Source organism: Ciconia boyciana, chromosome 2, assembly GCF_034638445.1.
Source record: "Ciconia boyciana chromosome 2, ASM3463844v1, whole genome shotgun sequence".
In the NCBI taxonomy this organism is placed as follows: domain Eukaryota; kingdom Metazoa; phylum Chordata; class Aves; order Ciconiiformes; family Ciconiidae; genus Ciconia; species Ciconia boyciana.
This window is the reverse complement of record NC_132935.1, coordinates 100,122,841-100,194,298: the sequence shown is the minus strand read 5'-3', so window position 1 is coordinate 100,194,298 and position 71,458 is coordinate 100,122,841. Positions and strand designations below refer to the sequence as shown.

General features: G+C 40.2%; 2 protein-coding genes and 1 long non-coding RNA gene across 3 annotated transcripts; 1 reads left to right on the top strand and 2 right to left on the bottom strand.

The window, feature by feature from the left end:
- Window positions 1-10,812: 10,812 nt before the first annotated feature.
- MCUR1 (mitochondrial calcium uniporter regulator 1) lies at window positions 10,813-28,327 on the bottom strand. Its single transcript, XM_072853336.1, has 9 exons — window positions 27,873-28,327; window positions 26,891-27,004; window positions 25,307-25,410; window positions 22,383-22,484; window positions 20,680-20,721; window positions 18,284-18,355; window positions 14,743-14,796; window positions 13,523-13,637; window positions 10,813-12,335 (listed from the first exon to the last, which is right to left on the bottom strand). Exons 1-9 carry the CDS (start codon window positions 28,153-28,155, stop codon window positions 12,280-12,282), a joined length of 942 nt encoding a protein of 313 aa, XP_072709437.1. The 5' UTR covers window positions 28,156-28,327; the 3' UTR covers window positions 10,813-12,279.
- Window positions 28,328-41,077: 12,750 nt separating this feature from the next.
- Window positions 41,078-41,648, top strand: LOC140647025 (uncharacterized). Its single transcript, XR_012040637.1, has 2 exons — window positions 41,078-41,170; window positions 41,532-41,648. It is a non-coding gene; the product is annotated as an uncharacterized lncRNA (long non-coding RNA).
- A 21,909-nt stretch (window positions 41,649-63,557) lies between these two features.
- RNF182 (ring finger protein 182) lies at window positions 63,558-70,646 on the bottom strand. The gene is made up of 2 exons (XM_072851390.1): window positions 70,624-70,646; window positions 63,558-64,600 (listed from the first exon to the last, which is right to left on the bottom strand). The coding sequence occupies exon 2, from the start codon at window positions 64,382-64,384 to the stop codon at window positions 63,647-63,649; it is 738 nt and encodes a 245-aa protein (XP_072707491.1). The 5' UTR covers window positions 64,385-64,600; window positions 70,624-70,646; the 3' UTR covers window positions 63,558-63,646.
- Between the last annotated feature and the right edge of the window lie 812 nt (window positions 70,647-71,458).

Genomic DNA, 71,458 nt, shown 5'->3' with positions numbered 1-71,458 from the left:
TAAAAGTTTTCTTGTGGGGTTTTTTTTTTTCCATGCTTATTATTTCAACAAGTACATATAAAACGTGCTCAGTTTACAAGAAAACAAAGAAATCCTGTTCTTCCTGTCAGTGCTACAGGCTCATCCTATGCTTCAGAAATCCATTGGATTCTTTCCCCCTCAGATCATCGGCTACAAGGGTTCTGTAGGATAAATTTATGCCTTGTTTACATTGCACAACAATACTGTCTTAAGGTTCTGCTCTCAGTGTGTGTGCACAACATGGAATTGCATCCAGCTCATTTCTTCTCTGTTATGTTGTTTCTGAAGAGCCAAGAGGATTAAAAAAAGCAGCAAACATTTGATGTTATTAAACCCAGTTCATCTGACTTTAAGTAAACAAAGTAATAAATCTATTAGGAAACAAGATGCAACTTTTACAGTTACTCTCCAGGAAAGACCCGTGCCTTCAGGAAGAAAGAGAAATTGGGGAGTTTTATGCTGGAGGCATTCCTGAGAAAGGTAAGGAGGTATGCAAATAGAAATCTAATCTGGTGCTGACGTATGTGCTCGGGCAGAAAGCTATTGTTAGACAAAAATGTTGTTCCTGAGCAGCAGAACTAACGAAGCCTGATTTCCTACGGATTTGTGTTCTTTGTCCCACATCTCTTTCTCCTTCACCACAATAATCCCAGCTCTCCTCTTGCCTGTGATGACACTGTCATTAGCAAGAGACAACAAACTCTGGGACTAGTCTGGAGCTATAAAAACACTCACTGTTGGCACGTGTGTGCTGACTGGCAAGCAACATATAATGGCTGAGATCCTCTTGCTTTTTCTTCAGTCAAGGCAGTAACCTGACTGTGTCCCTTAGCTTGCTGCCAGATTTTATGAAATGTTTTAAAAAAAAGTTACATCTAACATGAACGCTCTTTCACCTTTAGTCAAAATCTGATTTGCCACAGAGTTACAAAAATTATTAGGTACAGGACAAACACTGATTGCATAAGCTTTGTTTCTACAGGAAACTAGATTCAGAAGTTAACCACTTTTCTCTTCTTAAAAAACAAAAAAACCAACAGGGCTAATTAGGAAGTTTTCCCACAGTCATTTTCTGCTGCAATAGTTTTAAGAAAGTGTGAGATAGCAGGTCAGTCACCATAAGAGTTAGTGTCTGATTTATTTTTTTTAATAAAGAAATGTGCAAAAGCTTCTATTGCTGCTGCTAACCCTGAGACCTTTTATATGGCTAAATATTTCCAGTCTACTGCACAATCCTTATTGCCCCTTTCCAAAGGAAAGCATGCTGCCTCCTCTGTGGTCTGCTCTCTGTGCCCCTCTCCATTCCCAGCTTTAGGAGAGCTCTGCTGGACTGCATCTGCACACTGCCTAGACTTTATACTACATTGAGCAATAAACATTGTCTGCTCCGAGTGCTCCCTCTGGCATATTAGCTTGAATCATGACCTTATGTTTTGGTTTTGTTGTTTATTCCAGTTTCTTCAGTACACACTCCCACTGCCGCTTTACCAAGCTGCCAATTAAGAACCTTCCTTAAAAGGGCCTTATCTATTTCTCCCCAGCAAACCTAAACAAAGAAGTAAATGACTGAGGACAGGCAAATTGAAAGCTTGCACCTCCCAAATCACTTAATTTCCTCTCCCCATCACACCTTAACATCTCAGTTAGGGCAACTCTTGTATTGGCTGAGGAGGGCAGGATACAGTACTTCAGGAGCAGCAGATGTACGTCATTTCACCAAAGGTGAAACACAGCATTGCCAGCAGCATGGGGCTACAGAACAAAGCATGAGAAAACAGAGGCTTGCAGTGCAATATTGCAACATCTGAGAACTGGATGATGACCAGCAGTTGAAGTTAGTGAACGGAAAAGGAGCAGAGGTTACTGGTGCCATCAAGATAGCAGGAAAGGCTTCCATTTTATGTTTCCTCTCAAAATGGCTGCAGCTTCCTATCAGTCTCAGTTGGGCTGAGGCCAGCTGTTGAAATACTGCTCCAGACCTCCAGCAAGAAGTCCTGCAGGACCAGCACAGTGAGAAGCAGCAGAGGTACCCTTGGGAGGCACCCAGACTGAAGGGGAGCAAGGTGCTGAGGCTGTGGTGAAATGAGTTGGCTTTTGCAGTTTGGGGCTGAGTAGGGAAGGGAAGGTGCAGATCGCAGAGGGAGGTCGAGAAGACTGTTAAACAACCAAATTGCTTATGGACCTAGGATTTTGGCACTCTAAGAAATGGCTTTTGTAACAGTGCGAGAAACTCCTTTGTTCATACCAGGATTCTGTGTACAAGACATAACATAAACACTAGAGCTGGGCACCCTGAATGTAAAACAGGGCAGATGTGTCCTTCCTTGCCCTCCCTGCACATGTGCACACATATATATAGACACTTACCCTTTTTCACCTTTGGGCTTCTGGGAGCAGGACAGAAGATCCATTAAGGTGTAGTGAGGTGGAGAGCACCCAGGGTAAAGACTTTTCCTGGGATTGTTCATCTGCCGAGGACCTAGCAGGAAGGGAGTATAATTGAAGTGCAAATTATCTTTAGCTATAATTAGATGTTCACATATATTAAAAATATCTTTAAAGAAGTTTAAAAGATTATTTCAAGATGAAAATAAGGCTTAGTACACTTCAGAATCTAGATGTTTCCCCTTTCAAAATCATGCTATATTGAGGGGAGTAGCCCATTAGTGCTGTCTTGAGTTTTACAGTAAATTATCTCAGATGCATTGGCAGAAGATTAGAAGACTGGTAAAAAAACCCGAAACCATTAAAAATCACATTTTTCATACTCATTGAACACTAGGGCATGACATGTGTTTTTTGATCTACTGAAATTACTGTAAAAAAATGCTGACATAGTCCTGACACTTGAACCACTGGATATAATGTTGTAGTTACAACTCTGGTAAAAGTTTCCAGCTAGCCAAAAAATGAAAAGCATTTTCCTCCAGTGTTTATATAAACCTATGACAGAGGTAAGTTCCCTATGGAGTCCTGTCTTTGCTAACATAAGCACCACACAGTATAATATGACCATGTTGGTTCATGCTAGTCTTCCAACCAGATTTCTTCTTGCTGCTTCTACTGGGCCATTATTCCAAATACTAAATTCTCTGGCAGTCAGGAACATCTTTATAATTTCCATCCTAAATATACTTACGGCAAGTCTGTGTCCTTCACCTTAAATAATTATTTCCTTTTTCTTGTGTTTGCTACTAACATAGCACCCTTGAGAGCACACCCAGAGTCAGCTTAGCTTCAGTTTTCATTTGTTAGGCTAAATCAAGTTTCTGAACATCTTGGTAACCCTTCTCCAGAACACTTATAGTTTGAATTGGTCTTTCTTGAACACCAGCGAACAGAACTCTTTCTCTTCCCATCATGAGGTTACTTCTTAACAGCATTATCTTTGTATCTTCAAGTTAGATTATGTGGAATCTGAAGTAAAGATCTATTATATCTATTGCGCTTCTTTTGCCTACAAAGTCTGTTATACAGTTATTACCAAAGAAAGCTGCCAAATTAGTCTGGCACAATCCACCCTTGGTAAAACTATACTTCTTCTCATGCAATTTTCCTTTTACATCTCCAAGTATTCTTTCCTTTATGTTATTTGAAAAGCCCCCCACATACTACTGGAGGTAGAAATCCACAGTAAATTAAATCGGGTGTACTAAGGAGAGAGCTCAGAGAATCGTAATTGTCATACAGATCAAATGTGGCTTCTTAAGTCTGACTAGTTGACTAACATTGATCACATACCAAAAAGAATGAAATCAAGATTCTGGCAACAGCCTATGCCAGTCCACTGCATCAGTGCAGGAAACAAAGTCTGTGTAATACCTAGCTGTACTTAGCCATATTTATCAATCTCCATCAGAAATGCTAGTTACATATTTGATGAGCAGTTTCATCGATCTGAGCTCTAAGATAGCAGAGACCACAAATAAAAAAAGCAACCCGCATACAGGTCTCTCGGGACAAGGTTTAAATAGAGCAAATCTATTATGCTGGCTAGCTAGGGACTCATTACTGAATTCACCATTCTTTGTCTTTGGAAAGGCTAGAATCCATTCTGGGAGAAAAGCCCTTCAGCCCTCGGGATCCCAGCAAAAGATTAGAGTCTCTTTTTATCATTCAACAGTCCTATTTCATCCCCACTGCAGAAAAGATTATGGCAAGGCCCATTGTTTCCTATCCTCAGGCAGGCTGGGATTTCTTCTGAGAGGGCAGAATTTTTAAGTGCTTGCAGCCCTGGTAGGAAGTGCTATGAAAAATAGGCAGGAACTACCTCTCTGCTCTTAAAAGCTGGATTTCCCTGTATAATTATCCCAGTAGGAGCTGGAATTTGGAGGACTCCTCTGAGTGTGGGACAGAGCGAGGCACAAAGGCTGGCGCTCCCCGCCTCCCCCAGCCCTACGTGGAGCAGAAAGCAAGGCAGCTCCTTTCTCCGGCAGCGCAGATATCTTTCCCAGCAACAGAATCGCTGTACTCTGCATGTGATGATTTGACGCTGACATAATGCTTCCATATAATCTCTGAACACGGGAACTTCGGCACAGACCTTAACACCATCCTTGCCTACATAGCTGCTGTCCAAAATTGCCTCGTAACTTAGCAACTAACTTGCTACCTGCTATCACTCATAGGCCTTCTTTAACATTACCATTTCTTGAGCTTTTCCCTTTCATTATGTGTGTGTATTTCAAGTACGTCGCCCCTCATTTGCAGTGCTTCAAGAAGCAACTTACTTTTCTTGGTTTTGGCCTTTTTTTGGCTATCTGTACAGTAATTCCATCTCATGAACATCACTGCAGCTCACTCTAACTTAGACTCATCACCACATCACCTAGCCCACCTGTTACTTCAGTAAGGGTAATTAGCAAGGAGCAATCATCCTTTGGTAGTCTGCAACCAGGACTCAAACACAGTATGTTAGAGCAACATAGATAAAAGATCTAAAAAACAACCAACCCCCACCACACACATTTAAGTTATGATTTTCCCACCAAGCCTAGTTGAGCTTGTATAAAACTTCACATATTTGCAATAAAGTGTTTCATCCCAGGACAACAGAAAAGCACACCAAGTAAGCCTCCATTTTCTGGATTAACACACCACTACCACCAGTTAAAGGAACAGGCAGCTACGCATGCTGCCAAGGCAGTTGTTAAACAACCGTCTGTCTCTTGCTGGGTTTTGTCCAGGAGCAAAGAGGAACTGCATGCCTTAACCTTCATTTATGGACCAAAGTAACTGGCTTTGCTTATGTTTTCTTTCACTGTTGCTACAGTCTTATCTATTTGGTATCTTAGATATTTATACAGTACACAGACTTCTAGCACCTTGCAATTTTTTCCCCCCCCATATTTGTATCTGTTTATACATGATCCTGTGGCTTGTTTTATTCAGAGATATTTGAGTACCTCAGGGTCTTGTGGTTTTGCTGCATGTGGTGATGTACTAACAGTGTACAGAAATATTTAAATTGCTACCTGAAATACAATTTGTACAAAAACTTAAACAAGCATCAATCAGAAGATTGATCACGAAACCCTCGTGTAAATAAGCCTTTAAGTTCAGTGAACAAGTAAGGGCTTGCAAGACAGCCTTTGGTTGTATTTTAATGCATTAAACACTGTTTCATTAAGAAATACATTAAATCCCTCATTAAGAACAAAATGAAAACCAACCCTTCCCTCCTCCAAATCTCTCTACAACCTGGGGGGGGGGAGGGGGGGGGGAAAGGAAGGCAGCTTGAAAACAATGCTGAAACTACAAATGGCATATAAAAGAATCAAAACATGTATTAAATGGCATATTGAATATTTGAAGTTAGGAACTGCAAAGGAAAATAAGCTAGCAGTGCCCAAGTACAGAACCATGCATTTTTTTTTTTCTGTTAGGTAACAGCAGAAAAAGAAAATACCTTTCAAAACACTGGCATTTATGTAAATGGAGATGAGGTTTCTATTAAACATTTACCTTCCACACTGAGCATATTTTTGCTTTGTTAGCTGATGACTACCACCATTTTCTCTATCAAACAGGATTAGCTTCCTTAGACATTCTCAACCCCCCAGTTAACCGCACTTTATGAATCATCAAATTTATAACTTGTCAGGCGTGGTCTGACACCTTTAGGGCAAACTGGGACCCTGTTTCAAACAAGAAAAAAGTTAACTACTTAACAGCTCAGTGGAAAATACGCTGCTAACTTTTCTGAAGTCTTGGATGCATTTTTACTGAATAGCAAAGAGAGTAGTATATTAGCAGAGCTTTTTTGAGAGCTGTGGTCACGGGTATCCCCAAATCAGATTACTAAAAATGAAGCAAGTCACATAGAGGAGTGTGCTGCAATGCATAGACTGGAAGGTAGCTAGGAGGATTAAAAAGAAAAATCAACTCAGAAGCTTCTAAAAAAAAGCTTAATTTTTAAACAAGGCTCCTTTTCAGAAGAAACAAAAATACTAAAATCTCTGCAAGAATTTTCCTATGGACCTGTGGAAGTGTGAGCTTTATTTTGCACTTTTTCCGCCCTCAACTTTCATAGAATTTCAGCTTCTTCTTAAAAGCTTCCCAGAAGCCAGCACTTCTGAATACTACTGCAATGTGAGTACAACAACATGAGACAAGGTAACTAACTACATGAAAGAAAAATATTGAACGAGAATGTAAAACCCACATGCAGTGTCCACACTAGACATGCTCAGTCTCATCTGTGCATCATCAGTGGTTAATTTTGTTTTTAGTATAGGCTCATGCCTGCAGCTTTATTTGGTCTTGAAAGCTCAGTGAAGAGTTCAGTAGCTCAGACAAGAAGGTGTTTAAGTGCCTTGGCCTAGCTGGCGTCTAAGGAACACAAAGGAACTCTGCATGTAAATCACGAGGCATGAGAATTGACTTCTTTGAAAGCCGAGATATAAAAGATTATCAAAATCTCCAGCCACTATCTGGATCTGGTTGGGGCAAGTAGTCTTCAAAGGGAGCTTCTGAAGTGGCCTTTGTATTTATTACTTTCTTGCGTCACTGGGAGAACTTTGTAAATATGTAACACTTAGTACACCTTTCCAACAAGGAAACAGATCCTGGGTAAAGACAGGAGAATGACTGGGAGCAATACGAATTTGATTGTGATTTTGTCCAGAATCAAGTGACATATTTAACACTTGCCTATTCATGCAGTAACATGCATTGCTGACAGTCCTACGTAAGAGGACTACAAGATTTCTGACGATGGAGGAGGACCAAAGCACGCTGGAGATGAAAGTATAAACAGTATAAACTCTGAGTTTTACCCTTCATGCTGAGAAATCTGCCCTGCTTCCCTTCCCGCCCCCTGCCAACACAACTATTACTCACCTTTATCGGTTCTGAAGCAGATTCTGGAGCCCTGTATACAAGCTTGATTTGACCAAATTCAACTGCCTGCTCTAAGTATGCCATTATTACGTTCATGTACCATACAGTTCTGTTTAAAGTTCTCACAGAACACGTGCCACTTACCTGCAGGAAAAAAAACCCCAAACCAAAAAACACAACAGACCACCCTTCATTTTTCCTCACTACATTTTTACTCACGCAACAAGAACAGACTATTCACAAGTAGTATTAGTCATGACTCAAATCAAGCTGATATAATTTCAGAATACAATGGGGAACCTAATGAACTTGTAAGTGTTTGATAGGGTGTATACTGGAACAGCAAAGGGAGGTAGGGTACTTGAAATATTACAACACATTAACGTGCCTCACTACAGGGATAAACATTGGCCCAAAATTGATATTTGCCACAATACTTTTGTCACTCATTTCCAGTATTTTATTTTTGATACCAGCTGGGCATCCTCCCAAGAAAAATGGAATCTTCTTTCTTGGAATGGACAGATTTCAAAGGAACACTATGCAAACACTGATATCTTCCCTCTATGATCTGCGTCTATAGTTACAAAACTGCATGTTAAGGGTAAGAGGCAATTGCTCTGACACAGAATTTAAGTGTAAAATAAAAAAATCAACATTACTACTTTAAAATGTTTGCTAATAGGGTAAAAAAAGTGTTTTAAGCCAAAGGAAGCTTTCCTAACAAAGACACAGCAGGCTCTCTGTCTCAGAGTGTATGCACTTGCTTCTGATTAAAGCAAACCCCAATATTCCATGCACATATTTGATTGCAAATGAACTTTCTATTTAGGGGCTGAAGAAAATGAATTGCTTATTTGGAAAGCTTTACTCTAACACACAACAACAACAAAAAACCTCCCATAAAAAAACCCTCCCCACAACAAAAAGCCCTATAAATTCAAGATATAGATAACTGAAGAAAAAAATGATTAAAAAGAAACCACCATTGTCAAACTAATCAATATTTACTTTTTGAATACAACTTTTCCCAACATATTAAAACAAAAATTATTAATTCTACAGTGTATGTATTCCTTGAAAAGAGACTTTAAACAGCAGTTTTGTTAAATATCAAATTGTCTTGCAGAAGTCCTAATAAAGGCAGTTTACTTGATTCCTGAAAACTCAGTGGGAGATGCAAAACTAAGTCTTGCTCATACCTTGCAACCAGTAGTTCAAAGGAACTAGTCACAGGAATTTAGCTAACTTTGCTGATTAAAAAAAAAAAACACAAAGAAACCCACCAGTTTTGCTGTGCAAGGTCTACAGATGGTAGCAAGAGTAAGAAGAGAGAAGTCCACTGAAGCGGTATGACTCAAAATATCTAGAAGGTAAAAGCATGCCTTCTCCAAAGTCAATAGGAACTGTTAATAGCTGCACGGAGCTAGGATTTCACCATTTATGAAAAGGTCAGTTACATGAATATTCACAACTAGAACAAGGTTTATTCTAGTAAACCGAAACATTTGTGGTTAGAAAAATTGAAGCACATTTCATACCTACATTAAAAAATGTTTCTATTTGACAACTCATGGTTTTAAGTACAACTCCACAACATTCTGGGAAATGAATGATGCAATCAACACTTCCAATAGAGAAAGGGCTAGACAGCATGTGATTTAACAGTAATAAAATACTTGAAGCAAACAATTTAGCTAATACATACCAGTGAAAAGGAGATGGCTCCCTTACAGATTTTTACTGAAAACAAGAGTGAAAGCAAGACAGACAAGCAGTTAAATTCGGTATATTCCCACTAACATATTACAAGTAAATACAGTTTTGTAAGAACTCTGGATCTCGATTTGTTCTTCAAAACACACAGAAGCTTTAGGAGCAACTTATGTTTTCCAGCAAATGGAATGATCCTCAGTCTCCTTCCCCAAAAGGAAATAAATTCTTAAAGAGCCTCCTGTCTTTGCTGTGTGAACGTGGAAGTTCACAGGGAAAACTCACAACTAGTTTTAACATAGGCAGACTGCTACTCTTACATACTCTCAATAGAGATGGGCTCTTCCTGAAAGCAAATCAGAGCTGGAGCTCAGCTTTAGCTGCATCTGCTATTCTTGCAAACAAACTTAGAGAGTGCCTGAGAGACCTAACATTTCTAGATTAAATTTTTTTATACTTTCTTCCTGCCAGGCAGGAAATGAACAGATAAATTTCTGAATCAAGGGGGAGCTACTGCAGTTTTTCACAGCTGAAGTGGTTTTATGGTAAAACGGTCCCATTTATTTTTCACTTGCATCTTTTGAAAGAGCTCTGCAAATTAAAAATCAAAATCTGAAGTCGGAAAACTGAAAAGTATTTCTGTACATTTAGAATTGCTACCGATTCAACCTGAAGACGATACACAGCATGATACAGAGTCTTAGAGAAAAGAAATTTGGAGAATTGCCAACTTAGGTCTCCTACTTATGAATTTAGTGATCATTTGACACTCAACCATTGCTTTTCAAGAGATATTTAATACTATGTCCTGATGTATTTGCTTCTCACCTGTACCAAAAGGCTCATTCTTTGAGTTTAAATCTCCTCCTTGAAAGAATTTGTGTTTGGAAATATATGGAAGGATTTTCTACCTTTTTGGAATGTCAATAAATACAGGTGGTACACATGATGAGACTGTGTTAGAAAGATTGCTAAACTGACCTTTAAAATCAGAGGAAAACGGAGATTTTGCATCTATGCACACAGGATAGGAGTGACAAGCTTTTACATCACACTTGAAGACTTTATGGGCTAGGAAATAATGATTTTATCTTTATAATGTCCTTTTCCTGAAGGACATGTTAACTTTATTCTTGTTTAGAACACTTACCAAGAAGTGCTGGTTTTCCTGACACTTTGCTAATTCCAGGACAATGATGTTCTATAATCTTTCACTTCCTCCTTCCACCTGCCCTGAAAAGAAATTTATTTGCATAGTATCTGTTTTTAGCAGGATAGACTCTATATTTAAAATTAGTTCTAAATAATTATTTTAGTGACTATTTATCAAATGCTCAGACATACAGGCAAAGATGTACTGATTACATAGACATATATAGAATCATCTGTCCTGGGAAGATAGGAACCAACACTGAAGTCATTCCAAACATTAAATTATTGCTTGTCTAATTTGAGAAAGTGTCAAGTCCTGTAAGTTAGTACAAAAAAATGTGTTTTTTTAAAAAACAAAAAAGATCTTGAATATAGATTCATTCAATTTAGAGGGGCTGTTAAGTTATTCTGCAATAATAGTTTTCCTTACATTATTGACTGTTCTTTCCTCTTCAGTGGGTTAGAGGGGCCGTCAACTTCACTAATTTTTAACTTAAAAAAAAGCCCTATTAGCAGTGACTTACCTTCAAACAAAGAGATTAAATTCAAATTAAAAAGTTGCATTTATAATGAAAACTCAGTATATTCTATGAAATACTCAAAATTCTTTATTTCAGGCCAGTATAGTATTGTTACAGGTATGCATCTCTTCCTCTGCACTTGCACATGATCAAAGTTGGCACTCCCAACCACCAAAAAAGTTAAATGGTTATTACAGTACAGGCATAGAGTAGCTAAACAGCTTTACTTTCATTAAGCAAAGCCATGATTGTGCCCTAACAGCATTTATTACCAGTGCATAGATTGTTCTCTCTTCCTAAGAAAAAGCAAGAAAGGGAAATTTCCCTTAAATGAAGGAACACAAATGGCAGCTCTGCTACTAAAGCAGCCATTTCATCAGTGGAAGAATGATACCTATCTGGATACACTGGACACCTTCCTTCATTGTTTTCAGTTGCACTTACTAGTTCACATCGGCTTGTTCCAAACTGGATTGAACATCCCTGCAGATCTCCATTACTGCTTTCATTATTATAATCGCTATCAAAGTTCCACATTTGAAGAACCAACAGGATTTTTTTTATTTTTTTAAAGTAAAACAACAAAAAGCCCAGAAGACTGTCAGTATTGCAGTTCCCTCGCCTAAGACACTGCTTCATAACCACCATTTAAAATCTCTTTCCTTTCTGGAAGCATCAATTCCCTTCCATCAAGAAGGCAGCACCAGAGACACTTAGTATCACTTAACCATAAATTAACACGACTAGTGTATTTTACTGCATTTCAAACTTCCAGTTACAGTGGTAAAGTTAACAGCATACGGAATGAGTATTTGATACTTATATGTACCAAAGGCAAGTTAGTCACAAAAATCTCTACAAATGTATTACAAACCAAACTAGCAGCAAACACTGCTATCATTACACAGTATTCTTTCATGAGACATGACTGATTGGACGGCCATCTGGAAAACAAGCTGATAACTGTAATGTTATAAAAATAGCAAAACAAATATTTGATCATAGTAACTGTATGAACAAGTGTTAGAAGGAGGGAATTAAGCATGGTTCAGTTAACACAAACTACTTATACAAGAGTGCCTCCAAGCCACAAAATGTGTATTTTCAGTTTTACCATTAATAATCAAGACTTCAGTCTGATACATGCAACTGACTCCAGCAAGCATGTCTGAATAGGCAACAGAACATAATTCCATAGATTCTTCTCTACAGCATGCAGCCCCATATGATTGGTATGAACGCCAGTCTTTGCCTATATGACACTTTGTAGCAGCAAGGTGTACTGCAGTTCAGAATGGAGAGAAATGGCAGAAATGCGTATACCATGCTTTCATCAGAGGTAAGTTTCAAAATATGTACGATATGTGTACAGTTTGTTCCTAGGCACATCTTTGGTTACATTCTCAATACAGTCTGCTTTACAAAAAAAAAAAAAAAAAAACAGTCAAGACTTGGTTAAAGTCCAGGCAAAGATAAAAATTCTTTTTTTCAGAAACCAAGACAGTAGAAGTCCCATTAAATTGATGTTTTATTATATCCATAAACGATAAAATCCCAGTGCTACAGTAAGGCATGTAAATACTGAACCTGAAAGAAAATAAAAATGGGGAGAAAAATGGAGACAATAAATCATTAGCTCTCGGAACATTTCTTCAGAAAGCTATGTACACATTTTACTACAATACTAAAAGTGTAACCACCACCCCTTCCCCATGTAAGAAAATAAGGTTTTTAATTTACAACAAAAAATTGCAAGGTGGAGGGGCACAAAAATGACAAATAAGAAGAAAGGAAAAAAAGAATGCAGGAAAACCAGGCTGGAAAACTATCAAAAGGCTGAAAGAAACCCTTAGTTGCTTACATTCCAGAAAATAACAATATGGCAAGTTACAGTTGTAAAGTGAGGAAATGAATAACAGGATTATTAAATTACAGTAAAGTATTCAGCAAACAAATAAATGAAAGCTATCTTTAATTAGGCTTATCAGTTTGCAATTTTTTAAATTTCTATTTAAAGGAAATCAACTTTTGGTTTCTAGATATACACACAAAAATTTTTGCCATCGTTTGCAACAGAAGCACTTCAAACACAATCCAAATTATTTTATGCCTGAAGTACAGTACTATGAATAAACGTGACTGTACTTGTGACAAAATCCATTGTGAAAGAATAATCAGAAAATCTAAATAAGAAGAATAATTTTTTACTGCAAACCTGCTCATTTAATAGCACTGCACACTCAGTAGAAAAATGTCAAAATATTAGTTACCTAAGGCAATAAAGGAGGCACACACATACAGTATTTTTCTAATGCACATGCCTGAAAAATGAAAGTTTAAAGAATATGTGGTGCTGAACAGTCAAAGCTGAAATACTCCATTTTGCATATAGAGCTCCATCAGACAGATGAAGAAATCCTAGAAATGCATGCAGCAGGCTGCTTTTATAAATTAAGTCAGGTATAGAAGAACTTTTTGGCTCTTGTTAACAGGCAGTGTTTTAGATTTCTCATACACATTATTATTACAGTATAAAGCAGGGAAAAAAAAACAAAAAGTCATACAGCCATAGCCCATGCAAAATAAAGTTGCAAATTATAGGAAACTTTGTCTGGGTTAAGTACACAAATAAGGCTGCTAATCTTGACTGAGACTATTTCAAGTATTTTTTTTTTTTTTAATCAAGGCTTTTATGAATACAGTCAATCAAGAGTTTGCCAAACATTTAACAATGTTTAAGTTTCACTATCAGAGACAACCATCAGATTCCTTACCTGCTAAGTATTTAATATTATCAAGTTTGTGCGATTCGAGCATTGTTTTCAGATCTGCAACTTCTGTGTCTATTTTTCTGTCTGTTTGGGTCAGAGCTCGATCTTGTTGCGCATGCTAAAACACAATGCAATGAAATGATGCAATTTGAACAGTTTCTAGTTTATTTAGAAATTTAGCCCATCCCTTCAAGTTGTACTTTTGGTTCTCCTTAAATGTATGTTAATTTGCATTCAAAGAGAACAAGTTCCTTCCTAGATGATTATATCCAAGGAATTGAATAATTTGCTGAACTTGGCAAATTTATATGACTACATGTTCCTTAACATGTAATCTAGAAAGTGGCAGAACTGGATGCCTTCTTATCTCAATCTAAGTAGCATAAACTTTAACTTCAATCTGTCATTTGGCCCACCGATATTAAAGTCACTGCTCAATTATAAGAGCTATTGAGAAGTCTAAGAGCCTCTTGTGACAAAAACATACCGGCGCATAAAGATTTATGGATCATTAGAAAAACTGAGAATTGGTCTTCTGATGTAAAAAAACATGTCTTCATCTTGTAATGAATTCTACCACAAAAACAGCTACAGACAAGTTCAGAATCTGATTATGACAGAAGACAGGACTTCTGTAAAAAATGGGATAGAATTATTACTCAGAAAAGACTGAAAGATCAAACTTATACAATGAGAACAACAGCTGCCGAGTTGCTGATATTGTCAAATCACCACTACTGAAACATTGTGAATTAGCTAAGGACTTACTGCTACACATCTTCCTAGGGATAATTCCCTATACTACAGAAAGGAAACAAAAGGAAGAGGAAGTGCTTGGTAAAAACCTCCTCTAAAATGAAGCCAAATCAACCTAGCAATGTGTTTCAGTCTCACTGAAGGGGGGGGAATTAATTTCACAAACTAACATTAAGAGTAGAATTCTATTTAGAGAAAATACTACATGCATGAAGTTTCAAAACAAAGTGACCACTGAACAGTTTATATATACATGCAGAGGGTCTAATAATATATATGAAAGCCTTTTTGTTCTGTAGACACTTCAGTCACCTGTACCACTATGAAAATACACAAGGAAATAATAAAGCAGTGACATTTTATACATTAAATTGCCTGAAGACATGAACAACTCCAAAAAGAAGACCAGGTCTATAACACAAGTACAAAAAGATCTGCTGTGTAATAATCAGCTACAAAGTTCTTACCAATTCCACTATTTCTGTCCTCATTTCAAGTAGTTTTCTTTCATTAAGTGAGTACTAGAGGGGGAGGAAAAAAAAAAAAGATAAACATGATATTGTAATTAAACTCCCCCCCCCCCAACCCCCAAAGCATATTTCTTTGTTTCCAAATTCTGTAGAACACTGAATCTGGACAAGATTACTGTCTGACAACACTTGGGAGACAGTATTGTAAGGTAATTGCTGTCCTTCAGAAAAGCACAATTTAGACAGGTGTTCATCCACACCTCTGAACTGTAAAGCACAAGAAGTCCATCAGATACTCATCTTCTGCAAAAACTGTGTATATTAATGAGCAGCTGGAAGAAAGGTTGGCAGATTTGCATTTCTGAAAAACAAAGACCTATGATTCTAAACAGTAACTCTGGAACAGTTAACTAATCCATTGAGCATACAAGCATAATTAAGACTGAACCATCTACTTTCTTCAGGAAGGGGAGTACAGTTTTAAAACATCGTATCAAACTCAGCTATCAAATAAATGTTTAGCCAGCATTGCATGTGCTCACCATTTGTATTGTTCTGACCATCATTTCATGATATATTTGTTAAATATAGAACATTTGTATCTCATGTTAAGCCATTCGTTTGTGGAACATCAGAAATTGTGGCTTATGTTCAAGTTATAGCTATTTGGGTTCAAGGCAAGTTAAATCCAAATTGAAGAAGCATACCTTTAAGGCAGGTTACCTTTCTGACTCATGAACAGGCATGATTTACTTGACATCTGTAATGGTTCCTGTCCCACTACTGGAGCAAGTCAATTATTCATAGACAGCTGCTAAACCGCCAGTCTATAGAGCAGAGTATTAAGGTCATCAGGCACCCATCTCAGAATCCTCAATTACACAGGAATAACCTCATCTGTTGACATTCCCATGTGGAAAGTTGCTTTATTTTTCCTCTACCCTGGAATCTTATTCCACTTTAATATTCATCTACATAAATACCTCAGCATTGACAAACCCTCCTTAAAGATCTAGAGCTCTATTTGGACTTTTGACTGATCTAAAGATGAAGTTAAGATGAAGTTTGTCTAAAGACAAATAACAGCAAGTCTACAATTAATGAAACAGTCACTAGATTCTGCAAAATGAAGAGAGGGACAGAAAAGAAATTAAGACATTTTACATAAATATACATTTTTGAAAGTGGTAAGATGGCAGAATATTTATAAAAGAATCTAGTTAAAATTATGTTTGAGGTGAAATTTCACATAAGAATTGGACCTTACATTAATAAACTGATCATCACTATCAAAAGAACCAGGACATTTAAAATAAACAATTTTACGGATTGAAATAGTTCTTCTGTTTTACTTTAAATGGATGCTGTTAGCCAGATACACATTTTCTAAATAATTTCTATTCTACACGCTTCTTTCTTGATGTTTGCATTTGTTAAAGTTTTGCTTTGTGGCTAGAACTCTCTAGGTCAGACCCAAGGATTTTAAACTTCGGTTTAAGACAGTGAAATACACCCTTTTACTGCAAGGCATCACCACACATCTGTAACACCACCAGTGCATTAAAAAATGAGGAAAAATAAGGTTAAACCCCCTCCCTGAAATTCTACAGGTAGATTTCCCCTTAAATCCATGTTTTTCACAGTGCAGAGAAAATTCAGTTTTGTCAGATGCATCTTGAGATTTTTAACAGCAAGCTTAGAGGCACTGTGATGCATGAACACATGAATATATATGGAATTTTGTACCATACTTCAAGTTTTTAAATCACATCTGTATCATTGCAGATATAAATCACAGCATAAACAGATGTGCATTAAGCAATGTAGGATTCTCCCAAGACATGTAAAGTTGAATGAACTAATTAAAAGATAAAGCATTTAGAGTTTGAAACATTAAAGACTGCCCACATCAGTGTTGACAAATTAAGGAAATATCCTTCAGTACTTATTCCAAGCAAAACTGAAGGATAAGAACATTTTACTTAGTGCTTCAAGTTAAATCAATTTAAACTTAGGACATTTTTATTCTGAATAGTAACTTAGTAAGAATGCACAGTAACCTTCAATTATCCTGAGTTTTATTCTGAGAAAGCTAGATATTCAGTCCTAAGTCACATTACAATCCAAGTAAATATGATAATGATGCTCTGCCTACTATAGAAAAATACTGGATTACATCTCACCCCCAACTCAGCATATATGCTACAACCTGCCTTTTTCCTTTTCCGTTTATGCACGGCAGAGCTGGCAATTGGAGTGGGGGGAGGAAAAGAAAAGAAGAGAGCAATTTTCATAGAAACTATGAAATTATAGTTGCACAACAGACCACAAAGTTGGTCAACTTTCTTAAGAAAAAGTTGACATGCACAGTTTGCTTTTCCTGGGAGGCAGTCAAAATAACCTAGTGTTCTGAGCAATAGACTCAGATTCCAGGATCCTACGTAAATATACAAGCAAACACTAGTGCCCAATTTATCACTGGTGAAGTGGTTTTAAATAGGTTTTAAATAGGTTTTGTAAGCCCAAAGTATTGCAAAGCTTATGATCTACAGTTAATACATTTCATATGATGCTTTTTTAAAACATTAGCATAAAGTATTCACCTTTAAACAAGAATTCTACCTGCTCAAAAAATTGTACTTTATTCAAACATCTACCATGGGATAAGAGACTGTTAGTCATTATACTAAATCACTGACACAGCTGTTACCTAAACTAATCATTGTGGAAAAACTTAAAGGGGCACACAAAGAAGATAAATGATATCTACTTGAACAGTCCTTATTGCCTAAATTGGAGATAAATATTAAGTCTTCATTACACACCTGTGAAAAAGGACTGAGTAAGAAATAAAATTAAAAGAAAAATGTCCTTAAAAGATCTTTGAATTTAGAAGATGCAATTTCTTTGAGATCCTAAAAGCTATTAAAAAAAGATCTATGGGAACAGAACTCTATTTAGAGTGCTACATGTAATGCAAAAACTTATTAACCTTCTAATTCTTTATCTACGTTATTCTAATTTAAGATCGCATCAGTTCAGTTCTACCAGATATTTCAAAGTTCAAAACAATCTGAACCAGTATCAGTTACAATTAAAATAAATTACAACTATTTTCACAATAGGTATTTCCGACAAACTAGCTACCCTATAAATACTCTAGCTATAGGGAAATGAAACATGTTTGGTGATGATAAATTTAATGAGACGTGTAAACTTAAGTGTGAAAATAGACAGAGATATACTGATAAGACAGAAAACTTCTAGGCAGCTAGTCAGCATATTTAGATTAAATATTTACTATATATAAAGTGTAATGTGTTAATCCTGATATTAAAACAAAATAGATAGACATACAAAACCAAACATGGCACCTTGTACTATAGGAGCATAAGGAGTAACTTGGATTAATACCATCTTGAAGCTGAATGATACTATAGATTAATACGAAAATGTTCTTTGGGTAAGATGCTCTTACCCAAAATTTGGAGATTACTCACTGTTTAGACATTTCTAGAAGAAAGTAATCAAAACTTACCAATTCTTTTACTCTGCTCTTCTCTAGGTTTAGGTTTAACTTGTTATCTGCACGAACTTTGGTAATTTCATCCTAATGGGAAAAAATTGATAAAGCAGCAAACAAGATTTTCTATTTAATCGTACGCAGAAAAAATTAGACAAATATATTGTGCCTTTTTTTACATATATCAGGAACCAAACTTCTCTCCAATTAATGTACATAATTTTCAAAAGTATAAGTATTCCTATTCTTCCCCTGGGAAATACTCATGTTCTATAGTATGAACTGGATCTCAGAATCAAAAACTAACAATTGCTTTTAAAACCAGAACACTGAGAATAGCAGTTAATTGAGAGCACATCCTTCTATAAATGCTGGGAATGTTTCATATATCCCATAACTCTCTCTGATTTCTAGAAATCCATGCCTAGGTACACATGTAAGTTGGACTTCCTCCATGAAGCAACCTTGATGCTCAAAATAACTTTAAAAGCAGTTTCCAACCTTCCAAAGTAAAAGAAAATGTGTTTCTAAAGACTACATCTAGGGCTTTCAGAAAAAGCTACAGACATTTTAGAAGTCAGGAAACGTTTATTATATTTTTAAACATCTAACTTTAAAACTACCATAAGTTGTACACTTGCATTTTACTTCATCAATTGCTGTAAGTGATTCCTGCTTTTCTCAGTGACAGCTGCCATTTTAATGCAACCTCCTGGCAGGAATTCCAGCCAGCTGACAGTTTGTCATGAGGCAAACTGCTGATCAGATGAATGTGTGGGAGAAGCAAAAGATTGCTGATGTTCTGGGAGATTCTACTATTAAAAACAAGTAAGCATCTCTCAAGTAGGCCAATGTCAACTAGTCAAGAGTTCATTAAGTTAGTATGAACAATAATTAGACTTAGTTTCTATGTCTGAATTTTTGACCTTTAACTGGTTTATAATTAGATCTCATTACAACATGATACTTTACAGTTTAATGAATCAAAAATTCAGAAATAAATTTTTCTTAAACTTTTACAACATTGTCTTCTTGTCTTTTAGAGGAAGAAGTATAAGCAAACAAATTTTCACAAGGGCAAGTTATTTTATATTTACAGTTAAAAGTAAAATTTAAAGACATCTAGCTTTTAAGAAAAGATGACTCAGATCCTTGATGCTCTACCAGTGGATTACACTAATTCATTTATATGCAAAACCATAAAATAAGTTACAATTCAAAAATTACATGCCAAATGTATTTTAAAATGGTATTCTGAAAACCCAGATGCATTAAGCATTTCATAACACAATATAAAACATGCAGGATCAGCCTTGAGAAATTTATGTTCTCCTTTTGGAGACGACAGTGCAAAAAGAAATTGAAGAGAATAGGAAAGAAATGGCAAGGAGGCACTAGACTGTTTGACCACATTGTCAGCTAGCTCAACAAGTCCAATATTCTGCCAGTTTCATGGATGAATCCTAGGGAAAGAAGAATGTTCCATCCTTCCAGCTAAGAAGGACATCACGGCAAGAAACAGCAGTTCTCAAGTCAGATGACCATACTCCCTAAAAACAGTTAATGTTTCCCAGTTTCCAATCTTAATCAGTCTTGCAAGAATGTTTGTTTCTGTTTAAAGGCTGCTTATCACTCCACACTCATTGAAACAATAGATTTTGAGACAATCTTGTTTTTGATGGTAGAAGGGTGTTTGGAGTGCTATTCAAGACGGGCAAACCATAAAGAACAGAAACACAGCACTGATGCTTAAACCTGATAAGAATAGGAATCTGTATGATAATTAACAGAGTAAGTTTTCTCCAGAGAGTCTGTTTTCTTGCAAAGGTCATTTGCTCCCAAACAAATGGGACCAAACATAATGGTCCCAAACTTAGTGGCCTAAAGAAGCCATTTAAAAGCTATTTTAAATTCTGGACAGCTAACAGATGTGTCTTCAGACAAAAATCCCCAAACAAACAAAAAAACCAAACAAAAACCAAACACCACACAACGCCCCCCAAAAACCCCAAACCAATTAGAAAGTGCTGTAATTTTGAAAGTATGTTGTGTCTTTGTGTGTAACAGGCAGCCCTAAATGCAGAACTTGACTCAGCCTTAACCATGACATGGCAGTTAGCCACTTTCTAATCTAAATTAAGGACATGCAAGTAAGAAAAACCCAAAAATCTTCAGTTAAATTTTTCTTCAGCTCTTGTACCATCCACAGTTCTCTGTCACCATAAATGAAGTATGCATGAAATTGTTTTTGCTGCAGTCCGCAGTGTACCATCAACTGCAATTTCAGTATCCTATATATCACAACAATTAAGCATAGCTTTTAAAATAAAATCTTGAAAGCAACAATTATTTTTTATTTAAAGCAAACTAGACAGGTGTTAATTCTTAACTATACTGGTATGGTATCTTACCATGACTTGCTTCTTTATCTGCTGGAGTTCAAGTTTTATTTTCTGGGAGAGTAGAAAAAAATTGTGCATATTATTACTGTATATAAAAACACATAATCTAGAAATACTAATGAATTTGCATGATCAGTAACAATGACTATAATCCATAATGTGAAAAGGAAGGCAAAACGAGTGTGGTTTAACTCTATGTCCCCAGTATGTGTATAGATACATGCATGTGTACACACATGCACATTTACTCAGTGCTGTGCATTTCTAAACAACAGCACAAGACAGTAGCTAGCAGCGTCCCACAGCAGTAAAGGTGGCCAAATGCATATGATAGTATGAGCAAGAATAAACCCAACAGAAGTAGAGAAGTGATTATTTCCCCATATTTAGCCCTTGTGAGCCTGCACTGGAAGTGCTGTGTCCAACTTTAGGCTCCTTGATGAAAGACAGATGTTGACATACAGCAAGTCCAGTGGAGGGTCATGAAGATGATAGGGGACTGGAGCATACTATGTTGGGGGTGGGGGATGAGGAGGAGAGCGCGCTGGGTTTGTTCAGCTTTAAGAAGAGATGGCTAAATGGCAATGATACTGCAGTCTGCAACTACCTAATGTTCTCTAGAGGTCCTTTAACTCAAATTATTCTATTACTTTACCTCTTCAAAAAGATACATGGAATAGGTATAGCTGTAGCATTGTCTATTAACTCTTTCTGGAGATCATCCAGTCCAATCCCCTGCTCAAAGCAGGGGCAACTAGAGCAAGTTGCTGAGGGCCATGTCCAGTCAGGTTTTGAGTATCTCCAGGATAGGGACTCCACAGCCTCTCTGGGTATCCTATTCCAGTGTTCTACCATCCTTACAGTAAAAAGGGTTTTCTTATGTCTAAATAGAATTTCCCACATGTCGGTCTGTGCCAATTACCTATTGTTCTGTCACAGGACAACACTAGAAAGAGCCTATCTCTGTCTTCTTTATACCCTCCCTTCAAATATTTGTATATGTTGACGAGATCCCCACTGAGCCTTCTCTTTGCCAGGTTAAACAGTCTCAGCTCTTGCAGTCTTTCCTCATATGTCAGATGCTCCAGTCCCTTACTGATCTTTGCGACTGTTTGTTGGACTCTGTCCAGCATGTACACATCTCCCTTGCACTGGGGAGCCCAGAACTGGACCCAGCACTCCAGATGAAGTCCCACCAGTGCCAGGCAGAGGGGAAGGATCACCTCCCTTGACCCACTGGCAGCTCTCCTAACACAGCCCAGGAGGCCGTTGGCCTTCTTTGCCAGAAGGGCTCATCGCTGGCTCATGGTCAACTTGGTGGCCACCAGGACTCTCAGGGCCTCTTCTGCAAAGCTGCTTTCCAGCTGGTCAGCCACAGCCTGTGCTGGTGTACGGGGCTACTCCTCCCCAGGCGCAGGCCTTGGCATTTCCATTTGTTCAACTTCATGAGATCCCCCTCATCCCATTTCCCCAGCTTGTTGATGTCCCCCTGAATGGCAGCACAACTGCTTGGTGTATGGGCCACTGCTCACAGCTTTCTATCATCTGCAGACTTGCTGAGGGTGCACTCTGCCCCATCAACAAGGTCATTAATTAAGGTGTTAAACCATACTGGCCCCAGAGCCAACCCCCTGGGTACAAGATGCTTTTTTATCTCATCAGAAAAAATAAGCAAGTGCTAGAATAGCACTTTCCAAGATAGTGATTTTTACCTCATTTTCTGAACGAAGTGCTGAAAATTCACTTTTTTCCAAGATAATCATGTCCTTTTTCACGCCACCAATATGGGACATTACTTGCTGAAGTGCAATTTCCTTTAAAAGAGGGAAGAAAAACCTCAGAACATATCATAACTATGATGCTTTTTTTCATCTGTGCCTACAAATATGATAGGCTATTTTGGTACCCTGAAATTTTTAATTCAGCAATTTCAGATTGATTATCTGAGTTCCAGAAAGCAAGATAAGCTCAAACATTGGTAATGTTTGACAAAATTAGCAGTGCTAGCACAGATCAGAATAATTCAATTAATAGCCTAGGAAATAGTTTCTTCCAAGTCTCCAAATTCTTAAGCTAGCAAAGGCATTAGAGAGAGAAGATGTGTCTGAGCTAAATGAGGAAAGCTGGCTTTCAGACCAGAACTCCTCAGTGCAACCATACTCTTTTATAATTACCTCCTTTTTTACCTCCCCCTGCAAGGGGGCTCACTCTGCTTCACTACTCAGAATCATACACTATACTTACACTTTTGATCACTCTTCTTGGTCTGTTATACCGAGCAGACAGAAGACAAACAAGAATTCTCTGCAACTTTCGAGGATGGAAAAGTCTGTAAACATTGTTCTAGATCCTACACTATCCACACATGCAAACGGGGACTGCTTTTTCTTCTCTGAAGATCTCCCCCTAAAAAGTAGTCCCTTGCTTTTGACCCTGGACTAAGAACCCTACAAATCTGACACAGCACTCTAACTTCACTTTTGTCAGGAAATGCTATTCTAACTTAGTGTTATATGTTTAAGTGGCATCTGGAGATGCCTCACCAGGCTACCTGACCACAACACTGAAAACAATGGCTCAGTGTACTAGACATGTTACAAAAAGTCGACAGAAAGAGTACTGCCATGGACACCTCCTCTCTTACTCCCTGATGTCTCCAGCTTGCTTTTGTTCTCTCCCCTCTTCACTGAACTCAGTAAAACAGAGAACAGACTCTTCCATATTCTTTCTGTTCTTCATCTCCATATATATACACACACACGTATATATATATTTTTCTCCCCTAAGGCTTTATCTAACCAGTGTAATATTTCATCTTTTACATACCCAACTAGGGCCTATAGGTAATAGCTACATCCACAACTTTCCACATCCTCTTCCAACTCATCATTCTCTTTTTGCATGAGAAACTACAGGTTCTATCATGTTGCCCAGAGTTCATGGCATACACCCCTCCTGAGCTGCTTCTATCTTAGCATGCCATACAAACCTGCACATTTCAACCTTAATGACAGGAAGTCACCTGAGGGTAGAATCTACCAGACGGTCTCAGAAAACATCTACCATCAGGAGCAACAGAGGCAAACCTGTCTACTTTCATTCAAAAAAAGCTGGGCATAGAAGGAGGCAGAGATGCAATGACTGCTTACTGTAAAATATAACCAACCATGGGAGAAAGGGTCCTTTTAACATTGAATTCTCTGATTGACTGTGGAACAAGTTCAGCACAGGGGGAGGAAGCTCGCCCATGTCTGCTTTGCCTGGAATCTAGGAGATAGGAAAGATGAGCTGAAGCCTCCCTAGATGGAAGGTGGTGCAAAATCCAGGTATTCTGCTTCTTAATGAGATGCCCTACTGCCAAGACTATTATACTACAGAGACAGCAGCTGCTGTTTTCTCTAAGACAGCAGCCTTATTACTATGAAATAAGTTAAAGCCTGTGTTCGGAAGGCGACCTAGGGCCGTGAATCCCAGCCTCACAGAGCAGCCCAAGAGGTTGTACTTCAGCTATGCTTCTTGTCAGCACTGTCTATTTGACTAGCTTACGTGCCAGTGAATTCCAGCATACCAGATATTATGAATCCCATTCAAAGATACTCAAGTTCCGCATGCAGTGAATCATGTCTTACTCTGAATTTCAGTTTCATTTCTAGAGCCAGATGCCTAAGAGCTCAACGTGGCAATATTCAACACTGTCACGTCCAATCATGTCCAGCTCCTTACATGGATCTACCTTTGTATGACCTGACAAAGGGCCCCAAAAAAATCACAGCCAGTATTAGAACAAGAAGCCTTGCCTCCAGACACAATTATTCATTACAACAATAATTCCCTCACAAGTCAAAGCTAACAATTCAGTTCAGTTGCATGCAATTTCCTGGTAGTCAAGAAGGATCTCTGTAGATATTCATCATTATCAGTCTATTTCCTAGCAAGGTTTCTTCACTTCCTCACACCAAGATGTATACACTGGGTAAGTTTAGAGGATACCATGAACAATGTATGCATCAAAGGAAAAGGAGATAGATTTCAGTATCAGCATCCAACTATACAAGTTCCTGTATGTTACCAGTGTATACAACCACACCAATCATGCCCTAAAAACATTATATAGAAAAGAAATTCAGCTCAATTCTAATCCAATATAAATGTCATTGTGACAAAGACATAAATAAAAAGGTACCACGTAACAGGGTGGTAAATCACTGTGGGAGTCTGTACTTCCTTGTTACAAGTCTACAAAAGAATCTATGTAGCAGCTGTAACTATTCAAATCCATGCACTGAATACCTCCTATGTTTGTTCAAAAGCCTTCTCAGTAATTTTATTTCATGTTACAATAAGGTGGAAACCAAAAAACTACCTGTGGTTTGCGTACCAACTCACAGTACCTAAATCTCAAGGTCCACCACAACACCTCGATAAGTATTTGATAAACTCAAGACAAAATTCACTAGCCAATAAATACACAGGGATGTTTGTTCTTCACCTTCAAACTTTTACAATACAGTGTCTAACAGTAATAAATAGCAACATATATGTCATTAGCAAACAGTAATAAATAGCAACATATATGTCATTAGCAGGCATACTAGGTTTTGATTTACTTCAACTCCACCATTGTCTTTGAGCTAACCTGCTGTACTTTGGTGACCATGTCCTTGTAAATCATATCCAGGTTGGTGTTCATAATTTTCACTAATGCAGATACAATGACCTCCGACTGCTGAGTAGTGAACCCTAAGCAAAACAAAATGCAACAGCATTCAGAGAGAGACCTAAATCTGGACAATTTACAGAAATGCCACTTGTTAATACTCAGCACCAAGTTAAAATGAATGTCAGTTATGAAAGATCATAAAACATACTCCTCTTGATCCAGCACCAACAACAGAACACAACCAGTCAGTATATCCAAGTTCCTCCACCCCAAAGTTACATCTGTGACATAGCATAGCTGCTTCTGTAGTACAGCATTCTCACAATACCAGCAGGATAAATGCTGGAAATTTTCTAGAAGTATTATGGGATGTCATCTATCACATGTGGTTATTTCTATGAGCAAGAATTCTGACCCTGAAAAGCAGATACCTACTTTCAGTATACTATAAATCTTCAGAACCACTGAAGATGTGCAGAACTCAACACCTGAAAACAGAGCTAACCGCTCTGATTTTAGGCCTACCAGCCTCCGAGTCCCTATTAAAAACCTTTTAAACTGATTATATTGGAAACTATTGTAAAACATCATCCCTAGAAATACTCTCAACTTTTCCACTTTCAAAATGTAGGAGTAAAAATGTTATGAACAAGATATAACCAAGTGAAAAGAAACAGTTGCAAAAGCATGATTGTTTCAAACTAACTAGCAATTAAGTGTTAGAAAGCACATATGTGGTCTGAGAGTGAGTCGCTTTCAGTAGCTGAGCTGATATAATAGTTTGCCACAACTAAAAGGAAGAGATACGCCTCTCCCTCTTTCCTATCCCTCTTCCTGCCACTTTGTACATGTCCTGGTGCAGACGCAACTGATCTGTGAGCTCATTAAACTAGCGTCTCAGAATACCAATCAAGCAAAAGAGCTGCAGAGTTTTCTGATAATTAGGTTGGCACATGGAAAGAGATGAAGCCACATGGCAGGGAAAATGGACTGGGACCTCAGCTGTCAGAAGTCAGTTCAGCTGTACTGAACTTCACCTTAAGGTACCATACCCACCTCAGCAACATTAGCGTGAATCCAAAATAATCTATTCCCTTATCTATGTTTTAGCATAAGAGCAGCCATATTTTATATAGTATTCTACGTTATATCTTAAAACCTGCATTCTACATAGTAGCCCGTATTCAATCCTATTATAACACATTGTTGCATATTCAAGGTGCTATATACTAAATATGTAGGAATCCAATTAATACATTTTAAACCCCTACCTTGAAAACTGTTTTTTACTTTCAATTCTTAAAATCTAATTTCTCTTCAGCATTTTAAATTACTAATAGGATAATAAATTATTCCAATCAAAGTTATATAAGCTCACTGTTGCCTTTTGGAAGTAGAAAAAACTTACATGTTCTTACCCAGTACATGAAAAAAAAAAAAATCCATAAAACTGAAGCTGTAACATCACATGTCAAGAAGTAAGTAAGTAATAAACTTTGTAAACTAGAAAACCACTGATAAAATTACATTAAAAATAGCTACCCGTTTCTAGCAAATTACCATTTTCTTCCAAGAGGCATACCAGCGCATGAGTGTCAAAAAAAAGCTTCCTATTTCCCAACATGGAAATATTCCCTTTGCTTTGTAAAGATGATGATGCAGAGATGCTTACATCTGAAAAAAAGATAAACAAAACATAAATTATTTTTAAGAATGAATATTTAATCAACATGTTTGCTTTCCAGGATTTTCCTTATTACCCCAAATATTTTTCATTTATGACAAAATATTAGATTGTGCATTGAGATTTATCGCAGTTTGCTTGAAACTGAAAAGGATTGTGACTAACAAGCTCTAAGCACAAGGGCTTTAAAATAGAACACAATGCTACTGCTGCACTTCTGAGATGCTCTCCAAGAATATCCTGTCCTAGAAAAATCCCGGCGAGTGGCAGGGTCTTAAAATTGTTCCTTTACTGTTATCAGTGTAAAATGTGGAAGCTGTGAGCACTTCATAGCTTTGAGGACTAAATCCACAGGCCCTTTGCATTCCGTGTTAAAGAAGCAAACCTTCATTGGTTGCCCCTTAGACACTAAATTGCTATTAGAATTACTAACACATTCCCCAATATCAGTATTACTGAAATCATGCATTCAGGGAAATTTAATACCAGTGCATAAATTAACTGAAAGAAAGAATGTAAGATGGAACATGAGGTAAACTGTCAGGAGGCAGAACTCTCTGTCCTCAAAGACATTATATTTTAAAACACTTGAGTGGGCAAAAAATACGACTACACCTTAGCTGTCTTACTTAAAGATCAGGAAAGGGTAACGAATTTAAATCTTCGGGTGATGGCGGGAAACCCAGTCCGAATAATTACCCCTACGGCCAGGTCACAAAGCTGCCGAGGACAGGCCCTTGCAGGCCGCCGGACGCCCACGCCACTGGACTCCCAGGGGCGGCTGAGGTGACGGGGACACGGGTACCCACACCCCCCCCCCGCCTCCCTCCGCGACACCCTGCCCCTCCCAGCTCTCACCCCGCTCCCCGTAGCGGCGGCGACTCTCCCTGGCGGTCGCGCCGACGCGCCTTCCCCACCCCGCGCTGCCGTTAACGGCCGTAACGGCCGCTCCGGAGGCCGGCGGCGCGGCCGGGCGCTGCCAGTCGCCGAGGCCGCGGCGCGCCGGGGAGGAGGGCGCGCGGCCGTCACGTGAGACGGCGGCGGGCGGGAGGGCGCCGTCCGCGCCGCGCGGCCGCAGCAGCAGCAGCGCCCTCCTCCCGCCGCTCACAGCCGTGGCCGCGGCCGCCTGACCCCTGGCCATGGCCGCGCCACCCGGTCCCGACGACGGAAGAGGGGGAAGGAGGGAAACCGCTGCTGCTGCTGCCGCCGCTGCTACTGGAATGCCATTGCTGACCACACGCCGCCCCGGCGCCTCGCTTCCGGTACAGGCGGCATCTCACTTCCGCCTCCGGCACGTGGCAAAATACGCAGTGACGCCGTGAGCGGCGGCGGTTGATTTTATGGCTCACGCAGCGGTCGCGGCGAGAAGAGCGGCGCGGGCGGGCCGGCTGCGAGGCGGCGCCTGCGGGGGCGGGGCGGCGCCTGCGGGGGCGGGGCGGCGCCTGCGGGGGCGGGGCGGCGCCTGCGGGGGCGGGGCGGCGCCTGCGGGGGCGGGGCGGTGCCTGCGGGGGCGGAGGCTTGCCCGCTCCTCCTTTGCCCTCCCGGGGGCCGCGGCGGCATCGGCACCGGCACCCCCGGACCCGCCGTGGGCCGCGGCCCTGGGGTGCGGGAGTTAGCCGTTAGTGGCACGGGCTCTGCCAGGCGTCGCGCAGCGGCGGCACTGCTATTCCCGTCCTTTATTTAAGTGAAAAAAGAGAGTATTTTGGGAGGGAGGGTTGTCCTGGTGCTGCAGGCCGGCATGATCCGCTGCCTCCTGTCCGACCTCAGACCCCTTCCTGAGTAACGTTTTCCTTCGTTCTGGGCTAAGATAGACGTTTGGTAGGAAAAAAATGCGTTTCAGACAGATCTGTCATTCTGTAGTGATACTGCGGTTTCAAAGTTATTAACCAAGTAATTTGCAGAATTAGGCAACTCGGTGGATCTAAGGGTCTGAGCTTTAATCATTAAATACTTGCTGTAACCGTTAGAGTGGGTAAAGTCTGCCGTGCTTGCATTTCTGCCGAAAAGACGGGTGTACTTTTTCCTTACCTGCTCTAAGACAAATGTACTTAATATTTCTAGGGAATTAATAAGAGAAGAAATCGGTTCAGCCCACTGTCATTTTCTCCAGGCAGCACTTACTTCAGAGCAAGTCTATTTTTCTGTTGCATACACTCTCACAAAAAGCATGCAGCATCTTTTCTTCTTCTTACCAGAATCACTAATTACGGTAAATCAGTATGAAGATGGAATCATTCAGATGTATCTGTATAAATGCAAAGGTAGGTGAACCACTGTGGCACATAGCAGTGCCACAGCAGCACGGCTTGTCAGTGCAGCTGAGACAACGCGTGTACACAAGGCCAGCATCGGTAGCAGCAATTCCCTCCAGGTGCTGTGGTGATAAAGCAGAACAGTAGCAGCCATTGCTGTTATTACGAAATAAACTATAAATGTTACTTCAGTATATCAGAAAGATACTACTATACTTGCAGACTGATCCTACATGAATAGCCGTTTGCCGAACCACTTGCACTGTATGAGTTCAGGGACATCGGCGGGCTCACCCGCACTGCCACGTTTGTTTTCCTTGTAAGTAAAAGCAGAAACTTGCCTAATGTGCATTTCATCTGCGCGGCTGTTGTATGCACGTTGCCTGGCATTAGCACGGCAGTAATTCCTGACATTTGTGAGTCTGCAGGCAGTCGTCTTTTCATCTACGGATGATTCAGAAATTGGTGCAGTGTATTTTCTTTGATATCTTTCTTCAATGATCCCTTTCAAATCCCTGAGCTTGCTACAGCAATTGGAAGGCAAAATTGTGACTACTGAAATATCTCCTTTTATATAATCTGCCAGTTTGCATTTTGCAGTTGATTTCTGCACTTGGCTATGATGGCAGATAATGTGTGCAAGAAGTGCCGTACACTTCTTGCAGATGGAGGCTGCAATTGCAACTGGAGTCAGCCCATTTAGGGTCAAATACACCTGCACATGCTGGCTATCAGTGCCCATTTTAATCTTCTCTGAGGGAAGCAGAGTCACTGCCGCTAGCTGCAGAGATCTCCTGGCGCAACCGACTTTCTGTCTTTGTGCCAGAGGTCAACTCCTTCATTTTTTCCCCTTTCCGGTGTCATCTTCCAGATCCCCTGATTCAACCCTCTCCATGTTGAAGATCGTTAAATACTAACCATCAGGCAAATTCACTGAGCTCTGGAGGCAGCTTCAGTAGGCTGCAGCAGCTTCAGAGCTATCTGTTTTGCTAACTGGGCGTCCAGGACTAATTCCTGCACAAAGAGGCATAAGCAGTGTAGTCGCAAGCCAGGGGAGGACGGGACCAACAACCTTCTGCTATCTCATGATTCTAGGTTGCTTAATGCTTGGCTTTAATCTATCCGTTGCCCCATGGAAGTCGTCAGCTCCTCCTTAGAGACTGTAAATGAAACAAGTGCTGAAGGTTACATGCTTAGCGTCCTGAAAACTTTGTCCCTGCATTCACACAGCGTTCACTGATCTAGGGAGTTATAACCCCCTTGGTTGTAACAGTGAAATCTGCAGAGAAGGATTAAGAGGTGGTGGATGACCTTAAAAACCGGGGTAACAGAAATGGCGAAGTAATACAAAGTGCAAAATAAGGACTAATAACAATATCTGCTGTACTTTTAGGTGAAAACTGAAAGGGAGGGTAAAAAGAGCTCTGAGAGGTATCGTTGACCCACCAATGTGCTATGGCTGCAAGGAAAGCAAATGTAACCCTAGGTTTATCAACTAGGGTATTTTCAGTGGTTCACATGGAAAGTTTCATTGACCCTTGAGTGTAATGTCATTTCAAATACAAACTACAGTTCTGGTCACTCCAATACAGGAAAGATGAATTCATATTCAAACTGGCAACCTAGTGTCAACAGGATAATGAAGAGGAATGAAGAGTCTTTTCTGTTGCATCTGATTAAAAAGAGATTGGCTTGTTTAGCTTAGCAAAACAAAGCTTGAGAGGGGATCTTGTTTCCACCTGTAAACAAAATAGGAGTGTAAAAAATAGGCAGAGAAAGAAAAAAGAACCACTGTTTCTGCCAAAGAATATTACTGATAAAGGAACATTTGGTGTAAAGTGGCCATAAATAAATGTAGATTGCAAATTAAAAGTTTTTTACTCAACAGAACAGTCCTTGTGAAAAGCTTCCTAACAGGAATTGGGAGGGATCAAAAGCTGAAATCAGTTTTTAGATGGATATGGCTGGCTTGTGAAAGGGATTTTACGATGCAGTTACCTATAATAGCAAGGGACTGGTTCCTGTGCCGTTGCATTAATTTTGCACTGTGGAGGTTTTTTACTTTCCCCTCAAGCATCTGGGACTAGCCACTGTCAGAGAAAGACTAATGAGCTAAAAGGACCACAGGTGCAATCCAAAAAACAGCATTGAATAGTCCTGTTACTTACTTCAAATGTTTTAACACAGTGACTGTATAGAGTTGAGGGGGATTAACAGGTGTCGGGGTGATGAATACCCCAAACTGCTCTTAATTCTAAATGGGAAAAGCTAAAAAACTCCCAGGCTGGAAAAGAATGAGAGTCAGCAGTGCATGGATGCTCTCCCACTTTGAAGGGATTCGAAAAAAAAGGCTATAACAGCATTCAAATTAATATGCAAATGATAAGGTGCATTTTGAGTCATTTCAGTGCTGTTATATCAGGGATGAGTGTGTCTGAGTGGTTTTAAAGCGAAGGAGGCACCCAGCATACTGAAGAAGGAAAATAACGCGATGCCGTTGTTTTCCTCATCTACGGCAGATGGTCATTTTAAGTGTTCAAAATCTTCTCCCATTCTTTTCAGGTGGATGCGTAGATGAAGTCCTTCCTCTGTTATTTTGTTTTCTTTTTTAGTCGAGAAATCAATGATGACTGTGTCATTTCTTCCATTATATTTGTTTATGTATGAGAACAGGTATATTATTTGTAACGAAGAAACAATCACTGAGGAATAAAGCTAAAATGGTCCTACCCATAGGTGGCAGTAACTGCTAATAGTGCTGGCTGTCAGTGCCACTCCAACTCAAAGTCTTAGGACCCAGACAAGGTTTAAACCAACTGACCTGATCCCCTAAGTTGCTAAACAGCCACTTCAGGGATCTTAAAATGGGGTCATGCACCAAGCTCCTTGCAGAAATCACCAGCAGAACATCTCTCCGTGGAAGCTGGTTCAATTGTCAGAAATAACCCCGCTGTGATTTCTTGAAGGAAGGTTGTATAATATTTATTCAAGTGCTATGGTTGACAGCAATAAGAAATGGCATTTATATTAGAATATTAAACCTTGCTGTGTTCTCATCAGACATGTTTTACCTGTAGAATGAACAGATAAATATGATATGTGTTTAAAGCTATCAAAACTGAGTGCCTTACAACGGAGAAGAATTTGGACCAATATCCCTTCCCGCCAACGCAAGGATTACCTTGTATACAAAATATTGATGTATTCACCACCTTTGACTAAATAAAGGCAGGAAGAATCATTCTCATGGCACAGAAGAGCAGCAGCAGCTGCTCCTGATTGCTATATGCAGGAAGACAGAAGTAAGGGACGAGGTTGTCCATAGGAGTTACCTATTTTCTCTTTATCTTTGCACATAGGGAATCATGTAAGTTGCAAACAAGAATTTAATTTCCTCACAATCCTGGTCTTACTTCTTTCCTAAAGGAGTCCTGCAGTGGGATTGTCAGCGGGACTTTCCTTGCTGCTTTTTAATTACTTATTGGAGATCTGACTTGTACCGACGGAAGATTCGGAACAGTACTTCTGAATTTCGGAACAAATTTCCAAGCAACTGAAAAGGGGAGGAGTACATTGTAGTTTTGGGGTCCTCTCGACTGGAAGGAAAGAAGCTAAGGATAGTTGCACGTTGGCTGTTTAACTTTCTGGAAATGCCTTTATTATTTACATTTTTCCCCAGATATCTCAGGCAGGGCAGTGCAAATATACAAGACAAAGTCACCAGCCTACGTGTGCTTTTTAAGAAGGACATAATATGTTGTGAAGAGAATTAGAATCAGGAGCAGTGTGATTGTATGTGCGAGGATGCATAAGCAATCTGGGTGCATTGTCAGCAGTTTTAAAGTTTTACCACTATCTTATGACGGACAGTAATGCTGTAGTGGCCTCTGGCATAGCAGGCATTGTATGCAGTGCAGAAGGTGTGGAGGCAGAGTAAAGGCTTTCTGGAATAGTCCAGGGGGGGTGTTCCAGGCATAAATGTGCAAAAGAAAGATTACAAGAGTCAGTAGGCAAAAATGTCCATGGAGGGGACAGACATGAACCTAAGTGGTGAAAGGAGGACAGAAAGGATGAGCATAAAGGTTTAAAAAATGGAGTGGGACGGCATTGTGAATATACGAGAGATACGGAGCTGAAGCTCGGCAGGCTCTGTGTGATGCAGCTGGGAGTGGGACGGGGAAGGACACTAAAGGGTGCTGGAGGTATCAGAATAAGGGCCGGGGGACTGGTGATAGCAGTGTCATTTTGAAGTGGGCTGAGGGGGTAAAAGAGGCATCAGGAAAGCTTCTGGTTGTCATGTAAAGAAAGGAAGAAGCTGATGTAGGGAAGGGAAATGGAGGTGAAAAGTGGATGGCCGTTACTTGCTCTTCATTATCCTGTGAGACAGTTAAGCAGTGAATCAATTATGATACCAAGCAATTGTGTAGATAATGAGTTAAGCAATGAAGCAGTTATACAGCAAATCATTTCTGGTATTAAATAAAAATGGGAAGAATCAACAGAAACATGAATCAATTATGCAGAGAACTATTACCAAAGTCAGTCAGTTAAATAGAGAAACAGTTATACAACAAGAGAATGAATAAATTAATTAGGAAGTGGGACCATTATGTTGAGAATTAATTATGCGGAGTCTTCCTTTGTGATAAAGGGCATGTCTGAGGGAGCTTCACACACAGGAAAAAAAAATCCAAAACAAAACCATAAAAATAGATGCAAAACTAATGACGATACAAGTCCTGCGCCGGTTCTCAGTCACTTTGCCTGTGACATCCTCTCCCGTGTCTCTTTGGGCTAGCCTCACCCATGTTGCAATAGATGCTGAAGCCATTGCAGAAGCAGAGAGGAAGAAGCCTGTTTCTCCACTGCGCGTTCCTTCACTGGGGACGTGGAGGTGAGATGAAGGAAGTTTAGAGATGATTTTGTGGCTCTGACAAGTGGGATGTAGAAGGAGCCCATGGTCTTTCGAGCCATCTAACCTGCACAGAGAGGCTTGGGGCTCTTCACAGCCCCAGGATTACTCAGGGTCGAACTTCTTGATGTGCTTTCTACTGAAGAGCCTGAAAGCTGGATTCCCCTCTGCCTTGCATCTGTTTCCACCTCTGCAAGATAGGTGTCAACTCTCAGCAAAGAAATGTTTCCATTTTGTCAGCTCTTTCTACTGTTATATCTGGATGAAAACCACCAGCCTTTTGGACATGACACTCTCTGATGGTGTCAAATGTAAGCATTCTGCTTCAAGAGAATGCTGCCTTACTATAAACAGATAAAAATGCAATACAGACCACAAGGTGGTGGAAAACAAATTTTCAAGTCTTCATTCCTGCAGTAACAATGAAGTATACTGATTCATACAGTGGACACAGTATGCTGTATCATTTTTTTGTTTCAGTGTTTTTCATGCTCAGAAAAAAAAACAAAACAAAAGCCCTACAAGAGAGAAAGGAATCTATAACATCCTTGAGAGAACACCACATTTTACTAGCTGAGTGCTCAACTCCTTACCTAGACAACACTTCCATCTAATTCTATGATAGATTGGCTTGACTGCTGGATCCAACCTGGAATAAATACTGAACTAGATGTCTTCCAACTGTTATCTGTTCCAAGTCTGGACACTAGTTGGATTCTTGAGGTGGCTGGCAAAATATCACTCCTGCTGCTCCCATTCCCCCGCTCTGCCAAGGTTAAGGGTGCTATTTCCCACAACAGCTCAAGAAGAGCAGTTTTGAAGAGGTCTGTCTTACCTCAACAAAACCTATAGCCTCCCCTTTGACCGACACTGCAATGCAAGCACAGAATATTTAGGTTTAAAACATTTGTTTCACACAAATGAGTTGAGATGTATGTTCAAATGCAGAAATTAGTGTCTTATCCAACAAGGTTTTAATGTCGTATTTGTTGGTTAGAGAGGAAAATGGTGATACAGTATGTTCTTAAGTTAAAGTGGGTTACTAGAATTGGTTTTGGTTAGCAATGAAGTGCAAGGTTATGATGTAATAATAATAATACTATAAACATGGTAATAACTCTTCATGTGTTTTTAGGGAAAATAATTCTGAAACTACTAACAGCAATTTCATAATACATTAGCCAATATTGTTAAAAAGCTTAGAACAGAAATATGTGAAATAGAAAAATGCAACATAAAAGTAAGTTCAAAGGAAAATGAGATCTGCTGGAGCAGCAGCAGGGTGATGTGGCTGGATACCATGCCACCTTTTTTCTGTTCAGCCACGGTAAAAATGCTGTAAACTACTATTCTCATCTGACAATAGAGAATGTTAACTTCAGCTCTTGGTATTTGCTCATATCTGTGGCTTTCTGTCATCATTTCAGTGCAGCACATCAGAATAAAACCTAGCACATGCAATCAGTATTAATTGCACCAGATAGTCACCAAGGCAATGTAACATGGTCCTTATGTTAAGGTTCAGGGCTGCTGAAGTTAGCACTGCCTTTATGAGGACCTAGCCATGCAATTGGAAATTATGCAGATAAAGTATATACATAAGAATGAAAAAAATTCTCTATGGAGAATATCCAGAAATTATAAAGGCAAGAGATACCATTTCATCTGCATTAGTCTGCAGCTTGTACTTTTTTTATTTTGGAGGACTATGCTGGGGCAAAGCTGCCAGTCGTGACTAAACGCTTCCTCTTTTTTTTCCTCTAAGATATGAGATCTGGAAATGGTATTATTTAGACATTCACACAGGTGCTTCATGCTGGTCATTGCACCCACATAGATCATTTTTATCAGGTTCATCAGGTCTCTAGGTTTTCTTAAAAGGTTTCTGCAGGTTTTAAGTCCTGTTTCTTTTTTTTCCCCAGTTGCCTTCCAGTTGTGGAGAGGGCAGTTGTGCTAGCTAAGATGTGCTTTGAGACGGCGTCCTCAGTGACTCAGTTGCATGTCAGTGCCTAGGTCTCCCTCAGATGGGCATGCTTGGGAGAAAGAGGTTGAGAGAGGTGCTCCTTTCTCAGCTAAGGCAGAAGGATGTTTGGGCCCCTTGGGATGGCCAGGATCTCCTGACATCCAGCCTTACAGATTGTCAGATTCTGCCTGAACTTGCAGAGGCCCAATTAGTGTTGGAGGTGCTCCTCTTTTTATCTCCTAATGACTGCCAACGCTCTAGGCCTCACCACTTGAGATTTCTTCATGAGATGGGGAGGGAGATTTTTCAGTGCATGCTGACTTCATTATTCTGCACAAAATTCACATTTTCATTTCAGCCAGAAACTCAGTTTTGGGGACCAGGGCAAACCTGTGGCATGCTCTGTGCAAAACAGCTCAAACTGGCTGTTTACTCTCAAAACAGGCTTTGAACACCATTAGTTTATTTCTTTCATTGCTGCTTCTTTCCAGACATCTCCCTCCTAGAATTATCTTCTATTAGATCTTTGGAGTCTGTTTGGCTGGATTTAATCTCATGTTATTGGTTTAATGCAATATTAATGTTAAACCCCCTTTGTTTCTTATCCCCCCCAATGATTTAAGATGCTTAAAACTGAAAGTAATGTATATATCTCAAGACAAGGATGCAAAAGCCTTAAACATCTGCCATCGGAATCTGAGTTGTAGGGACAGCTGACATTGTAGATAACACTGTTGTTCTCTGTTAACACCACTCAGTATTCAAAGACTTGTAGGGCTGTTGTGAGAAGGGGGAAAATTTGCCAACATGAATCGGGAGAAAAACTCCCCATGTTACAATCTTGTTTACAAAAATGTACACAAGGGAGGATAAACAATGATGTTTCCTTTCCCATAACTCCTGTGTGGTTTTTTTTTTCCTCTTGGCATCAACTTGTATCTTTGACTGTAGTTGCATTTTAGGAAATTGCTTTCCTTAGCTTAAGTCTGACCTGCCTCCTAGCAGCCTCCAGTAGTTGCAGATGTCTTCAGTACATCTAGACTAGAGGCTGGCTCTGGACCCAAGGCTTTGCGGTTGATAATTATTAGCATCTTGCGGGATAATGTTAAATGTAACCTCTTGTTTGATCCAAATTATTTTTTTCCCCTCCATGGAATAATGCCAACTCTGTAGTCTGGAGGCAAAAGGTTTCTCTTGTGTGATTCATCAGACGTCATGAGCTACGTAAGGATGCGCTCAGCCTGGATTTCAGAGGAGATGCTCAGAAGGACAACCCAGGCAGAGCCACTGCTAATGCCGGAGACCCCACTGCATCCCCTCAAGGTCAGCACGGGACAGTTGCGGGCACCACCAGCAGGTATGTTATGGGAGGTAGGGCAACAGGAGCTGGGAGCTCCCATACTCCATGGGAACTCCAACCAGCTCCACAGGTTGACCAAGCTGGTTATGGCGTTATTTTCTGTACAACTGCAATGTTTCAATTCAGAAAACTTTAGCTTATAGGCAGCTGCCTGTTAACTGACACTGAAGAGCCACAAAGACACTGCCAACCCAATGGCCTTGAGGACATGCAGTCAAACTCCTTCTGAGCCTGAAGGCCTTACTTGTCTAGGAATAACCAATGACTCTGCAAACTCTGAAAAACTCTGATGAGGTCTGTCATGTACTTTCAGAAATGTCAGTTACCTGTGAAGAAGTCACACAGACCTAACAAGAGCTCAGAGAAGACAGCCCTTCCAAGGGGTGGTGCATAGGCGAGAGAGACACAAGCATAAGCTACTTTAAAAAATCCTGGATGTTATCTAATGCTTTGTTTCTTCTAATCATCACTTAAATATGAGACCTAGTCATAGACTCCCCAGGGAGGTGACATAAATGCCAGAAACTGACTGAGCGTCTGGGCTGAAGCTGGTTGCTCTACAGAGCACTGTAGACTCATCTAAAAATAGGGGACTTTCACCTCTACAGCTGACATGAAAAGTGATCCCTGCTGGGATACACTTGGAGTGACTCACAGGAGGACTGAGATACGATTAACTTTATAACCATAAAAATGACATGAAAGCAATGCCCATTTAATTGGAAAAGCATTAACATGTCAACCTCACCTAGAGCTTTCAAAAAATAAATATTGTGAAGCCAAAAGACCTGGAAGGAAGCATCTTTAAATTGTGATAGATAACTGCTTAACTATTCAGAAAGAGAAAGGAAATTACCAACTAACAACTAACCTCCATTTCTTTAAGATTTCACTAGACTGCAATTCCTTTTTAAATAAAATGCACATCTCCCAGAGAACACAACTTCTCCCCCCTACCCCCAAGTTATTATAAATGAATACCGTGACGGGAAGAAGAAAGTAACAGGTTTCCTTTTGTTCATGAACAATGGTCTCGCTTACAGCATTTAATGAGGTTTCCAGATGGAAGAAAGCAGTCCAATAAAAGATTTTGCATCAGTAAGGTCATTTGGGGACATAATTATCTGTGAAAGACATTGCATTTTTGGCAATACGTGAAAAGAGATTACAATTCTGGGTGCCTAGTTGCTTGTCGTTTTTGAGGTAGGTCCTGTTTGTGTAGAAACCTTTCTCCCCCGCACTGTTCTTTAAGTGTCAAATTTTGTTGCATTTAAGAAAAGTACACATCATAACAGATGGCAAAAATGCCATTGAATAATTTTAATAATAGCAGAAAGCTAATTGCTTGTCAGCAGAAAATTCCTTTTCTAGAACTGGCAGAAATCATACAGACTATCCATGTTGTTGCTGAAAGGCTCAAGCTAGTCGATTTTGTAAAAATCTAACAAAAGTAGTCTGTACATCCATATAAATATATTTAGGTAAGGTACAGCTGCTGAAATGAGTACCTAATTGATGTGAAATGCTGCCAGTGTGCCCAAATGAAATAACAGAATTTAAGAAGATGAAATTACTTCAGTTGTGACTTGGCCATCAGATGAGGAGAGGTGCTCTGATTTTTGGAAGAGTTTTCTATTAGTTTATACACACTGAAGACTTTAATTTTACATCTTTTCATTGGGAGTATTATGTAGAGATGTGGTCTGCCTGCTAAACATTAATGAATGTTCTTTTTGGCACCACTGTGAGAAATGGCAATATTACTATAATTCCCATATTACAGATGTAAAGCCCCTAAATTATAGTCAGTGGCTGTTTTTTGGATATATTTTTGTTAATAAGGACAAGCCCCTACAATTCAGTAAGGCAAGTAGAAACTCATTATATGTTTAAGTTATCTCACTTTTGTTAAGATTACTGTGAATGGCTGAAGAAGTTTGAAATTTTTTGCTTTACATGCTTTTCTCCTGAAGGAATGGCAAACCTAGCCATTAAATCTCGTAAACCTCAGTTCAGTTCCTTAAACTTTGGACTCGCCCTTCTTACTGTTGAAATGGGACCTAATGCCATATCTGGGCACTGATTTGGTACTGGAGCAGATTCCAGGTGTGGGAATTTCAGTCCTGTGAAGTGCTCCCAGCTCCTGTTGCCCTATCTCCCATAACGTACCTGCCCACAACTGTCCCGTGCTGACCTTGAGGGGATGCAGTGGGGTCTCCGGCATTAGCAGTGGCTCTGCCTGGGTTGTCCTTCTGAGCATCTCCTCTGAAATCCAGGCTGAGCGCATCCTTACGTAGCTCATGACATCTGATGATTCACACCAGTAAGTGAGACAGATGTAAGTGCATTTTTTAAAACAAACGAGGTGAAAAGGTACTTTATAGAAACAAACCAAACCAAACAAAACAAACTTAAATACCACTCCTAAGGAAGATCACTCAATTGGCAGTGCCTGACAAAACTAATCAGCCTGAATGACTAAGCCATTACATCTTTCCAGAGTGCAATGCTGTGTTCACAAAGAACATCACCCAGAAGATGATTCTAAAACTTTCAGCAGAACTAGTTCCATAAGGTATTTAGATTTTTCATATAACTGTAATCTAAAGAAACACTTTGGAATGCAACAGGAGCAGATAGCCATCATTTCTATCTTAGCAGAGACCCTAACCTACTAACGACCCAATCATTTTTGCTGTATCTTTACTTTCATACAAAGCTGTTGATGGGAAAATTGTCTCAATATTTCATATCCAGTGTGAGTCTTGTCCTTTTATTTTGGTATAATATTGGAGACACAAATAGCTGGAAGAATAGATGTAATTTATTGATTGATAGGAACACGGAAGAGCAATATAGGGAATCTCACACACAGTGATACCATCCCTCTTTGCTGTGCCAATAAAGTCACTTGAAATCCAAAGTTCTTCCACAGAGTTTACGTCTAGCCTTCAGGCTCATCAAGTTCTCACAGTCTGAACGAGCTCATATCTGTTGACTCTATGGGTTCAGTATAAAGACCCTAATTTTTCCCTGACCATGACTGCGATGGGGGCAGAATCTCACTGGTATAGAAATGTGATTCCAGCTTTTCATTTGCCAAGTGTATTTTTAACTACTTATTTTGAGTGGCCGCTCTGCACTTTGGTTTAGTGTTATTTTTATAAAGATAATTTGTAGCTGTGTAAAAGGTGCTGAGGGTGCACTTCCAGAACCCTTTTGTACATATGCAAAAATAATGAATAAATAAATAAATGCTCCTTTCACATGACCTCATTGAGGGCAAAGCCAAATTCCTGCAAGAGAAAGCTAGCTGAGCAGAATTTTCCAAGTGCCTTTATTATGACATTATTTCTATTCCCATTGCATCTCAGGGTCCTAGTCACAGACCGGGACATTACAATGCCAAGTACCACACAAAAATAAAAAGGATGTCTTTGCTCCAAGGGGCTTTTATAACAGCAGTGGTCAAAACGGAGCCATGCCTGCCAGTAGGACCCAGGAACATTTTTCCGAGCATGGAAGTGTGTATCAGCAATTTCTTTTTACACAGGCTCAAGGACAGATGGGATCGATGCGATGACATCTGAAGTTCCATTTCAGCTACTGTGTATAAACTCATAAATGCTTCAGAAGAACCAAGCTGTACACTTGCTGTACTTTGAAGAGGTAAGTTAAAAACCAAATGCTAATCAGCCGACTATGCAGAGATGAAGTGGGGACAGTCAGCTCAGGTTTTCAAGTCAGCATTGCTGAGGCATTTTGCTTATGTAAACACTTGCGATCATGTTTTCTATGTCTACAACCATCTGAAATTTTGCATAGCTGCAGACTGAACATCTGCATAAATCTGAATGAAAGATTTAGAAAACAAATAAGAAGATTATGTAGCAAAACTGCATCTTTGTTGCAGCATTTCGGAACTCAGACACAAAAAATCAGACACATTATATGAAACTAACAATATGGAATTGTGTTTTCAATACATATCATCCATCTGGACGTTAACTTTTATCACCTATATCTTCAGGTTTGAGCTGAAGGTGCCACACTGCTGGGAGCAAGGAAATCATTATGGATTGTTAGGCTAGTATTGAAGACACTGCATAGTTCCAATAAATGGACTATATGGACACATATTTGTGGATGTAAAGGCAAATGGAGTCATCTCTCAAATCTCATAGTGGCGGTGATGCAGATGAGCGGTATTGCTGGAGTCCCAAGGTTTCACTAGCCCAAAAGTGACAGCTGGGCTTTCCTTAAGAGAAAAGGATTTAGCTCATGGATCCCTGTGGCAAGTGACGCCTCTCAAATTTGCAGGAGTGCAGGAGACTTCAGGGTCCTACACGTTGAACCTTTATTCATGCATCCATGCCCTAGCCATGTCTGCACCTCAGGTCTTTTGTCATATCCTCCCAGGCTCTGATTGTGCCCTGCCACGTGCCCTTCCTCATGTACGCCACATGAAGTTAGAGAAATGCATGTGACCTGAGGCTGTGAAGGAGGAAAACAAGGACATCTCTTCTGTATCAAAAGGAAAAAAAAATCTCTATAAGGTGATTTTACATATTGATTATCCCTTGGCAAGACACATGCATTGTTAAAATGACAAAATCACACCTATCATTGGCTCCCACAGCCGCCCAGGTGGGACAAAGCTGCTGGAAAATAACCTCCCCCCTCCCCATGCCCTGCCTTCCTTACTTCCCATTATTTTGGGGGAATCACATTAACAGAGGGGCAGAGACACAAGTCTGGGAGCTGGGAGGCTGGAGAGTAAGGAAGGACTAGAAAGGGAGTTCCAGCTTTAAATGGCTGCCTCTTCTCTTTTCATTACTAGCACCTAAAGTCCTAAGTGGTATCAAGCCCCATTTCCAGAAAGTACAATTAAATGCAAAGACAGTTTCCACAAAATCTCAATTTTTACCCAGTTGGGTAAAATGGAAATATTTTTGGACTGACCAGAATCAAAACTTTTTGTTCAATTGAATCGAAGCATTTTATTCTAGATCAGAGCAAGAAAAATCTGGGCTGTTAATACTGATGTTCCACATCAGCCAGTTTATCTCTAGATCGGGATCTTTGCCTAGATTAAACCCCGGTACTATACCATAATTTGCCTGTAGATTGCACCAGCCCTGACAAGTTTGTTAGCTGGAGTGCGTGCAGAGGGAAGGGGATGAGGGGAATGAGGCCCTTGGGCAGACGGCAGTTCAGGTGGGCACTGTTTCGTTTTGGGAGTGTTGAAACTTTTCAGTGAAATTAAAATGCAGCTGGAATTGGTTTTTTGAATGCTAGAAGTGCAGCTTGGAAGTAACTGGTGGGTTAAAACTGCAGATGAAAAGCCGTGGGCATTTGGAGCAATCAAGCAGTCTGGAGTCTTTCAGAGAATGAGCAAAAAATCCCACATTTTAAATACAGTGAAAATACCAGGCAAATATATCTCTGTAGCTTTTTCCTGACACTTTCATCAACCGGCTAGTAATACTAGTGTTCATACCCTACATATAATTTTTTCCCAAGGATATTTCTTTAAAAGGGCTCGTGTTTAAAAATATGGTTGAAATGAATGACTCACGAGAAAATATCAGTGGGCCCCTATTTCAGGGTGTCAATTAGATGGATACTTTTGTAGTGCTGGGGTGATTGACAATACGCAGTTGAAATCACTACTGGCCTCCTTTGCTTCTTCCTCCATTAGCTTCTATTGTCTTTAACGTAAGCCTCGGTAATTCTTCCACTGATTTGAATAAATAATAATTACAGTTCAGTAATCCTTGTTATAGCACAGCCTAATTAGTCTCTGTAGCTGACTGAAGCTGTTTAATCATGAAGATAGAAATGAATTAAATATAGGATAAACAAAAAAACCCCATGAAACAGCTTTCCCTCCAACATCATAAAAATGTTTCTCAAGGAACTATGGAAAAAAAATTTACTATTTTAAAAAGCATTTTAACTTCTTTTCCTGGGCAACTGCCAATTCTTAATTTGTTGGCATTTTTATTTTGCTCTCTTGGGTCTCAACTGGAAGATGTACCATGTCTTGAAACGCAGATAACATTTTTATCCTTAAGTAATCTTCTCCTAGGAATGATGCTGCATGCATAAAACATCTGACATACAACAGACCAAACTAAGCTCTTGTACAAGTCTATTAAGGTCAATGGAGTTACCCTAAGAATGAATTTGGCCCAATGAAGTATTCTGGAGAATAATGCAAAGCCTATCAGATTACGTACAAGAAAATAGAATACCAGAGCTGCGCAGTTGGACAATTTAATCCTATTTTCATTTTGGCTCAAAAGCTTCTTGGTTGCTAGTTTCTATTCTGCATAGATTTTTATACTGCAGTTATCACCACAATATCCAAGTACCTTCCAATAATGCAGTAAATAGTGTGAGAGACTAACATCTGGTACGTGCTTGTTTTCTTATATTCTCCAATGCACTAGGAAGTTCTGTTTACAATGAATAATTATCAGGAGGAAAAGGTATTTGTCCATTAAGACGATTGAAAAAAAGGAGCAGCATTTTTTACACAGAGAATCAAATACTTAGGGGGAAAACATGATTCTTTTCTACACTTCAGAAATACAGCTTTAGACTTAAAATGTTTAAAAAGTACTTTCTGCAGATTTCTCACAAAGAATACTTTGCAACATGAATACATTCATAATGCCTTTCTGTACCCAGAATTGTTTCAAGGCAATATCTTGTGAGAATCACAGAATTGTATAGGTTGGAAAAGACCTTTAAGATCATTGAGTCCAACCGTAAACCTAACACTACCAACACCACCACTACACCATGTCCCTAAGCACCTCATCCAAACATCTTTTAAATACCTCCAGGGATGGCGACTCAACCACTTCCCTGGGCAGCCTGTTCCAATGCTTGACAACCCTTTCAGTGAAGTAAAATTTCCTAATATCCAGTCTAAACCTCCCCTGGCACAACTTGAGGCCATTTCCTCTCGTCCTATCACTTGTTACCTGGGAGAAGAGACCGACCCCCACCTCTCTACAACCTCCTTTCAGGTAGCTGTAGAGAGCGATAAGGTCTCCCCTCAGCCTTCTTTTCTCCAGGCTAAACAACCCCAGTTTCCTCAGCCGCTCCTCACAAGACTTGTGCTCCAGACCCTTCACCAGCTTCGTTGCCCTTCTCTGGACACGCTCCAGCACCTCAATGTCTCTCTTGTAGTGAGGGGCCCAAAACTGAACACAGTATTCGAGTTGCGGCCTCACCAGTGCTGAGTACAGGGGCACAATCACTTTCCTACTCCTGCTGGCCATGCTATTTTTGATACAAGCCAGGATGCCATTGGCTTTCTGGGCCACCTGGGCACACTGCTGGCTCATATTCAGGCGGCTGTCAACCAACACCCCCAGGTCCTTTTCCACCAGGCAGCTTTCCAGCCACTCTTTCCCAAGCCTGTAGCGTTGCATGGGGTTGTTGTGGCCCAAGTGCAGGACCTGGCACTTGGCTTTGTTGAACTCCATACAATTGACCTCAGCCCATTGATCCAGCCTGTCCAGGTCCCTCTGTAGAGCCTGTCTACCCTCAAGCAGATCAACCCCTGTGTACCCTCAAGCAGATCAAGAGAAGAAGCTGAGTTGTCAAGTCAGTAGGAATCAAAGGGGCTCACCTCCTTGTGGAAGATGCTTGGTCATTTCTGTGACTGGCAAGTTGAGAGCAGAGCAGGAGGGGAGAGTTTAAGGCTTGGCTCATGGGGTGCTCAAGTGCCAGCTGGAGTAGAGAGCAGGAGTGTGAACGCTGCCCCTCTTCATCCAGAAAGGGAAGGAGTTGAGTTGAAACCATTCACACAATGAAATCAGAAATAAAGGAGAACTTGGGATTTGAGCAATCCCCTTTAAGAATGGGGAGTGTACATTGCTCAAGACACAAAAAGAAATCTTAAAAAATGAAAAAAAGATGGAGAAGTGATCAAAGAGAGCAGAAGTACCATGTTGCATTAAGTGGCTTAAAGCCATGTGTGCATTCAAGCCCCAGGCTCAGTTCTTTCAATACATCTAACAGATAAATCATGCTGTTGTTTGATCATCTACATTTGAATCTTATACTTCAAATTCAGATGAATCCTAGCAAGCACAGGAGTTGTTACTCCCTAATTTGAATTCTGTTGAGTAGCATCTATGCAGAGAAGCTAATTGCACAGATTTTTTCTGTGGTCTTTATATGAAACATTCCCTCTTTTGCATTTGAGAAACGAGGCTTTTGTTAGCTCTGCAGGTAACCACGGTTCAAATTCATGCCTATCAGTAGCATCTTCTTTGTGTTTTTTTTTTGTCAGGTGTTTATGTGAGTATGATTCCATCTTCTTACACAGGGCTGTGAGATAACACCTCTGGTTTCTCCTAATAGTAATTTCCTTGGGTAAGAGTGTTTCTGTTCCAGCTCTTTCATCACGCACTGCCTTTTCCTGCAGAGTTCAAAGTGCTCCTGTGAGTGCCATCTCTGTTATGGCAAAAGTTTCTGTTGGCTTTGGGTTCTCTGCAATATGATTTATTTCAGTAAGATTGTTAAAAGACAGTAATTTAAACAAAAATAAAGGTAGAAGAACTGGGAATCTGAAATGCAACATGAAGTTGCCTCCAAACTAATCCATCTTGGAAGAGTGTCTGGGAATGGTTCAAACCACTCTGACGAGCTGTCTTCTTGGAGGGGTGCATCGATACAAGTTTTTTCATCTGGCAGTTTACACTGAATAATTAACAGCCCTGAAAACCCGTGTGCATGTTCTGCTAGCAGGCAGAATTGGTCTAGCCCCTGAGACGGTGGTCAGCGGGTGAGAAATATTGGCATCACAAAGAAACTGAAGCTGATGAAATAAAATGAAGTCAGCGGCAGCAGTGGCTTTCTCCCTAGTGCTGAAGAGAAACCGTAACCTCATCTCAGTTACACTACTGCAACTCCAAAGATGCCACAGAGCACAGAAACTTGCCTAATGACTGAAATCTTGCAGTCAGTACTTTCAAATGACCTATGCATGTATTTCAGACAAACTGTGATTTATTTCAATAATACCTGCACCTTTGAATCCTGTATTTTGTCATTGAACCAATCTGCATGATCAGTGTTCATAAACATTCGTGATAACTGCTATAAACATTGCATTAAAACAGGACCAGAATCTGCTATTGGTAACATGAATCTCCTCCTCTTCACTCCTGAGGGAGCTGCAAACATGGAAGAACTCCCAGCTCAAGCTGCCTTTCTTATTCACTTTTAGCTTGATGCGTTTTTCCTGTTTATTATTCTCTCATTTGTGTTAGAAAGAAAAATACATTCTTCTCCTTGCTCTAAGAATTATATTGATTATGTGTTCTAGATAGAAAAGAAAGAGCAACTGTTGCATCTTGCATTGTTTTTATCCCGGGAGTTTGCTGGTGAAAGAACCAGGCCAAATTCTTAAAAATAAACTGAATTCAGAAGTATTGGGCTAAAGGCAGGAGCATTTCAAGAAACAATTAAAACCCTTTTTAAAACAGCAAAGACATAAAAATAAAGCAAAGCAGACAGACTAAATTGGCTTTTATCCCCTGTGCTCCAGCCCCTGCTTTTTGATCTGTGACTCTTCAGTGAGGTAAAAGAAAGTTTTTTATCAAAAATATCCCTATCGTTTAGGCACTATAATAACCTGCAATCTACAGGCTTTCAGGACTTGGAGAGGTTAGGTAACTGCCTTTTGTTCAGCTCCTCATTCTCTATCAGTTTCATTCTAAGCACCTAAGACAGAATGTCACAGAAATCTATGGGTTGATTTCTATTTGAGCTGAATTAGACAATGCTAAGGGCTGTAAACGTGTCTATTACTATCTTTAAAGATCTCCATAATGAGCAGCAGTATATCAATGATTTACACCTCTTCTGTTACCATCATCCACGTTAATAAAGGACTTTAAGATCATCTCCATCTCTTGTTAAAAGCATTTTGTTTTTACACGTTCCATATAAAATTTGATGATGAATTGTAAAAGGCAAACGAACTGTGGCCAGGTGGATAGATTTATCTTATCATAATATTATGACAGTTTACTTAATCATTTTATTGCTCGAACTGTGCAGATTGTATTGTGCCGCTGCAGAAGCACAGCAGAAAGCTGTAAGACTGCATGATGGCAGTTAGCACCTGTGGAAGGTAAAGATGCTTCGTATTGCTGCTGTAATCTTAAGGAGGAAAAAAGGGATGATCTAAAAAATCCCCCAAAGGTTCATTAAGAAGCATTCTCTTTGCACATTAGTGTATTGTGCTAAATTTACTTGCTAATTTTGATGTCAACAGTGACTAGTACTAATGAAAAGCTTATGCAACATCAGAGAGTTTAGTAAAATAAAAATAAAAAATCAGTTTAAAGAGTTAGATTACACCAAACTGTAATTACTAGTTCAAGATTACACAAGATGGTAATTAACAGTTCAGTGTTACAAACACTATCAAAAGGCAACAGAGGACACATTTACAGTACATACAAACACCATTGCTAGCAAGGTTTTAATATCATGTGTTTTTTTCCCTTCTACTAGCGGTTCAAATGGCTTAGCCAGGAGGGAAATCTGGCCAGATGAGTGTTATCTACTGTGTCCCAGTCTTAAGCTGCTGCTTAAATTCACCTCTAAAAATACATTTCCTAAACATACGCTTGACAGTAGCATGTGCTGAGACCCCATTTCTTACAGCAGCACACACATGAATATTTTCCTGACTTAGAGCCGGAAGGATATAATCCTCATTTTAAACCCTTCCAATCAAGGCAACTAAGAGTTTAGAGTCACCTCGCTAACAGGAATGTTATAATGTAAACCACACTTCTCTCCAAACCAGATCCAACAAAGGAAGACAATTCTTATTCACATGTGGTCAGGCCCTACAGGGAGATTACTATGAAGATTCAGGGCTGATCTGGTGTCTACAAGATTGTGAATTCCCTGCCTTTTATGGAACATTTAATTAATTGTGTTTAAAAAAGATGGCAAGGGATACCAGTCTTAACAGAGGGGCACTGTGCTGGACAATAAATTTGAAGCGAGAGAGGAGCTCATCAAAGCAAAGACAGCTGGAGGCCAACTACAGGCTTATCTAATGTAGTAGAGTGTGCAAAACCCAAATTCAAACAAATATTCCAGAGGGAAATGCTGACCCTGCGGGATTCTTCCCATCAAGGGCAATATTCATTTCCAACCCCTTTCTAGATCCCGCTACAGGCTTTCAATACTGCTGACCAATGCACGCTACCATTTTGCCTGAAAAAAGTGGCAGGGCATGTGGACATATTCTGTGAAGTAATTTAGAAAGATAAAAGCAGTGCTCGACAAGGAGAAACTGCATCCCTGCTGCTGGAGGACTCACCTGTGAAGACTCACAGGACCCAAATCTGTCCCCATGAAGACCCAAATCTGTCTCCATCTCTTTTCTGTTTCTCTCTGCAGTTTCAGGGTGGACTGGCCAGACAGCACAGGCTGAAGCGCTGGCAGCAGAGGGAAAACTATTTCCTGTATACATGGATCCCCATTATCAGTAAGGTCCAGCCCTTGTGTGGGATCAGATCATGGAAGAGGAATACTGAGTAAGACAGATCCCATGCGACTGGGCAGCTGGAAGCTTTCAGATTGGATTGTGCAGCTACCGTGCTGCCTTCACCTATTAACTGCCTCAGCTCATACGGTACAAGTTACTGATCCTAAATTGCATCATTTTGCATTGCAGCATTTGTACGTGTGTGTTGCTGCATCATGCTGCAGCTTTGGTACTTACCATTTTCCGTCACTGCTGGCTCAGAGGTTGCCCCGTTCTGGTGGGCAATGACCTGGCTTCAGCCGATCATACCTGTGTCGTTTCTCCATTGAGCGGCAGCTGCCTGATGCAGGTGGGGAGGCAGCCGTCGGTGCTTGGGAAACCTCCTTAGATTGTGATGGGTCTGTGCTAATACAGCAGGTCCCCTGAGCAATCTAAATTTTACCTTCCTGCTACTTTCTGCTGCCTTCCCTAAAATACTATCCTGAGTGTTGGATTTCCAGATTAACCATTCATGCACTGCATGGTTTATGCTAACTGGAAGTTTATCCAAGACCAGTTTGTTGAGGTCCCTTTTCCAGCACCATGGAAGTATCCCAGAGCAAGACTCACCCGGGTGGAAGGCAGACCCTCCCTCATGCCTCCTTCTGGGATCTAACAAGCTGCTCTGGGAAGGCACCTTCCCGTCCACCGCCTTTGTCCTGCACCACTTGCTGCTGCAGCTGCAAGATGCAGCATTTCTTTGATTTTGTCATCTTTAACATTCTCATAATTTTGTATGTTATGTTCATGTTTTATGAGCATGCTGGTGGGTTTTCATTTTCATCCATTAGATGTAGCAGGCATCTGATACATTAATTCCCCCACCCAGAGAAAATAAATGAGAAAAACCCATCAGCAACTTCAGTAACGTCAGGCACTTCACATACTACTGGAAGGCACAGCTTGGTGTGGTGTTGTGCCTGAGAGCAGAGGGAGCGTACAGCTTCCCGCACCCAAGGAAGCCGTATGCCCCGCACTGGTCTGGGGAGCGTTTCTCCATTTGGGAGTCCTGCAATGATGGGGACCTGAGTGGTTTTGGTACCAATACCTGCACTCTTGATATGCTAGTTTTAATTCTTGTTCTCTCCATGTTAACCTGCAGCGTTCCCCGAATGACTTCATGCTGTAACAGAGCTCAGATAGATCACTGGTCCTACCTGTATCTCTGCTCTTTGAACATGAGCTGTCATCTCTGGTTTGCAATTAAGGGGCTGTAGTGGGACTAACAGCAGGAGGCACACTGGCACACTGAACTACTGAAGCTTTTGTCAGCTTGGGGAATTCAAAGGTGAAGTCATACAACAAAGCAACTGGAAGAAAAAATACTCATGAAAGTCTCTTTCAACAGCCGGATGTTAAAAGGACTATGTAAAGTTGAAAGAAAAAATTACATACCTGAAGTATTTTTAACTTACTGTTTGCTACATACAGTAGATAAACTGTTAACTCAAAAGGATTTTAAATATACTAACAACACTGCTTTGATGTGCAGTTTTTCCTTTTCTCTATTCCTTCTGGTATTTGATGGTGGAAATAGAGGAGTTAATTGTGACTTGCCTGCAAATAAGGTATCTATCAATATTTTTTGCACAAGCACGTTACTGGTTGGGATGTCTGTACTGGGGGCAGGGGGAAACACTCGTTGTCCATTGTAAAGACTGAGCTGTACCCTGTGCAAGAAGTAATAGATCCATGGATCCAGAAGAGTTTCACTCACATCAGGAACTTAACAGAGGCAAATATATTGCCATCCTTATGAATATACTCTTTTTCAAACCAACCACATCTGCCCTCACTGTGTCCTTTAATGTTTGAGACTCTGCATGGTGGCTGTAAATGACTTTTAAAATGTAATTTTCACATTCTCGTTCGTTTTGACTGATTTCTTAATACAATATAAAGTACTTGCCAGAAACAATCCTTCTCTGTCAGACAAAGGCACCAAAGTAAACATCCCTTGATTTGTGCTTGGCAGCAGTTGAAGAAAACCCTTGTCAATAGGAAATCTCTTTTACTGCTGAAACAATTGGTTATTAAATAAATCTTAGGTGATTTTTCAGGAGCATGCAACTCCTACAGTGTATTTTTTCTAGTAGATTTTTCCATTTATGCTTTTACCTTCACCTTGGCTTTTTCCTTTACCATAAAGGATATGGAATTTTTCAATAATTCAGAGACAAAACTATGGTGGGAGCACTGGGGAGCCCTGCATCCACTTTCAATATGTACATCCTGAATGCCAGGTTGGTTAATGCAAATATTGGATCCAGACCTGGACCAGGATATTACTCTGGGTAACGGTGCTCAGTACCTATTCTGATCTCCATTTGGTTAGTCATCCTTTGAGGATCTTGGGTGTAAATATCCAGCTTTGCTACCTTTCATTTGTCTTCTTTGTTTATGAGATTATATATATATTTTTTCATATGAGGTAGTAACAAAAACCGTACTAATATCCCAGATGTAGGACATCTACTGTTTCTCCCTTAATGACAAGGCCCATAACCTTGCTGTAGAAGGAAATCAGCTTGCCAGGATTTGCTCTTGATAAAGCTGCTCCCTTACTCCTTGAGACCTTCAAGCATACAAGTGGCTTGATCAGGTGAACCGCAGAGAGCTGCAGAGAGCTGACGAGTCAGTAATTCCCTGCTCCTACCCACTCCACCTTTAAAAAAATAAGGATATACACCTGGTTTTTTCCTTCTTCCTGGTATTTCTCCCATCCTTCCTGAATTTTTGAAGAGGACCACCGATAGGTCTGAGACAGCTTTAGCACGATCTTTAGCCTAGGAAAAGCTCATGTGACATGCCTGACTGGAAAGCCTCCAAGCTACCCAATGACCAACTCACTTTTTCTTGCCCTATTTTACCTGTCACTGGTATTAACTTTAAGAGCCATTTGCTCACAGCCAACCTTTCCTTAAGGAAGACTGATGCAAAAAGAGTCTTTCCAGAAGACTTCCCAGTTCAAGATGGGTCTTGAGTTTACATTAGCCTCCACCTCCCAGTTTCACCTCCCCACCGTGCAGCCTTCCCTGCTTATTACACATCACTGTCCCCTCTGGGGACCCCCGCTCCCACTCCCCCACTTCCCTTTGCTTCCCCGCAGACGCTGCCCTACTCCTCCCGAGTAGTGAAGCGCTGGAGCAACAACATCCACGTTATCCTGTTTGCTCTGTCCTGGTTTAGAAACCACCACTGACCAGTACGCGAGGAGGTTTGACAGAGTTTGTCGTGCAGTCTGGAGGTCAGCTCACAAGGAAGAGTAGTGCTTTTGTGCCACACACTACTGAAGATACACCACCCTGACTTTTTTAACCGATTGCAATCCACAACACCATTCAAATTGCAAGCATCTGTCATCACTCCACTAAGGAGAATCTTCAAAGACATATCAATTTAAAGAAATCAACAAGCAATGAATTATTTTCAGGAAACAGCAACCTCTGTGACAGTGCTCTGCAAGCAGGGAAAGGCAAAGTCTAAATTAATTGTGTCAAGTATTCTGTTTGAATTAGTAAATTGGGTCTAAGTATAGTATTTTGTCTAGTGATTTGGGGGTTGTGTCTTGTGCAGAACAGAAGGAAATATATCAAAGCAATACAAGAAGTTGAATGGCAGGAGCAGAACATGGCTGCGGCACTTCCTTAAGAAACGCAGCAGCGAGGCAGGCAGGGGCAGCAGAGGGAGGACAGGGAAGAAGAGCTACGGGGCTGGTGGTGGGGAGGGATGGGAGGAGTTGCTTGCTCGGTGCCAGGTGTGTGCAGGCCATGGGGGAGAGGACGGGTGGCTGCTGGGGCCACTGACGCCCAAGTGCAACAACTGCCCTACAGCTTCAATAGTTGTGCAGCACAGAAGAAGACAAAGCTGCAGCAGGGAAGGTGGCCTGTTAAGGAGCAAGCTCTCATCAAGCCCAGCCTCGTGACTGCGGGTTAGTGCTACACCACCGGCCCACGGCGCGGCAGCGGGGGAGAATGCTTCACGCAACACGAGCCACTTACGCTGGGTAAACACACACAATGCTATGCTGGGAATGAAATGCTCTGTTCCTCTTCACGTTAATGGGAACACAGGGCTTCTTCCCTTGCCACTGCGTAAAAAGCACACCCCGTGGTACCCACAAGGCTCTTCCTCCCAATTCTGTCTTTGAAGCCAGCTCAGATTGCTCTATAGGATTTCCTGGAGGCGTCTGGCACCAAATGGTTCAGCTGTATCTCCTTGGTCAAGGAGACAGCCATGATTTACATTTCAGACAAGCAGGCACAGCTGGCAGGTACCATCTTTCAAGAAGCATCTCTAAATGTTGTCATCGTTCAAGGCCTGGGAGATGCAGCCTTCCTGGTCCTCCCCACCCGGTCACTATAGGGACGTGCAACCAGGTGATGCTGAGGTACATTTCCCTGCTCCTACCAGAAGCTCAGTCCCAGGTCAAAACACCAATTGCGCTAGCAAAACTAACCACTGAATAATTTGCCTTTTGAATAATGTGTCAATGGCAAGAGGAACAGGTTTGCATCTCTTTGTGATGCATAAGCAGCTCCTGATATATTCTGTATTTGAGGAGGGGGAGAGCTGGCTTTTATCTCTAACATATCAAGAATCCGGGTCTAAGCTTCATTTATTTTCCTCTTTCTAGGTTCTAGCAATGCTGGCTGAGCGCTAACAGCTCAGCACTTTGGATACCCAACAAAGCTGCCTCTTCTCCCAAAGGTTTTTTTTTATGGTGCTTTTATCAGTACAGTTCAACAAAGAAACAACTTTCGAGCAAAGATCACACTCTCCCTCATTTGCTTATGTACTGCACTTGATTTCCTAAACCTATGCATCGGGCTGTGTTGGGAAAAAACAGGGGGAATATCTGAAATTCTGGTGTGGTAAAAATGAAACTGAAAAGAAACTTCATGTTTTAATTTCCTGTGGAAAAAACAAATGCCTAAATTTTAATTTGAGCTTTTATTTCTACACTAGAAAGAGGAAAAGATAGTACACCTCCACCTTTTTCCAAGGATGGTTTACTCTCACCTAAGAGCGGGTTTAGCCTGCAACTCAGGGTTCAAATACCTACAAGCTTAGAGGCTCATGAGATCTGGAAATCAGAAAGCTTACCAGTTCTGGGCCATCCCTCAGTTTAACAGAGAAAAAGGAAGCAAAGCATGGCAGGTGAGGTTTTGCAATTTAAAAAATAAAGAAGCCACTGCATGAGTTTTATATCTAACCATCACTATACCAAAGTCTCATGCATTCAAAATGCAAATTACACCAGTGGCCATGTACTGGCTAATGTGAATAAATCTTCCTATTCTACCCCCTACTACAAGATTACGTATCACAACCCTGTGAGTTGTGCTCCTAGACGGTCCACCTGTGCCTGAAGCCAGCAGAGTTACACAACACACTCGCTCCTTGTAGTCCTGCTAAAAGAAGGAATAATTCGTGCTGGGGGAGCATGTGTTTGCTGGGCAGCTGCATTTCCCTGTGTACACGTGTGTGCAGATCACACCCATGTCCCCTGGGACCAGGCTCCACCCCAACCTCTCTAATAACATGAGGGACAACCTGCAGCTTCAGAAGAGGCAAACACTGGTGGGCTCGGGTTTTAGAGATGCCCGTACTAAGGGTTTCCAGGCAAGAACATCCTTCTCTAAACCAGGAATTAGCCCTGTGTTTTTAATAACAGTCAGTGGGCAAGGTCAGCAAATGTAGGACTCCAATGCAAGATACATGCTCCAAAGTACCTTTTGGCTGCTACCTGGAATTCCCCCTCGTACACGCTGTCATTTTATCTTAAAAATACGTGGTTGAGTGATCATCTAGAAATCTGCCTAGCTTTTGTTTATTTTTTTGCAGTCTTTCTTGACACAAAATACTTTACTTTCTCATGCAGTAAACAGAAATATTTTGTCCCGTTTGGTTAAAATACTGTGAAATACTATCACATACTCACCTTCAGTCTATTTTTTAAACTGTTCTGATGAATAACAGGAATGAAATCTGAAAGACCTCCAAATCCAGGCATTAAGGAATATGCTTATCATGACAAATCTTTACTGAAAAATTAAATTTTTATTGAGTGAAACAATTGCTTTTACATTAGTACTTCATTATTTCAGATAGGAATAGTTATACTTTTGCCATTTGCTACCATGTTATAGTTTCTGTGTCTGCAAGATTATGTTGTATTTCATCGTTCCACTCCTGAAATAAAAACACACAAAAAGAAGTCCCCACGCTATGACTTTTCCTCATAAAACTAAAAAAGACAACTATAGAAGGCAGAGTTACAACAGTCAAACCCCTCTCATAAAACTCACGTTACATTTGGTAATCCTGAAGCTGATCTGGAATTTAAAACCAGTGGATTTTAGGAGACAAAGTATAAAGTAAAGCAATATATGCTTAAACCTTTTGGCTTTTTCAGTTTGTTGGATCAAGAATTACACACTACAATGTGTTGATAACTCACTGGAGCTTGCACACATATTTTTCACATTCTACCTGTCTTTGTGCATCATTTCTACAATCTCTTGTCTTGTCAAGTTATATCCAGCTGTTTGCCCTTTCTACCCAAGCCCTATTGTGTGATTAAGCCTCTTTTTTCTTTTTCTTTTTAAAAAACTTTTTTTTCACACTTTCAGAACCTACTTGCAAAGTTCCATTAACTGCCTGCATGATTTATACAGCCTCACTGACCTGGTTTTATTAAGCGTGTTTCATTACCAAAACAAACAAAAAAGTCACCAGAGATTTGCAGCTGACCCTGGAAGCGCCACAAAATTCCTGAGTTTCAGCCTCACAATTTTATTATTTGCTGAGAGAAAATGAGCCCTATCTAGTTTCAATGCAACAATAATGTTTTTTTTACAGTCACTCAGTTTTTCAAAGTAAAACCAGGAACAAAGGTGGAACATTGATGTAAAGAGCATCAATGTGAAGAAGTCCTCCAGAGGCCCCAAGGAGCCTTCCCTGGGGCCCAGGACAGCAAGCTGCTGAGCCCCCTGCTTACATCCCTGGGAGCTGAATGCAGAGATCCCTAACTTTTGTCCTAACTGGTAATATGAAGGACCAAATGTAAAGGGCTTGCCCTCTAAACAGCATTATTTTTAACTGCCAGCATCTCCTCCTCTTGGGATGAAGAAAGAAGAACACGAAAAAGGCCACAAGCCTTGAAGAAATAAAAGACTAAGTAAAAGATGTAAAAAAAAAGTATTCTTGTAATGAAAAGCTCTAGTCTGTAGTTTGGGATGGCTGCAGCAAGTGGGTGAGGTAGGCACACCACTATGGCAGAGAGAGAAGGCATCTTACAGCGCTTGCTGATGAGTAGCTGCTCAGTCCAGCAATGTCGCGCCACGTGCTTAGTAGAGCTAAAATCTGTACAGTCTATGCCAAGATTAAATTAAGTATTCTCCTGGAATCTACCATCTCCTGCACCCACGTGAACTGCACAATTTAAGCAGACAGATTAGAATGCATGGGATAAATACATGCTAGCAAGTTTATCAATGCACATGTTTTTGCCCTCCATATAAAGCATGATATATAAACTAACAATAGTCAAATGTAATGCCTCAGATGCACCGTCAGGAATGATATCAATGACAAAGTGATTTCAGCGGCCATGGGAGTACAGATGTCTTACATGGTCACACAACTTATTAACAAATGACACTAATTAGAACTTATTTCTGAGTGCTTTGTCCCACATCAAAGCAAAAAAGAAGTAGCAGTAGAAAAGGTTCAAGAAAGTGCAATGGATGGTGTCAAGCATGGAAAGGCTGCTATCTAAGGAGAGATCAAATTGACTAGGATCTTCAGCTTGGAAACGAGGCAGCCAAGGAGAAGTCTGAGGGACAAAATCATGATGTTAATATCTCTAGAGACAGATGAAGTTCTGAGGGGTGCAGAGGAAACAATGTGCAATCACACCTCGGAAGTGCTTTTCCTATCAGAAAAAGTAGGGGACGTGTAACTAGTATCTTAGGAGTTTTTAAGACTAAGCAGACCTTTTCCACGAAGTATATAATTAAATTATGGAACTCGCTGCTGTGGGATTTTATAGATGCCAGGACTATAAATGGATTAAAAACAACCTTTAAAGGAATTCACAGAAATCCATAGGCAAGAATCAAACCCAGAGGTACAGACATAACCTCCATCTCAAGAGGTCTTCAAACTGCAGATTGCTGTAAATGAGGAGGTATATTGGAAGCTCACTGTCCATGTGGGCTGTTCATGGGTTTTTTTACATGCATCCACCACCGCTTACTGTTAGAGAGACCCTTCTTGAACCAGCAGACCATCCACCTGACCCAGGCTCAGCATTCTCTTATAAAGCATAGTACTGCTTTTTTAAGTAAGTATCTTTTGAATGCAAAACCATATGAAGACCACCCGTCCACCTAGGGTTTCCTTAGTCACACTGCTCCTTCTTGTCATTTGAGATATTCCTTTGCCTAATCTAATACATTGTAATTAAATCGGCAATGCACTGTTTCTGTTGTTGAGATGTGAGTCACTTTTTCATGCACAGATCTGATTCCAGCGACACAGTTGCAAAGGCACCTTTTCAAACTCTTCTCCTTAACGCTAGATTAAATTTTTCTTCTGAGCTAAGCTGTCAGCAAAAACTGCTTTGCAGTGACTGGCAATCAATCCAGCCTTGTCTCTCAACAAGTTAAGAGTTTTGACATAGTGTGGTTCTCACATAGAGGTTTGCTTATGAAAAGGACATTTAAATGCTTTTTAAAAGTGTATTTTTATTAAAATCATCCACTTTTAGAAAGAAAAGCTCTATCTAAAGAAGTAGGCTGTTTGCCTCAGCACCTCTTGAAATTTCAGTAATATTGCCACACATGCACTTGGGAAGACGTATTTCTTCAGTTTCACTTGACATTTTTCACTCCGTAATGTAGAAGTATCAGCCAGGACTTGCCAGGAAATGTGTCTACTGTACATGGCACACCACCTCAGTGAAGTATTAGCTCTTCAGCAACTGGTTGTTTATCTCTTGCATTACTTGAACAACACGGATTATGAATTCTTCATCTACAGTATGAAATGGATAAATATGATACATTTCCCAGATTTCATAAAAGCTGAAACAGTGGGCGCAGAAAAAAGGGATTACATTATGCAGAAGAAAAAATTGGGATCAGTACGAAGAAAACATTTCCTAACAAAGATGCCTACTAAACAGCTGAAAAGGCCCTTGTGGGAAGAGGTGGAGGCCTCATCACTTGAGATATTTAAAACCAGACTAGACAAAGCATTCATCTCCACAGGGGCAGAGGAAAAGGATGAAATGACTTATTAGGCTTTTTTCTACCCATCTCTGATTTCTATGATTTAATACATTTTTTAAAATGCAAACCACATTTGTATAACACAAGCAAGAGGCAGAAATACAATAAAAGGATTTTTAGATGTGGTGTTGCCCAACACAATGAAACTTGATTTAAAATGAAATTTATGCTAGCAGTTCAGACTGCAAGATGACTTCTCTTTGTTTAAGATCTAGCACTGAAAGCTTTGCTATTGCCACACATGTCTCTAAAAAGATGATTTACCATCCCCAGACTGGGGATTTATTCTCTGTGCCAGAACTCTTTATAAACTGTGATGGTTCAACTTTTGACAAGGGGAGCTGATGCAAAAGGCAGGATGGTGCTTTACGGAAAAGCAGTGGAGTAGAGGGTTTGTGCCTAAGGCCTGGCAGACTTATAAACTCCCTCAGGAATCTCCAGCACTAAACATTTACTGCTGTCACTCAAAGGATATAATCTAATCTGCTAGTATGAAAGTAAAAGTAGACTCTCAGAACTGTCTCTTTCCATCTTAAAATGATTTCAAAATTCTCAGTTCTTCTTCTTCCCCGTTTTTTTTCTTATCCTGGAAGGCACTGCTCTATTTAAAATAAAGCGCACTGTCTTGCTTTTGTAGAAATATGAAGAAATCCAGAAAAAAACCCTGAGAAACCTTATGATAGTTAAAATGAGCCTGTTTAAGAGTGGAACACTGTGGACCTTTTACTACACCCATCATCCATGCAGGAAGATGAAATCATGACGTACAACTGCTGTACAACAAATCAAGATGCACGACTGAAGTGAACTGTCACAGAGGTAATGCAGGGGAGGGTGTCAATTCATGGTGGTCCTCAGGCTTGGGACAGCCTCTCACTAGTTTTGAACCAGCCAAGACAAGGCAGGATGTAGCCACATGTTTTCCTTGCTTTGACATCAAAACTATTTTAACAACCTGCTGCCATTTCCCCTCCGCACCCTGTTCACTCTCGCATCCTGGCTCCTATTTGCCACCTTTTCAGTATCAATCTTGTTGTGCTGGACTGAGCTGCAAACTCAGTGTTGTAGAAAAGGTGGTTTCATTTCAAAATACTCTTTACCCACAGTTCCATATAGCCTTGTCCCAGCAGAGGAGGCAGAAAAGTAATGGGGAAAAGTGAGATGAATCTACCCCTGAAACTGGTTAGAATTAGGAAAAACAATGGTTCTGGACCTTAATAACAAGGAACTCCCTCAAACACATCATCATCCACCTTCCTGTGAACCTCCTCAGTTCCCCTTCCTCTGGGTGAAGTGATGAGTAGCCATTCAGCTGGAAAGCTGTGTTTTCCTGTACTATACTTGTCTATTTGGCTGTGTGCTGCTGGACTTATCTGTATCTTCAGGTAATGAAGTCCATCGGGAAGAGGGTCTATTTTCGGATACATCATAAAATGCTGGTAACCCTGAAGTTTGCCAATAGTGTTACCAGGACAAGAGTTCACCTATTTTAAGTGTTTTATATTAGCATATACAGTTTTGCAGGCATATAATCAATATAGTAGGACAAAGCTCACAACGCAGCTAAATCAAAGACATCAGCCCTTATTTTGGTCAATCCTGTTTGAAAGATTGTAGCTTTAAATAGCTAACATAATAGAGGGAATATGCCCAAATCTAAGGATCTCTTTAAATTATAAAGTTCAATACTTTGCCATTTGGAAAGTAAAAATACTCAACTGTAGTAGCAGTAGCAAACAACTTTTAATTACCAAATGAGTTTTAAAACCCAGAGGGGTCAGTATGAAAAACATTAAACTCTGTTTGCAGCAGCTGTACCCCAATCTCCTTATTTAAAGCACAGCCCCTTTGTCCCAGGCATAGACCCCTCTCCGCTTTGCACAGCTTCTCAGCCACAGCCCACCCCCAGCCCCAAGGCCCTACGTCCTGTTTATGAACCCACAGGCCCTGCTTTCCATGTAACCCACTCTCTGTTAATTGCCCTTTAGGCTCTGGGCTCAGGTCACATTTGCAGGAGAGCTTCATCCCTCACTGAGTCCCGCTCAGAGGATCCTTCCTATGTTGTGCCCCGCAACTACTACTGCATGGTCCTGCCCCAGCCCTCAGGGGATACCACTATATCATACTGTAAACGAGCAGCCGGTGAGGATACGGTCCGCATTGATAGGATAAGCAGGAATTAAAACCAAAAAAATCTCATTGGGACTGAACTAATCCTGTAGTAATGAATTTATAACACTTCGTACCTGGTTGAGTCACATGTCCGGGCAAAGCAGGAATAAAATCCTACTGAAAGGGAATTGCCTTGGTGTGCAGGCAGTATTTTACGACCACAGGAGCCATTACTCTCCAAGGAGAGAAAAAAGTCACAGAAAGGGAAGGAAATGCAGGCAGGCAGGTATGCAGGACTTGATTCTAGCCCCATTTACACTGACTTCAGTAGAGTTATTCCGCTGCAGAGGACACGAGAGTTTTCAGTTCTAAGTCTCAAGGATAGTGGAGAATAAATATAATGAAAGAGTAATACCTGAAGTTCTTCTAGTCTCAGTCACACAACAAATACATTCTCCGCAAATAATTGAGATTTAGACCTCCTAGCAATTCTCAATGGTCATATTATAAGTCATATAGGAATTTTATGAGACCAAAGCTGTAATAACGTGCTCTGGCTGAGCGGCAGAATAGCTATACAATCAATATGTTTTTGCACGCTCGCATTTTTGAGTGGATTAGTATTGCAGCACAGTCTAAAATAACAGCATAAATTTAATGGGCTGGCAGTCTTAAAAGTACTGAAGTATAACAGGTGTATTTATTTGTGCTGTGATGTGTAACTGATACCACTGTAATCCTGCCGAGATTAGGCTCTGTTTTAAAACAGAGTACAAAATACCTGGTGCTGGAGCTACGATAATCAACTGAAAATCAAAAGGAAAAGACAACAGGTAGCACTGTAGACATGTTGTGCAGAGGTAATACATATGTGTCACACATTTGCAAAACCTACTTCCTCTATTAGCCAGCCCTTTATTAGAGACACTATATTCAGACAAATTGAACAAATCCTAAAACATATAAATCCCTAACACTACAAATACATCTTTTTTCCAAAGTTATAAAGTACTCTAAAACCACACAGGTTTCTATTTTTCTTGCTTTTTGACATGATTGTTGTTGGATACTTAAAATTTATGAGTTCATAGATGAGTCAAACTTTGCAGTATACCAGAACTGGAGATGATACCTCTTCTAACTATATGTGCTTTACCACAAACATTTAAAACAATTACTTAGGAATAGTAATTTCTAGGAATTCTGAAAATATTTTAGTTATTATTTTTATCAAGTCATTACAGAAAAGTCTGAGACATTTCTTTTAATCATTCAGTACATAGCTCCATAACTCCATACACTTGAAAACTATAATTTCGCTATAGGTTTTCTTCTTACATATGTGTCTATATGTACATACACACACATATATATGCACTATTATAAAATGAGTGTCAAGAAAAGCATGACCTTTACATTTCCACATTTTTCCCTACGTTTGCAATAGAAATGAGACTGTAAATACCACCTGTGCCATCTACAAAAATTGGACCAGCTTGACTTCAAATCCTCTTGACAGACACAACAACCACTTATGCTCTGCTTTTCCCATCGGCATTTTTCGTTCTTACCAAAGTCAGTTTGCTCTAAGAATATATTGTTAGGCCATACATTCACTCGTCAAGCAACAAACCCCTCTCCCTCTTACACTGCCTTGAAATCGCTAAATCTTGTGCCTGTCCCAAAAGCCATAGTTGCACTGCTCAACTCCTTCTTCTCAGTTTTTACCCTGCTGTGCACAGGAAAATGAGTTTGCAACTGTGGTGTTGACTAGACCTAGTTATACACATAAACATTAAATATTTCTTTTTTTTGTGCTCTTCCAGTAGTTCAAAAAGTAGCCTAAACCATGCAACATACAAGCAAGCCTTACAGGGCCTGACTCTATTTGTGGAATGGTAAATCATCAGTAATTCCTCTGAACTCAACTAATCAAGACATGCTAATTGCCACATCTAGAGTGCCATCAACTCACAATAGTGACAGAGGGAGTTCAGGGTGTTAAACATCTTGAAGGACTATGCGTTAAACAGAAACCTTCCCAAAGTCACAGTACCTCCTCACAATGCTCATTCTGTGAACTCAGAAAGCAAAAAAACCCCAGTTAACCATTTCAGCTTTTCTCTGAAATTTGTATTAGTGATTGAAGGTCCATTTCCTAATGGTTGGGAATAAAAGTCTATCTTGATACCTAAAATCACATAAGCCAAAATCTCCAGTGTAGCTACCACAGAGTAGAGGTGCATGAAGTTGCTCAGGCAATTTGTTAGGAGGACTAAAGGGCTGGAAACATGGTGTGGTGGTGGAAATGCTGGGAGGGAGGTAAACATAACAAAACATAGCTAGAGAAGTCTGCAGAGCTCTGAACCCTCAAAGGGAAGCCTAAAGTGTATGCACACTGAAATAAATGCACCTAGAGAAGAGCAAACATGTGGCTGGGTCCCTGGAAGTACTCATTAGCAGGAGTATCTCAGAGGGAGCTGCAACTATATGACAAGTAAAGTGGGCTTCTGTTTGGGGAAAGTGTTTTGGAGACATGTTTTCAGCATGGTGAAAAAAAGACTCCTCATGTCGCAGAACGCAAAAAATCTGTAACCATTGGCCTCCCACAAATATTTTTGCTGTAACAAGAACTGAAAAAAAGCAATGGTAGTTTGTCTTATTCTTCTTATAATATTAACTAACAAAGTGATTTCATTTGCTATAAATGATAATGAATGATAAATAACAGATATTCCAAAGCATGAGATTCTTTGGATGAAGAGATGCTGTACTTTGACCTGGAAGGTGCCTGTTATACTAATTTCTTCTAGGGTGGATCCTGCAGCCTTGACTGACATGATGAAGCCAATAGAAAGCAAAGGGCTACTCATTTGAATAGTGGCAGCAGCAGCAGGCATCAAGTTTGGCAATTTTGCTTTATCCCTTGCTACAACTCAGCCTTTTAAAAATCAGCATGTAAATTTTATTTCCATTATTTAGCTTAAAAAAAGGGGGGGGGGGGGTCAAATCAAGTAGCAAAAAAGGACCATATAACTAGGGCCACTGTTTCCATTTAGTGGGATAGACAACAATAAGAATAAATAAGAATACAAAGACAGGATAATTAACTATGCTACACATGTGGCAATACATCTTATTTTACTGGATTTGTTATCAAGATGACATGCAGTCTAGAACTTCATGGCAAACACACTGGCAAAAGCCATAAACCATGAGAATAACAAGGCTTGAAGGAACAAGGCTTACAAAGACAACCCCAAGGGTGACTTTCTTAGATACTAGTAAATAAATCCCTAAAGGCAAGGAACTAAAATACAGCAACCCTAGCAACCACACTAGCACCCGAATTGAGGTCTGGAAGAGCAAAGATGTGCAGTTCCACACTGTCCAGTTGTGGGACACAGTTGCAACAGAGTCAAAACTCGTAGGCCTGTAAAATTCCACCACAGGGGTTGAGTTCAGAGTCTGGGGACTTTCTCTTTGTACTTCCATGATTGTTATAACCAGGCAATTAGAAGAGGTGTGAGAAGGGCTAACCAGAGATGCCAACCTTTTGGGAGTCAGCAACAGTTCTGTTGGGTTGTCTGGTAGGCACTTCTTTCCCTTTCCCGCACAAGCTAAATTCAGAAGGATGTTGTTGTCATCAGGAAGACTACTAACCTCATCGTCTGGCAGGCACGTTTCAAACCTGCAAAACGGGCATACTATGACTCCTTGCGGGGAATCACCGAAGTCTATGATCTTGCAAAGGCATTTGGCACATACTCTGTGACAACACTCCAGCACTTTCGGTTTTCTCTGTCGCAGGTTATAGCGGTTGTAACAGATCTTGCACTCAAGCTCGTCTGAGCTCTGGGTCTCCATAGACTCCTCTGGTAGTTGACTGGTCATTTCTTCTGATGGTTTTTAGACTTGCAGAAAGAGGAGTTAAGGGACTAAGAGGTCACTCAGGCTTATTTTAGAACCTTTTCCTGATGATCATGACACCCATCTCAAACAGGAAAAGAGGAGATGACGTTGTCAAAAAGCATCAGTAGGCGTCATCCATTTTCAGCTTCTGCTAGGGATTGTGCACTGCATGTCCTTTACTCTGAGCCAGGAATCCATCTGAAAAAGATGATGTGGAATTTTTGTGGAAGAAAAGAAAAGAAAAAGCTGTAGCAGGTGAAATATGCAAGTTCCACTTTTTACAAGCTTAGCTTCCTTTGCTAAAAATACCTCTCAGGTAGTTTTTTTTCTGTGGCATATGGGGCCTACATAGCAGTCATGCTGATAAAACTTAGTATCACGCTGCATGCATTTGTTTTAGACTTGTAACTTTGACTGGCTCAGCCCATGAAGTTCTCAGCAGAAGCTGCAATCTAATCACTGATCTGTGACTATTTGTGTAAACCCTGGTTTCCTAAGGAAAGGAAACCTGACCCCTGAAGATTTTTGTCTTTCTCAGTAACTTGTGAATCTGCTGTCCAATTTCAAACAAATTGGCAGAGGGGCACCAGTACTGAAGACAACTAAGTTTCTAAAAAAGTAGTGAACACTGGCAGTCGGGTAGAGGAGAGGGAGAGGTATTTATAATAACTGCCATTTATCCTAGAGGGCAGTGGTCAGCCAGCACGCACCCAGCCTCTGCTCTGAACAGGCAGCATGCTGCCTGTTGCTCAGCCAGAGAGGAGGGAAACACAGGGGGAGGCTGGTGATACTCTGGGGAAATAAAGAGTTTTGGGGAGTGGAGTGGGTATGGAAGAGGGCTGGGGTTATTGTAAAGAGTTATGTGGGGACCCAGGTCAAATTTGGAAAAGATCAGGCTTTATTAATTTTGCTGCTTGTGGAACAGCTCATTTCTCCGTCTCCACCTAGCTGCTGAACACAAAAATGAGGGTTCTTTAGCTTGCAACAAATGTCTCCTTTAATGTGTGGACGCTAGGGTGAAGGCTACCGTGTCTCTCAAGGGCATTCAACAGATGCACTGGCTTTCAAGTGTTTCATGGCTGCGATAGCTGTTTCACACCTTAGCTAAGGAGAGGCTCGTGGCATACTTGCACCGCTGTACTCCCATTCTGCGCAGTGTTTTTGCCACCAGACCCATCAGCCTCGCTTAAACAAACGTATTGTCATATTTTGTAACCGTGCATTTTCACGCCTTCAGGAAACAGTCCATGTATTATACACAAAACATTAACCAGGACTATGTAGTCTGGGGACCAATAATTACCAGCATTTACAAAACCAGCTCTATCTGCCAGAAGATAAAAACTTCTTCCAGATTCAGGCATATGCTTGCTCACCGAGATGGGTGCGGCATTGCATTTTGCAGGCTTTCAAACTCATTCCTTCACTGCTAGAGTAGCAAGGAACTTGCCACAGTCAAGTGATGGGGGTCAGCACTTGTGTCCTGCCGCCTCTTGCATTATCAGTAAATATCAGGCACACGGAATATGAAAAAGTGGTCTATTTCAATAAACTTGTTTCTTGACTATTAGTTTTAGTAAATGTTTGATTCCTTTCCCTTTTCCTTGGGAAGTTTTTACTCACTCCTAGCATTCAGATCTTTGTCCTTTTTGTGAGAATAAGGCAGGAAGTTCTCTCTTTTAAGCAATGTGCTCCTTCTGTCAGTACATTTTACCTGCCAACCATCAGGTGCAGTAAAGTCTCTTGTTCCTACTGTGCTTTAAGGATTTTCCATTCTCTCTCTTAACTTTCTGCACAATATAGCTTCTGTAAGTAACATAATTTCTAAAACTCACCTTCTGGATTTTAAAACAAAGATGTTATACTTCAGACAATGGAGTAATGAAAAAAACATGACAACATAGTGAAGAAAAAACCCATATTTCTCTAAGAATTTATAACAGATATGGCCCCTTCTTCATTCAGTTGTCTGAACTTTTTTCCTGCCTCTTCCAACTTATTTCTTTAGTGCTTTAAAAGTTTTCATCTCTGCCTTCCTGTTGTTTTTATTATTTGTACTGTGACTATATTTGTGGTGTGTTCCGTTAGGCAAGACAAACACGAGAGGATTGATCCATAATTTTCAGAGTGTACAAGCTAAACATCTTATAAGAGACAAAAAGTACACCTTTTACCGATATTATAACCTATCCTTTATCCTTTGTTACATTGTGTGCTTCCTTATTAATTTCTACTGGTCTTTTTATTTCACTCTAAATATCATCTTCTAGATTACTTTTAGGCATATATAAATGTCATGAGATGCTAACTTTCCAAAGGATGAAGAAACCACAAAATGGACCTAAAAAAGTGAAATGCCAGCCTACAGGAAGGCAAAGCACCGCTGAAAAGTTAAGAAGCCAAACAAAACAAGTGATTGTTTTGAACTTTTACATCTTGAGTATCATTCATCTTCTGTACCTGAGGTGAATTAGGATTACTAACACGTTCATGCTTCACAGCTAAGGCTAGTGAACGTTGTCCTATGACAGAAAACTAGATTTCTGATTAAACAAAAATCTTCCAGAAAATGTGTCTGCTTCTTACGGAAAATTGTGACCTGTCTCTGAAAACTCACAAGTAGAAAATCTTTGTATTTTAGTGTTTATCTTTCTAATTAATATTTCCAGGTTTGCACAAAAACCAGCCCACTTTCCAACCAATTCTATTCAGACATGGATCACTTCTGCCTGAATCAGTTTTCAAACTGAAAGTATTTTCCTGATTCTATCCCCTTTAAGTGGCCAAATTTAGCATTAATACAAGGAATAACAAGTCCCTGGGACTAGCAATGTCCCAATTGCTAAATTGGGACCATCAGCTTCATTTCCAGAACACAATGATCCTCCTTATGTGGTTTCTGTCATGAGCTATTCTACAAATTATTTTCAAACTTTTTTTTAATGTACTGTACAAGAAAGAGCTACTTTCATAATCTTTCTCTCTTCACAGAGTCTCTTCAAAACATATCCATCAGTAATAAAACATCATTGATTGTTTTTTCTTTGGCTAAGTTTAGATGTTGAATTTCTCCTTATGCATTCTAGTGTGATTACTGCTTACTACTATTCTTCATTTATACATCTGTGGCCAGCAGGAGTAGGGAAGTGATTGTCCCCCTGTAATCAGCACTGGTGAGGCCACACCTCGAATACTGTGTTCAGTTTTGGGCCCCTCACTACAAGAGAGACATTGAGGTGCTGGAGCGTGTCCAGAGAAGGGCAAGGAAGCTGGTGAAGGGTCTGGAGCACAAGTCTTGTGAGGAGCGGCTGAGGAAACTGGGGTTGCTTAGCCTGGAGAAAAGGAGGCTGAGGGGAGACCTTATCGCTCTCTACAGCTACCTGAAAGGAGGTTGTAGAGAGGTGGGGGTCGGTCTCTTCTCCCAGGTAACAAGTGACAGGATAAAAGGAAACAGTCTCAAGTTGCACCAGGGGAGGTTTAGATTGGATATTAGGAAAAACTTCTTCACCGAAAGGGCTGTCAAGCATTGGAACAGGCTGCCCAGGGAAGTGGTTGAGTCACCATCCCTGGAGGTATTTAAAAGACTTGTGTGGTGCTTGGGACATGGTTTAGTGGTGGACCTGGGAGTGTGAGGTTAACGGTTGGACTTGATGATCTTAAAGGTGTTTTCCAACCTGAATGATTCTATGGGTTTTCCTTTGAAAATTAAAATGTAATCACTAATTCCTACTAATGCTAGTCATACGTTTTTTACCTTCTCAGCTCTATGGTGGTTTTAGATGCTTCCTCTCTTTTTTGCTGTCCTGATTTCTTAGGGAATTTTCTATTTTTCCTTCTCAATACCCACTTTCCTGCTCATTTTTTTCCTCTGCTGAAAACTGACACCTTTCTGAGCTTAATTAATGCTGCCCTGCTATTATGTACACCACTGATACTAAAAAGTTCTCCGATCAGATACTTATTAAAAACATAAGAAAACTGAGGATTTTAAATAAATTTGACTTCAGATTAGCCCTATTTCTTGAGAAATATGGCCAGCTACTCCTTCAAGCAACTTCTACTCTATGTCAAAGATTTTCTGGCTTGTCTTCTGCATGTATCCCAGGTGGGTATTTACTGGAAGCAGGCAGAATAAGTAATTAAAGTAGGGAATAGATTAACTGCTGCCCCTCTGAATCCTGGTCCCCACCAAAAAGGTGGCAATTCATGTACCTTTGCTTGCTGTGTGTTGAAAGCAAAAGAAGCTGCAATACTACACAGAAAAAAGGGATTGTGTCTGTGTGTTCGCATTTTGTCCTCTTCTCTTTGAGCCACTTTTTTATGATGCCATGAGAAATTATGTCCCTATTATATGGTCCAATACTCCATTAATGTTTGGGCTTTTTTAAATATTGGGCTGCAATCTGCATGTTCTTTCTGACCTTGACATCCAGAGGGCATTCAAATAAAAACTCCTAAATGCAAATCCTATGATGAGTCTAACCTCTTTCACTTCAAGTACAAAATTGCTATTGACTTGAGATCAAAGTGAGGTCCCATGTCTATTTTTAAAGCACTGTGTTTATTTTTATTAATTCTGATATTTTTAATGACTTTAAACTACTCCTTATGTCCAGTTTTCCACTTGAGATTATTTATTTTTAGATAGAGGTGTCTCACCTGCTTGTTTGATACCATTAGACACAAGTTGTAACTAGGGAAATTTCAATTAGGTATTAGGGAAAAAAAATTTACAGAAGGTGTTCAAACACTGGAACAGGTGCCGAGAGAGGTGGAAGTGAAATCTCCAACCTTACAGATATTGAAAACTTGACTGGATACAACCTTGGTCAGGACACTCTACCTTGGAATTTGGCCTTGCTTTGGGCAAAGGGGACTGGAGCCTTGCTGGAGATACCCTCCAACCCAAATTATTCTATGATTCTGTGTTTCACTATCCTGAACTCACTTTATGTGGTCTGTTTGAGAAGCTTTGTCCCTTACTGAATAAGGAATCAGGCTGACAGTTCCTTATGTAGCTAAACATCTCTCCTAGATTATAATTCGTTAATCTAATATATGTATTCCTCTTTACAAGAAAGCCTAGACACCTTCTGCTATTCTGTCTTCCATAGAACCTATCTGATGGGATCAACACAATCCAATTGCAGAACTTTTAATTCCTGTGTCTATTATGTAGCGCATAGCTGCTTTCCGAACAAAATATAAACTACTAGACATGTACAATGATAACAGCATCCACTGCAGTTTATCCAAGAACAAGCACATCTGTTATACTACGACAAGCACGTGTCTTTTGTAAGAGTTCTGTCTAAGCACTGCAGGACTGAATCCATCATTCCTATTCATGTCATGTTCCTGCTGCTGCTTGAGCTCTGACTCCCTCTCTTCCCCTTCCCGGTGCCACCTGTCCTGTACCTTGCAGACTCCTCTACCTGACCCTTTTACTAGAAAGGGAGAAAAGCTGAAGACAGAGAGGTATCTTCTGGATGGCAAAAGATCACCAGCAGTCCTCACAGTGCTCCAGCTGACTGCTGGAGGGCACTTCCAGAAGCGGGGGGAATATCTCGCCTTGAGAGCAAGAGGTGGCCACCCACAGAACCAGACTGAATAAATAACAGCAAGACCTTGTGTGTGCCCCCAGGCATGGCCAGACAGAGTGCAATGGACTACACCAGCCCAAATAGGCCACTGTCAATCAATCAGTTTTCTACTAATCACTGCTGGGTTGCAGACTGCAGATTACAGGCTTTCATCCCAGGCATAGAAAGAAAGGTGAATGGGTTGTGCAACATGTTATGGCCCCTCTTTGCACTCATCTATCAAACACTGCGTAGACAAAGTGTTCTTATAAGAGGCCAGAAGCAATTAGTTGTAGATGAAACTCTCAATATTGGAGTTCAGGCATGCTGACAGGGCAAAGTAGATGGGAAATTTGTGCTTCTCCTCCCTAATGAAAGATCATCCTTTACCAAACCAACCTTTTATCATCCATCTCTCACACTTTTTTTCTGTGAAGGGAATCTGCCAATATTTCACATATAATCTAAAACAAATACATGAGGTCAGTAATTAACTTCCATAAGATATCATCCATGGAGCTACCCAACATGCGATATTTTCAAAGGTTTTTAAAGTTTCCTCTAAATGCAAGCCAAGCGTATTTAGGGAATAAGAGAAGGAAAAAATATAGAGAGATAAATAAATACAGAGAAACTTACTTTCCAAGAAAAAGAACTTCTTGCAAAGGTTCACTTGCAGGGAACACAAGAAATGCCTATTCTCCACACAGGCAAAAACTGGTAGAAAGGAGGGAAACAAAATTAGTAGAGCAGGAATACAGCTGGGAGACTTTTCAGTCTGTTTTCTCTGAAAGAGAGGAAGTAGTCCAACTTCACTAGTTTGGATGGAAATACCCATATGTTAAGATTTCTGTTTAGACAAATATATTGAGTAAATCCCATTTACTAAAATTATTTCTGTAAAATAATCCAAAGTTATCTTTACAGATCTGTTGTTGATTTTAAGCCTCTTTCAATATTATGCACTAAACACTCCGAAGTGCTCTCTCTTCTAGCAACCACATGTTCACAAGTGTTAGCAATTCACTCAAAAAACCCCCAAACCCAACCAAAAGCAAAGCAGCTAAAGAGATAAACTGTGCTTTGAAAGAAGAGTTTAAAAAACATATCAAAATACTTTCCTTCACAAATCTCATAGAAGCTCTTTGATCACTCCTACTTTTCTAAACAAACTGCAGTCTCTTCTCCAGCATAGACCAGAAAGCAACCATCTCCTGTGGACCACTGCATTCACATTCAAGCAGCTTTGCTGCATTCTGACTCAGCAGGAAATGACCATCACACTAGATTTTTCCAGCTTGTGCTAAGCACAATGCAAAAAAAACCCCCAAACTGCTTTACTAATCTGGCATTTGAATAGACTACGTTCAAAGTGCCAGCAGCTGTCACATGTTCAACCTGTTTCATGCCACATTTCTGCTAACATTGGATGGGTTTTAACAATGGGCATTTCCCTGTCAACTCTAATCAATGC

Bases quoted from the DNA above. Each gene is read 5' to 3' on its own strand.
- RNF182 (XM_072851390.1), bottom strand. From the start codon at position 64,384: ATGACCAGTCAACTACCAGAGGAGTCTATGGAGACCCAGAGCTCAGAC.
- MCUR1 (XM_072853336.1), bottom strand. From the start codon at position 28,155: ATGGCCAGGGGTCAGGCGGCCGCGGCCACGGCTGTGAGCGGCGGGAGG. The intron at 14,797-18,283 runs GTAAGTTTTGAT...CTCCCCCTCTAG, and splicing joins AGAGCAGAGTAAAAGAATTG to TACTCACTTAATGAAAGAAA. The intron at 13,638-14,742 runs GTAAGAACTTTG...ATTGTGTTTTAG, and splicing joins GGACAGAAATAGTGGAATTG to CATGCGCAACAAGATCGAGC.